We start from the raw sequence: 72089 nt of genomic DNA on the forward strand, positions 1-72089 counted from the left end.
TAACCCTACCCCTACACCTCAGCCTAACCCTCACCCTAACCCTTACACTAACCCTAATCCTCACCCTAACCGTCACCCTCACCCTAACTATAATGCTAACCCTAACCCTCAACCTCACCCTAAACCTCGCCCTAACACTTACCCTGACCATAACACTATCCCTCACCCTCACCCTAATCCTCACCCTAAAATATATGCTCACCCTAATCCTCAGCCTAACCCTAAACTTAACCCTAACCCTAAACCTCACCATTACCCCACCCTAACCTTCACCCTAACCCTCACGCTAACCCTAACCCTCACTCTAACCGTAACCCTCACCCTAACCCTTATCCTCACACTAACCCTAACCTTAACCCTAACCCTAACCCTCACACTAAGCCTAACATTCATCCTAAACCTAACCCTACCTCTCACCCTAACCCTAAACTTTAACCTAACGCTAACCCTCACCCTAACCCTAATGCTAACCCTAATCCTCTAACCATAACACTAACCATAACATTAACCCTATCCCCATCCTTCACCCTAACCCTCACCCTAATCCTAACTCTAACACTAACCCTCACGCTAATGTTACCCCTATCCCGATCCATCACACTTACCCTAACCCTCACAGACACCCTAACTCTCACCCTAACCATCACCCTCACAAGAACCCTCACCCTCAGACTAACCCTAACACTAAAAATAACCCTAACACTCACCCTCAACTTCACCCTTACCCTAACCCTAACCCGAACCCGAACCCTCACATTCATACTCACTCTAACCCAAACCCTAACTTTCACCCTCACCATAAACATCACCTTAACCGTAACCCGAACCCTAACCCTAACCATAACCCTCACCCTCACCCTAACCCTAACTATAACCCTAACCTTCACCCTAAACCTCATACTAACACTCACGCTAATCCTAACCCTCACTCTCACCCCAACCCTCACCCTAATACTTACCCTAACCTTAACCCTAACCCTAACCCTCACACTAAACCTAACCCTCACTCCAAATCTAAGCCTAAACCTAACCCTAATCCTAAACCAAAACCTCACACTCACCCTCAACCTAAGCTTAACCCGAACCCTCGCCCTCACCCTAAAACTAAACCTCAACCTAAACCTATCCCTAACCCTCACCTAACCCTGAACCTCATCCTAACCCTAACCCTAACCCTCACCTTCACCTTAGCCCTCATCGTAACCATAATCCTAACAATAACCCTAACCCTTACCCTAAATCTCACCCTAACCATAACCCTAACACTCACCCTCACCCTAACCCTAAACTTAAACCTAACCCTCAATCTCACCCTCACCCTAAGCCTAACGCTAAGCCTAACCCTCACCCTAACATTCACCCTAAACCTTTCCCTCATCCTAATCCTAACAATAACCCTGACCCTTACCCTAACCCTAAAAAGAACCCTAACCCTCACAGTAAACCTAACCCTCACGCTAATCCTAAACCTCACGCTCTCCCTAACCCTAACACTAACTATAACCCTCACCCTCACCCTCACCCTCAACCTAACCCTCACCCTCATCCTCACCCTAACCCTCACCCTCACCCTAAACATCACCCTAACCCTAAACCTCACCCTCACCCTAAACCTAACCCTAACCCTAACACTCACCCTAACCTCACCCTAACCCTAATGATAATCCTAATCCTCAACACTCCTCCTAAACCTCACGCTAACCCTTATCCTCACACTAACACTGACCCTAACCCTAACCCTCACACTAACTATAACCCTCACCTTAACCTTAACAATACCCCTCAACGTAACCCTCACACTAACCCTAAACATAACCCTAACCCTTTCCCTAACCCGAACCTTAACAGTAACCCTCACGCTCATACTAAATATCACCCTAACGCTAAGACTCACCCTAACCCTATCCCTGACCATAAACCTCACTCTACCCTAATCTTCACCCTAAACCTCACCCTAACCCTAACACTAACCGTACCCTCATCCTCACACTAAACCTCACCCTAACCCTTATTCTCACGATAACCCTAACCCTAATCCTAACCCTAATCCTTACCCTAAACCTAACCCTCTCCCACACCCTAACCCTCAACCTCACCCTCACCCTCACCCTCACCCTAACACTCTCCCTAAACCTAACCCTAATCCAAATCCTGAACCTAATCCTCACCCTGAAACTCACCCTAACCCTAAGCATAACAATAACCATAACACTAACCCTCACCCTCTCCATCACCCTAACCGTCACACTCAGGCTAAAACTCACCCTAACGCTAAACCTACCCCTCTCCCTAACCCTAACACACAACATAACCGTAACCCTACCCCTAACCCTCACCCTCACAAGAAACCTAAACCTAATGCTAACCCTCTCCCTAAACCTAATCCTCACCCATACGCTCACCCTCACCCACACCCGAACCAGCATCCTCTCCCTACCCCTCAACCTCACCTTAAACATCACCCAAACACTAACCCTCACACTAATCCTAACCCTATCCCTAACCCGCACCCTAACCCTCACCGTAACACTTACCCTCACCCTATCCCTAATCATAACCCTAACCACAACCCTCACACTAACCTTAACCCATACTCTAACCCTAATCCTAACCCTAACCCTAACCTTCAAACTCACCCTGACCCTCACCCTCATCCTAACCCTAACTCTAACACTATTCCTAATTCTAACTGTCAGCCTCACCCTCACCCTAAACATCACCCTAACCCTCACCCTCACCCTGACCCTCACCCTATCCCTCACCCTCACCCTCACATTAACAATCAACCTCACCCTAAACATCAGCCTAACCCTAAACCTCACCCTAACCCTCACCCTAAGCCTCACCCTAACGCTAAACCTCACCCTAACCCACTCTAACCCTAATGCTAACCCTAACCCTCACCCTCACCCTAAACCTCACCCTTAACCTTATCCTCACAATAAACCTAACCCTAAGCCTAACACTCACACTAACCATAACCCTCACCCTAAACCTATCCCGAAACCTCATCCTAACTCTCAAACTAACCATAACCCTAACCCTAAACCTCAACCTAACCCTAACTCTAGACTTAACCCTCACCCTCACCCTAAACCTCACTGTCACCCTAACCCTCACCCTAACACTAACTCTCAACCACACCCAAACCCTCACCCTCACCCTCACCCTAACACTCACACGAACACTCACCCTCACCCTAACCATCAACCTTATAATAAACATCACCCTAACCCTAACTCTCAGCCTAACCCTAACCCTAACCCTTACCTAACCCTAACCCTAAACCTAACCCTCACCCTAACACTAACCCTCACACTAACCCTAACCCTAACCCTCACCCTCAACCCTAAACCTAACATTCATCCTAAACCTATAGGTAAACCTAATGCTAAACCAAAACCTCATCCTCACCCTAACGCTCACCCTAACCCTAACCCTACCCCTCAGTCTAACCCTGACGCAAAACATAACCGTAACCCTAATCCTCACCCTAAACCTAACCTTTACAATAACCCTCACTCAACCCCTCACCCTAAACCTCATGCTAACCAGAACCCTCACCCTCACACTAACCCTCACCCTAACTCTTATGCTCACCCAAAACCTAAAACTCACCCTCATCCTAACCCTGACCCTAACTCTTAACTACACCCTAACCCTCACCCTAAGCCTAACCCTAAACCTAACCCTCACCCTCACCCTCACAGTAACCCTAAACATAACCCTAACCCTCACCCTAAACTTTACCCTCAACCTAACCCAAACCCTAAACCTAACACTCACACTAAACCTAACCCTAACCCTCAGCCTAACCCTTATCCTAACGGTAAAACTAAGCCTAACCCTCACACTAACCCTAACCCTAACCCTCAGCCTAACCCTCAACCTAACCCTAACCCTAATCCTAACCCTGACCCTCCCCCTCACCCTATCCCTAACCCTAAACCTAACCCTCACCCTAACCCTAACCCTCACCCTTACCATTACCCTAACCCTCAGCCTAACCGTAATCCTTAACCTAATCCTAACACTCACCCTCACCCTCACCCTAAACCTATCCCTAACCCTCACCATAACGCTAACCCTCACCCTATACCTCAACCTCAACCTAACCCTAAACCTAAACCTAACCCTTACCCTAACCCTAAAACTAACCCTAAACCTCATCCTCACACTATACCTCACCCTAACCCTTACCTTCACCATAACCCTAACCCTAAACCTACCCCTAATTCTAACTCTAACCCTAACACTCACCCACATCCTAACCCTCACTCTCACCCGAACCCTCACCCTCAACCTAACACTCAACCTAATCCTAATACTAACCCTAATACTAAACCTAACCATCACCCTCAAACTTACCCTAACCCTAACCCTAACCCTCACCCTCACCCTCACAATAACCCTCACCCTCACTCTAACCCTCACCCTAACCCTAACCCTAACCCTAACCCTAAACTTCACCCTCACCCTGACCCTTACCCTCAGCCTAACCCTAACCCTAACCCTATTACTAATCCTAACCCTCACACGCACCCTCACCCTAAACATCACCGTAAACCTAACCCTCAACCCAAGCCTAAGCCGAACCCTCCCCCTAAACCTAACCTCCTCTTAACCCTCACCCTCAACCTAATCTTTGCCCTAACCCTAACCCTAAGGTAAATGAAACCCTCAACCTCACCCTCACACTAACCCTCACCCTCACCCTAGCCCTCAACCTAAGCCTAACCCTAACACTTACCCTCAACGTCACACACCCAAACCCCCTCAGCTTAAACCTAACCCTTACCATAACCCTAACCCTAACCCTCACCATCACCCAAAATTTCACCCTAACCCTTACCCTCACTTTGACCCTAACCCTAACACTAAACCTCACCCTCACCCTCACCCTAATACTAACCCTAACACTATCCCTAACCCTCACCCTAATCCTAACCCTAACATTAACCCTAACCATCACCCTCACCCTAAACCTCACCTTAACACTTACCCTCACCCTCAACCTAAACCTAACCCTAACCCTAACCATAACCATAACCATAACCCTCACCCTAACCCTAACCCTCACCCTAAACCTAAACCTCTCCCTCACCCTAAACCTAATCCAAACCCTAACAATAACCCTCACCCTCACCCTCACCCTAACCATCACCCTAATTCTTACACTCACCTTCATCCTTACCGTAATCCTCACCCTCACGATCACCCTAACCCTAACCCTAACCCTAAACATAACACTCACAGTAAACCTAAGCTTCATCCACACCCTAAACGTCACTCTCAACTTCACCATCACCCTTACCCTTACCCTCACCCTAAACCTAACCCTAAGATTAACCCTCACCCTCATCCTAACCCTCACCCTCATCCTAAAAATCACCCTAAACCTAAACCTCACCCTCACAATAAGCATCACCCTAATCCTAACCCTCAACCTAACGCTAACCCTAACCGTCACCCAAACCCTAACACTTAACCTAACCCTAACTCTCAACTTGACCTTCACCCTAAACCTAACCCTAACCCTAACCATCACCCTAACACTTACCCTAAACCAAAGCCTCATCCTAAACCTAGACCTCACACTTACCCTAACCCTAACCATCACCCTCACCCTCAACCTCACCCTAAAACTTACCCTAACCCTAAATTTCAACCTTACCCTGACCCTTACCCTCAGGCTAACCCTAACCCTAACCCTATTCCTAATCCTAACCCTCACACGCAACTTCACCCTAAACCTAACCCTAACACTAACCCTCACCGTCACCCACACCCTCAACCTCACCCTCACTGAACGCTCACCCTCACCCTTACCCTCACCCTCAACCTAAACGTAAACCTAACCATAATCCTCAACCTAACCCTAACCCTCTCATTCTCCCTCACCGTAATCCAAACCCTAACAATAACCCTAAAATTTACCCTCACCCTAACTCTTATACTCACCCTCACCCTTATCATAACCCTCACCCTCACAATCACCCTAACCCTAACCCTTACCCTCACCCTAAACATAACCCTAACCCTAAACCTAACCCTCACACTAATCCTAAGCTTCACCCACACCCTAACCGTCACTCTCACCCTCACCCTCACCCTAAACCTTACTCTCACTCTAAACCTAACACTAACACTAACCATAATCCTAACCCTAACGCTCACCATACCACTCACACTAACCCTAACTCTAACCCTTAACCTCACACTCATCCTAACCCTCACCCTCACCCGAAAAATCACCCTAAACCTAAACCTCACCCTGACAATACACATCACCGTAACCCTAACCCTCAACCTAACGCTAACCATAAACCTCACACTAAACCTAACCCTCACCCAAAACCTAACACTCACCCTAACCCTAACTCTCACCTTGACCCTCACCCTAACCCTAACCCTCACCCTAACCCTTACCCTAACCCTAACCCTCACCCTAAACCTAGCCCTCACACTTACCCTAACCCTATCCCTCACCCTCACCCTCATCCTCACCCTAACCCTAAACCTAACCTTGATCCTATCACTAAACTTCACCCTCACCCTCACCCTAACCCTCACACTCACCCTAACCCTAAACCTAACGCTCATCCTAAACTTCACCCTAATCCTAACTATTACCCTAAGCCTAACCCTGACCCTAATCCTCACCATAACCCTAAACCTCACCCTCATCCTAACCCTCACCCTAAATTTACCCTCAACCTAATCCAAACCCTAACCCTAAACCTAACACTCACACTAACCCTAATCCTCATCCTCAGCCTAACCCTTATCCTAACCCTAAACCTAACCCTAATCCTAACCCTCACCATAACCCTAACACTAACCCTAACCCTACCCGTCACACTAACCATAATCATAACCCTCAGCCTATCGCTAATCCTAACCCTAATCCTAATCCTTACCCTCACCCTAACCCTAAACCTAACTCTCACCCGAACACTGAACCTCACCCTAACCCTCACCCTCACACCAAAAATCACCCAAACCCTAACCCTCACCCAAACCCTGACCCTCACACTAACCCTAACCCTAACCCTCACCCTCACCCTCACCCTAAACCTAAACCGAACACACATCCTCACCCTAATCCTCATCCTAACCCTAACCCTAACCCTTACATAACCGAAAACCTCACTCTCACCCTCACCCTCACCCTAAACCTCAACCTCACACTAGCCCTCACCCTAATTCTAACCCTCACCCCAGCCTTAACCCTAACCCTCCCCTTATCCCTCCCCCTAAAACTAATCCTAACCCTAACCCTCATCCTAACACTAACGCTAAACCTAATGCTAACCCTAAAACTCACACTCACCATAACCCTTACCCTAAATCTTACCGTCACCCTAACCCTAACCCTAACCCTCACACTAACCCTAACCCTCAGACTAACTCTAAACCTACCCCTCGACCTAACCCTCACCCTAAACCTAACCCTAACCCTAATCTTCAACCTATCCTTAACCATAACCAAAACCTTCACCCTAAACCTCACCCTCACCCTAACCCTAATGCTAAACCTAACCCGAAACCTCACACTAACCCTCACCCTAATCCTTACCCTCACCCTAACCCTAACCCTCACCCTCAACCTAAACCTCACCCTAACACATACCCAAACCCTAACTCTCACCCTGACTTTACCCTCACCCTCACCCTTAGCCTAAACCTAAAACTAACCCTCACACTAACCCTAAACCTAACCCTTAGCCTAAACCTTATGCTAACCCTAAACCTAACCCTAACTCTCACCCTAAACCTAACCCTAACCCTAACACTAACACTAACCCTTACACTAACCCTAACCCTAACCCTCAACCTAACCCTAATCCTAATCCTAACACTCACCCTCACCCTGCCCTAACCCTATCCCTCACCCTAACCCTAACTCACAGTCTAATCCTCCCCATCACGCTCAGCCTAACCCTAATCCTAACACTAATCCTAAACTTGATCCTCACCCTCACCTTAACTTTAACCCTATCCCTATTCCTCACCTTTACCCTAACTCTCACCCTATACCTCACCCTCACCTTAACCCTAAACCAAACCCTAAACCTCACCCTAACCTTCACCCTAACCCTAACACTAACCTTACCCTCATCCTCACATTAAACCTCACTCTAACCCTTACTCTCAACATAACCCTAACACTAATCCTTACCCTAAACCTAAACCTCTCCAACACCCTAACTCTCAACCTCCCCCTCCCCCTCACCCTCACCCTAACACTCTACCTAACCCTAACACTAACCCTAATCCTAAACCTAACCCTCACCCTCAAACTCACCCTAACCCTAACCCTAACCCTCACCCTCACACTCACCATCACCCTAACCATCACACTCACCCTAAAACTCACCCTAAACCTAACCCTACCACTCTCCCTAACCCTAAACCTCAACAAAACCCTAACCCTCCCCCTAACCCTCCCCCTCACAAGAAACCTAAATCTAAAACTAATCCTCACCCTAACCCTAATCCTCACCCACACCCTCACTCTCACCCTCACCCGAACCATCAGCCTCTCCCTACCACTCAACCTCACCCGAAACATCACCCAAGCCCTATCCCTCACCCTAATCCTAACCCTAAACCTAACTCTCACCCTAACCCTTACCCTCAACCTATCCCTAATCGTAACCCTAACCATAACCCTCACAAAAACCGTAATCCTCACTCTAACCCTAATTCTAACCTTAAACCTAAACTTCACCCTCACCCTGACCCTCACCCTCAGCCTAACCCTAACCCTAACACTATTCCTAATTCTAGCTCTCAGCCTCACCTTCAGCCTAATCCTAAACCTAACCGCACCCTCACCCTGACCCTCACGCCAACCCTCACCCTCACCCTCACATTAACCATCAACCTCACCCTAAACATCACCCTAACCCTAAACCTCACCCTAACCCTAACCCTAACCCTCGCCCTAACGGTAACCCTCAACCTAAACCTCACTCTAACCATAACGCTAACCCTAACCCTCAACCTCACACTAAACCTTATCCTCACACTAACCCTAACCCTATGCCTACCCCTAACACTAACCATAACCCTCACCCTAACCCTATGACTACACCTCACCCTAACTCTCACCCTAACCATAACCCTAAAGCTAAACCAAAACCTAACCCTAACTCTAGACTTAACAATGACCCTCACCCTAACCCTCACCGTCACCCTAACCCTCACCCTAACACTAACCCTCAACCACACCCAAACCCTCACCCTCACCCTCACCCTAACCCTCACACGAACACTCACCTTCACCCTAAACCTCAACTTTATAATAAACATCACCCTAACTCTAACTCTCACCCTAACCCTAACCCTAACCCTTACCCTAACCCTAACCCTCAACCTAGCACTAACCCTCACCCTGACCCTGACCCTAACCCTAACCCTAACCTCACCCTATCCCTTACCCTAACCCTAACCCTTACCCTAAATCTAACCCTCACCCTAACACTAAACCTCACACTAACCCTAACCCTAAACCTCACCCTCACCCTAAACCCAACCCTCACCCTAACGCTAAACCTAAGCCTAACCATAAACCTCATCCTCACCCTAACCATCACCGTCACCCTAACACTCAACCTAACCCTGACCCTCACCCACACCCTAACCCTCACCCTCACCTGAACTCTAACCCTCACCTTAACCCTAAACCTCACCCTAAACATCACCCTAAAAATAACCCTCACCCAAATCCTAACCCTAACCCTCACTCTAACACTAAAGATCACACTAAACCTCAATCTCAACATACTTCACACCTTAAAAATAACCCTAACCCTTACCTAACAGAAACCCTCATCCTCACCCTCACCCTCACCCTAACCCTCACCCTCACCCTAGACATCACCCTAACCTTAACCCTAACCCAATCCCTAACGCTAAACCTATCCCTTACCCTCATCCTACCCTCACCCACACCGTAAAACTAACCCTCACCCTAAAATTCACCCTATCCCTAACTCTAACACTAACCCTAACCCTCATCCTAACCCTCACCCTAACCCTATCCCTACACCTCACCCTAACTCTCACCCTAACCCTAACCTTAACCATCACCCTAACCCTAACCCTAAACCTAACCCTCACCCTCACCCTAACACTCACTGTCAGCCTAACCCTAACCCTCAAGCACACCCTAACCCTCATCCTCACCCAAACCTTCACCCTCACCCTAACACTCTCACTCACCCTAACCCTCACCCTCACAATAAACATCACCCTAACCCTACCCCTCAGCCTAACCCTAAACCTCTACCTAACTCTCACCATCACCCTGACTCTCACCCTATCCCTAACCCTAACCCTAACCTTCACACCAACCCTTAGCCTAACCCTAAGCCTCACCCTAAACCTAGCCCTCACCCTAACACTAACCCTCACAGTAAACCTAACCCTAACCCTCACCTTCACCCTCACCCACATCCTAACCCTAATCCTAATCCTAACACTAAAGAACACCCTCACCCTGACCCTGACTGTAACCCTAACCCTAACCTTAACGCTAACCCTCATCCTAACACTAACGCTAACCATAACCCCCACCTTAACCTAAACCTAACCCTAACCGTCACCCTCACCATAACCCTAACCCTAACCCTAACCCTAATCCTCACCCTAATCCTAACCCAAGCCCACATCCTAACCCTCACCATTACCCGAACGCTCATCCTCACCCTAACACTCACACTGACCCTAACCCTTACCCTAATCCTAAACCTAACCCTCAACCTCACCCTCACCCTAAGAATAAACCTAGCCCTAACCCAAAACCTAACACTCACCCTAACCCTAAACCTAAACTTCACCCTAACGCTCACCCTATCCCTAACGCTAACCCTACACCTCACACTCAGCTTAACCCTCACCCTAACACTTATCCTCTCACTAACCTTAATCCTAATTCTAATGCTAAACCTCACACTAACCCTAATCCTCACACTATCCCTCACTCTATCCCTAACTCTAACATTAACCCTAAACCTAACCCTCACCCTCACCCACACCCTAACACTCACCCTCACCATAAACATCACCCTAACCCTAATCCTCACCCTAAACCTAACCCTAACCCTCACCCTAAACATAACCCTCACCCTAACACTCACCCTAACCCTAACTCTAACCCTACACCTGACCCTCACCCTAACCCTCACGCTAACCCTTATCCTCACACTAACCAAAACACAAATCCTAACCCTAACCCTCACACTAAGAGTAATCTTCCCCCTATCCATAAACCTAACCCTAACCCTCACCCTCACCCAAAGTCTAATGCTAACCCTAACTCTCACCCTCACCCTAATCCTCACTTGAAACCTTACCAACATCCTAAACCTAACCCTCACCCTCACCCTAAATCTCATCCTAACCCGCAAACTAACCCTAACCCTAAACCTAACGCTCACCCTAACCCTAACCCTCATCATAACCCTAAGCCTCACACTCACCCTAACCCTTACTCTCACACTAAGCCTATTCCTGTCCCTAACCCTAACCCTAACTCTCACCATAACACTCACCCCACCATAACACTCACTCTCACTCTAAATATCACCCTAAACCTAACACTCACCCTAAGCCTAACCCTAAACCTCACCCTAACCCTAAACCTCACCGTAAACCTACCCCTCACCCTAACCCTAACCCTCACACTCACCCTCACCCACACCATTACCCTAACCCTAACCCTCATCCTAGCACTCATCCTCACCCCCACACTCACCCTCACCCTAACCCTAACCATAACCCACATTCTCACCTCAATTCTCACCCTAACCCTAACCCAAACCCTCACCCTAATTCTCATCCTAACACTAACGCTAACCCTAACCCTCACCTTCACCCAAACCTCACCCTAACCCTTACCCTCACCATAACCCTATCCCTAACCCTAACCCTAATCCTCACCCTAACCCTAACTTTCGCCCACATCCTAAACCTCACAATTACCCTAACTCTCATCCTCACCTTAACACTCACACTAACCCTAACCCTAACCCTAATCCTAAACCTAACCCTCAACCTCACCCTCACCCTAAGCCTAAAACTAGACCTAACCCTAAACCTAAACCTCACCCTCACCCTAAACCTGACCCTCACCCTAATGCTCACCCTATCCCTAACTCTAACCCTACACCTCCACTCAGCCTAACCCTCACCCTAACCCTTATCCTCACACTAACCCTAACCCCAATCCTAACGGTAAACCTCACACTAACCCTAATCCTCACCTTATCCCTCACTCTAACCCTAACACTAACATTAACCCTAAACCTAACTCTCACCCTCAACCTCACCCTAACACTCACCCTTACCATAAACATCACCCTAACCCTAATGCTCACCCTAAACCTAACCCTAACCCTCACCCTAAACTTAACCCTCACCCTAACACTCACCCTATCACTTACGCTCACCCTACAGCTCACCCTCACCCTAACCCTCACGGTAACCCTTATCCTCACACTCACCCAAACACTATACCTAACACTAACCCTCACACTAACACTAATCCTCACCCTATCCCCAACCCTAACCCGAACCCTCACCCTAACCCTCAACCTCACCCTAAGTCTAATGCTAACCCTCACTCTCAATCTCACCCTAACCCTCACCCTAAACCTTAGCCTCATCCTAACCCTAACCCTCAACCACACCCTAAAACTCACCCTAACCCTTACTCTCACCCTAACCCGCAAACTGACCCTAAACCTAACCCTAAACCTAACCCTAACCCTCACCCTAACCCTAACCCTCACCCTCATTCTAACCTTCACCCTAACCCTTACCCTCACACTAACCCTATGCCAATCCCTAACCCTAACCCTAACTCTCACCAGAACACTCACCCACACCCTAAACCTCACATTCACTCTAAACACCTTAAACCTAACCCTCACCCAAACCCATACCCTCACCCTAATTCTCACCCTGAACCTGACCCTAAACCTTACCTAACCAAAAACCTCACCCTCACCCTCACTGTCACCATAAAACTCAACCTCACCCTAGCACTCACCCTAACACTAACCCTCACCCTAACCCTAACCCAAAACCTCACCCTCACCGTAACCCTAACCCTAAACATAACAATAAGACTCATCCTAATCCTAAACCTAAATCTAATTATAAACCTCACACTCACACTAACCTCACCCTAACCCTTACCATCACCCTAATCCTAACCCTAACGCCCACACTAAACCTAACCCTAAGTCTAAACCTAACCCTACCCTTCAGCGTAACCCTCACCCCAAACTTAACCCTAACTTTAATTCTCACCCTATCCTTACCCAAACCCTCACACTAACCCTCCCCCTCACCCTAAACCTCACCCTAACACTTACCCTCACCCTAACCCTAACCCTCACCCTCACCCTAACACATATCCACAACTTAACCCTCACCCTAACCCTAAACCTAAACCTAACATTAATCCTCACACTCACCCTCACCCACACCCTCACCCTAATCCTAACCCTCATCCTAACACTCACCCTCACCCTCACCCACACCCTAACTCTAACCCTAACCCTAACCCACAACCTCAACCTAATTCTCACCCTGAACCTGACCCTAAAGCTTACCTAAACAAAAACCTCACCCTCACCCTCACCCTCAACCTAAACCTCATCCTCACCCTAGCCCTCAAACTAACCCTAACCCTCACCCTAACCCTAACACTAAACTTAACACTAAACCTCACCCTCACGCTCACCCTCACCCTAACCCTAAACCTAACCCTTACCCTCACCCGAACCCTCATCCTAACCCTCACCCTCACCCTAACTCTAATGCTAACCCTACCTCTCACCCTAACCCTAACCCTCACCGTAAACCTCACTCTAAACCTTACCCTCACCATAACCCTAAACCTAAATCTAACCCTAATCCTCACCCTAACCCTAACCCTCGCCCATACCCTAACCCTAACCATAAGCTGAATCCTCATCCTAACACTAACACTCACACTAACCCTAACCCAAACCCTAATCTGAAACCTAACCCTCTCCCTCAACCTGACACTCAACCTAACCCTAACCATAACCCTAACCCTAAACCTAACCCTCAACCTCAACCTGACCCTCACCCTAACACTCACCCTCACCATAAACATCACCCTAAACCTAACCCTCACCCTAACGCTCACCCTATCCCTAACGCTCACCCTATCTCTAACGCTAACCTTACACCTCACCCTCAACCTAACCCTAACTCTAACCCTTATCCTCACACTAACCCTCACCCTAACCCTAACCCTCACACTTAACCTAATCCTGACCCTATTCCTAACCCTCACCCTAACCCTCACCCTCACGCTAACACTCATGCTAACCCTGCCTCTCACCCTCCCCCTAACCCTCACCCTAAACCTCACCCTAAACCTTACCCTCACCCTAACCCTTAAAATAACCCTAGACATAACCCTAACGCTCACCCTTTCCCTCGCCCAAACCCTAACCCTAACCCTCACCCTCACCCTAAACCTCACCCTAACCCTATGCCTAACCCTAAACCTAACCCTAACTCTGACCTGAACACTCACGCTCACCCTAACCCTCACACTAAACATCACCCTATCCCTAACCCTCACCCTAATCCTTACCCTAATCCTAACCCTCATCCTAAACCTAATTCTCACCCTGAACCTGACCCTAAAGCTTATCTAACCAAAAACCTCATACTCACCCTCACCTGCAACCTCAACCTAAACCTCACCCTCGCCCTCACCCTAACCCTAACCCTCACCCTCACCCTAATGCTAAACCTACCCATCACTCTAACCCTCACCCTCACCCTAACCCTAAACCTTACTTAACCGAAAACCTCACCCTCACCCTCCACCTCAACCTAACCCTCACCCTCATCCTAGCCCTCACCCTAACACTAAAACTACCACTCATCCTACCCATCACCCTAACTCTAACACTCACACTAACCCTAACCCTTACCCTCACACTAACCCTAACGCTCATCCTAACCCTAACCCTACCCCTCACCCTAACTCTCACCCTAACTCTCACCCTAACCCTCACCCTCACCCTAAACCTAACCATAATCCTCACCCTCACCCTAAACATAACAGTCACCCTAACAGTCAATCTAACCCTAACCCTGACCCACAACTTAAACCTCACCCTCATCCGAAAGCTAACCCTCACCCTAACCCAAAACCTCACCCTAAACATCACACTAAACCTAACCCTCACCCAAATCCTAACTCTAACCCTCACACTCACCCAAACCCTAACCCTCACCCTATCCCTAACGCTAACCCTAACCCTCACCCTAAAACTAACCCTCAACCACACCCTAACCCTCACACTCACCCGGACCCTCACCCTCACCCTAACATTCACCCTCACCCTCACAATATACATCACCCTAACCCTAACCCTCAGCCTAACCCTAACCCTCACCCTAACCCTAACCCAAAACTTAACACTAAACCTCACCCTCACCCTCACCCTCACCCTAACCCTAAACCTAACCCTCACCCAAACCCTCATCCTAACCCTCATCCTCACCCTAACTCTAATGCTAACCCTACCTCTCACCCTCACCCTAACCCTCACCCTAAACCACACCCGAACCTTTACCCTCACCATAACCCTAACCCTAACTCTAACCCTAATCCTCACCTTAAACATAACCCTCACCCACACCCTAACCCTCACCATAAGCTGAACCCTACCCTCACTCTAACACTCACACTAACCCTAAACCTAACCCTAACCCTAAACCTAACCCTCAACCTAACGCTCACCCTATCCGTAACGCTAACCCTACACCTCACCCTCAACCTAACTCTCACTCTAACCCTTTTCCTCACACTAACCCTAACCCTAACCCTCACACTAAGCCTAATCCTCACCCTATTCCTAATCATCACCCTAACTCTCACCCTCACCCTACCAGTCATGCTAACCCTCACCCTCACCCTCAACCTAACCCTCACCCTAAACCTCACCCTAAACCTTACCCTCAGCCTAACCCTTAAAATAACCCTATACCTAACCCTAACGCTCACCCTATCCCGCACCCTAACCCTAAAACTCACCCTCACCCTCACCCTAACCCTATCCCTAATCGTAACTCTGACCTGAACACTCACGCTCACCCTAACCCTCACACTAAACATCATCCTATCACTAACCTTCACACTAAACCTTACCCTAATCCTAACCCCCACCCTAACCCTAAAAATCACCGTAACCCTAACCCTCACAATAACCCTAACCTTAACGATCACCCTCACCCTCACCCTCACCCTAACCCTCTTCCTAACACTAACCCTCACACTCACCATCACCCTCAAACGAACCCTAACACTAACCCTACCCTAACCCACACCCTTACACTAATATTCACCCTAAACCTAGCCCTAACCCTTACCTAACCAAAAACTTCACCCTCACCTTTACCCTCACGCTATCCCTCACCCTCACCGTAGCACTCACCCTAACAATAACCCTCACCCTAACCCTAACACTAACCCTCACCCTCACCCTAACCCTAACCATAAAACGAAACCTAACACTCATCCTAACCCTAACCCTAAACCCAATTCTAACCCTAAACCTCACACTCACTCTAACCCTCACCCTAAACCTAACCCTAACCCAAATCCTCACCCTATCCTTAACCTTAACCCAAAACCTCACCCTGTCCCTCACTCTCACCGTAACCCTCACCATTACCCTTACCCTCACCCGAACCCTAACACTCACCCTCACCCTAACCCTCACCCTAACACTTACCCACAACCTAACACTCACCATAAACCTAACTATAAACCTAACTTTCACCTTACCCTCAATCTAACCCTCAGCCTCACCCTCACCCTAACCCTCACCCAAATATTTACCCTCACCCTAACACTTACGCTAACCCTAACCCGAACCCTCACCCTAATCCTTACCCTAACCCTCACCCTCACCCTCTCCATCACCCTCAGCCTAACCATAATCCTAACCCCAATCCTAACCCTCACCCTCACCCTAACTCTAACCCTAAATCTAACCATAACAGTCACCCTCACTCTCACCCTAACCCTAAACGTATCCCTAACCCTGACACTAACTCGAAACCTCACCCTGTACCTCACCTTCACCCTAATCCTAACCCTAACACTCATCCTCACACTAAACCTCAAACTAACACTTACCCTCACCATAACCCTAACCCTAACCCTAACCCTAATCCTCACCCTAACCTTAATCCTCATCCACACCCTAACTTGAACCTGAACCCGAACCCGAACCCTTACACTGACACTCACCCTAACACTAACACTAATCCTAAACCCATCCCTAACCCTCAAACTACCCCTAAACCTAACCCTAAACCTAACCCTCCCCATCACCCTCACCCTCACCATCACACTCACCCTAAACCTCACACTAACCGTACCCGTACCCTTCTCCCTACCCGTCTCCCAAACCCCAACCCTAACCCTAACCCACAACTTAACCTTAACCCTACCTCTAACCCTCACCCTCACACTAACCCTAAATCTAAAGCTAACCCTCACCCTAACCCTAATCCTCACCCACATCCTAACCCTCACATTCACCCGAACCCGAACCCTCACCGGAAACCTCATCCTCTCACTGACCCTCACCCTCACCCTAAACATCACCCAAACTGTAACCATGAGCCTAATCCTAACCCTAACCATAACCCTAACCCTAACCTTAACACTAACCCAAACACTAAACATAACCATAACGCTCACACTAACCATAACCCTCACCATAACCCTAACCCTAACCATAGCCTAACCCTAACCTTCACCCTCACCCTCAGCCTAACCCTAACCCTAAAACTAATCCTAACCATGACCCTCACTCTCACCCTCACCCTCATTCTAACCCTCACTCTCATCCTGATCCTCAAAATCACACTTACCCTTACACTAACCCTAACCCTAACACTAAACCTCAACCTCATTTTCACCCTCAACTTCAGCCTAACCCTAACACGAATCCTAACCCTAAGCCTAACCCTCACCCTCACCCTCACAATCACACTATCCCTCAGCCTAAACCTAACTCTCACCCTCACCCTAACCCTAATGCTAACCATAACTATCACGCTCAACCTAACCTTCACCCTAAACCTCCCTCTAACCCTTACCCTATCACTAACCCTAACTCTAATACTAATCCTCACCATAAACTAACCTTAACACTAACCCTCACCCTCATCTGAACCCTCACCCTCACCTGAACCATCATCCTTACACTAAACCTCACCCTAAACATCACACAAACCCTAACACTCACCCTAACCCTTACATTAACCCTAAACCTCAACCTCACCCTAACCCTCACCCTAACACTTACCCTCACCCTAAACCTAACCCTAACCCTAACCCTCACACTCACCCTAAACCTCACCCTAACACTACCCTTATCCCTCTCCCTAACCCTCACCCTACCTACCCCTAAACCTAACCATAACCCTACCCGTAACCCTCACCCTCACAATAACCCTAAACCTAACGCTAACCCTCACCCTAAACATCACCCAAAACCTAATCCTCACCATAACCCTAACCCTATCTCTAACCCTCACCCTAACCCTCACCCTAAAACTTATCCTCACCCTAACCCTAACCATAACCTTCACCGTCACCCTGACCCTCACCCTCAGACTAAACCTAATCCTAACCCTATTCCTAACCCTAATCCTCACCCTCATCCTAATCCTAAGCCTAACCCTAACCCTTAACCTCACCTTCCCCCTCACCCTCACCCTAAACCATGCCCTCACCCTCACCCTGAAACTAACCCTCAACCTCACCCTAAACATCACCGTAAACCAAACCTTCACCATAAACCTAACGCTAACCCTAACCCTCACGCTCACCCTAACCTACACCCTAAACCTTATCCTCACACTTACCCTCACCCTAAACCAACCCTAACCCTCACACTAACCCTAAACCTCACCCTAACCCTATCCCGACACCTCACCCTAACTCTCACCCTAAACAATCCCTAACCCTAAACCTCACCCTAACCCTCAGCCTCACCCTAAACCTCAGCCTCACCCTAAACCTCAACGTCATGCTTACCCTCACCCTAACCCTAACCCTCAACCACACCCTAACCCTCACCCTCACCCAAACCCTCACCCTCATCTGAGGTCTCGCCCTCACCCTAACCCTCACACTCACAATAAACATCACCCTAACCCTAACTCTCACCGTAACACTATCCCTAACCCTCACCATAAAACTAAACCTCAACCTAACCGTAACCCTCACTCTGACCCTCACCCTAACCCAAGCCTAATCCTAACCCTCACTCTAACACTCACCCTAACCTTAACCCTAAACCTTATACTCACCCTAACCCTCACCATAACCCTTACCCTCATCCGTTCCCTAACCCTATCCCTCACCCTCACCCTAACCCTACCCCAAACACTAACCCTAACCTTCACCCTAACCCTAACCCTCACCCTCACCCAAACCCAAACCTTAACCGTAACCCTCACCCTCACCGTCACCCTCAACCTAACATCAACCTCACCCTCACCTAACCCTTACCCTCACCCTAAACATCAACCTAAACCTAACCCTCACATTAACCCAAATCCTAACCCTCACCCTAACCCTAACGATAAACCTAACCCTCACACTCAAACTAACCCTCACCCTAACATTTATCCTCACACTAACCCTAACTCTAACCCTAACCCTTACCCTCACACTAACCCTAACCCTCACCCTAACCCTAAACCTAACTCTAACCCTAGCCCTCACCCTAACCCTAACCCTAACCCTTTCCCTAACGCTAACCCTAACATTAACACTCACCCTCATACTAAACATCACTCTAACGGTAACCATCACCCTAACCCTAACCATAACCTTCACCCTAACCCTAGCCCACAACCTAACCCTCACCCTCACCTAATCCTCACCCAAACTCTAACCCTAACCCTTACCTAAATGAAACCCTCACCTTCACCCTCACCCGCAACTTAACCCTCACCATAAACCTTACCCTCACCCTAAACCTAACTCTAACCCTCAGCCTAAACCTAAACCTCACCCTAACTCTAAACCTAACCCTCACCCTAACCTTCATCCTAACCCTCACCCTAAACCTAACCCTAACCCTCAAACTCACCCTAACCCTCACTGTCACCCTAACACTTAACCCAACCGAAACTCTCACCCGAACCCTAAACCGTATGCTAACCCTAAACCTCACCCTAAACATCACCCTAACCGTAACCTTCAAACGAACCCTCACCCTCACAATAAATATCACACTAACCCTACCCCTCAGCCTAACCCTAACCCCCTACCTAACCCCAAACCTCACCCTGACACTCACTCTAACCCTAACCCTCAACCTAACCCTTACCCTAAAACTAACCCTCAACCTAAACCTCACCCTCACCCTCACAATAACCCTAACCCTAACCCTAATACTAACACTGAACCTCACCCTCATCCTCACCCTAACCCTAACCCTAAACCTAAACCTTACGCTCAGTCTCACCCTAACCCTCACTTCCACCACAAACCTCACCCTAAACCTACCCCTACCCTCTCCCTAAAAATCATCCTAACCCTAATCCTAACCCTTACCCAAACCCTAATCCTTACACACACCCTAACCCTCAAACTCACCTGAAGCCTCACCCTCACACGAACCCTCAGCCTCACCCTAAACCTCACCCAAAACTAGCCCTCACCCTAACCCTAATCCTAACACTCACCCTAAACCTCACCTTAACCCTTATGCTCACCCTAACCCTAACCCTAACACTAGCCATAACCCTCACACTAGCGGTAAACCTTACCCTAACCCTAACCCTAACCATAACCTTCACCCTCACCCTCACACTAAAACTAACCCTAACCCTCACCCTCACCCTCACCCTCGCCCTCACCCTCAACCTAACCTACACCGACACCCTTAATATCACCCTAACCCTAATTCTCACCACAACCCTATACCTCAACCTAACCCTAACCCTCCCCTAACCCTCACACTAACCCTAACCCTCACCCTAATCCTAACTCTCACCCTCACTTTCACCCTCACTCTAAGCCTAAACCTAACCCTAACCCTAATCCTAACCCTAACCCTAAACCTCACCCTAACCCTAAACCAAACCATCACCCTCAACCTCACCCTCACCTGCACTCTCAACCTAACACGCACCCTCACACTCACCTTTACCCTAAACCTCAACCTCACCTTAAACATCACACTAACCCTAACCTCACTCTAACCCAACCCTCACCCTCACCATAAACCTAACCCTAACCCTAAGGCTAAACCTAAACCTCACCCTCGCCCTAACCCTAACCCTAACCCTAACTCTAGCCCTAACCCTAACCCTCAACCTAACCCTAACCCTAAACCTAACGCTCACCCTCACCCTAACCCTCACGGTCACCCTAACACTCACCCTAACCCTAACCCTCAAATTAAACCTAACCCTGACCCTAACTCTAACCCTCACACTAACCCTAAACCTAATCCTCTACCTCACGCTCACCCTCAAAATAACCCTAACCCTAACCCTAATCCTAACACTGACCCTCACCCTCACCATCAACCTAACCCTAACCATAACCCTAACCCTTACCCTCACTCTCACCCTAACCCTCAAATTCAACCTAAATCTCACCCTACTCCTACCCCTACCCCTCTCCCTAACCCTCACCCTAACCATAAGCCTAACCCTACCCCCAAACCTAACCCTACCCCTAACCCTCACCCTCACACTAACCCTAAACCTAAAGTAAACCCTCACCCTAACCCTAATCCTCACCCACACCATAAGACTCAACCTCACCTGAAGCCTCACTTTCACACGAACCGTCATCCTCAAACTAAACTTCAACCTAAACATCATCCAAACCCTAACCGTCACCCTAACCTAACCCTAACCCTCACCCTCACCCTAACCCTCACCCTAACCCTTATCCTCACCCTAACACTAACTCTAACAATAACCATAACTCTCACACTAGCCATAAACGTTACCCTAACCATAACCCTAACCATAACCTTCACCCTCACCCTCACCCTAAAACCAACCCTAACCCTAAACCTCACCCTCACCCTCGCCCTCACCCTCACCCTAACCTTCAACCTCACCCTAAATATCACCCTAACCCTAACCCTCACCCTAATCCTACACCTCAACCTAACCCTCACCGTCCCCTAACCCACACACTAACCCTAACCCTCACCATAACCCTAACCCTCACCCTAATCCTAACCCTCACCCTCACTTACACCCTCACTCTAAGCCAAACACTAACCCTGACCCTAATCCTAACCCTAACCCTAAACCTCACACTAACGCTAACCCAAACCACCACCCTCAACCTCACCCTCAGCTGCACCCTCACACTCACACTCACCCTTACCCTAACTCGCAACCTCACTTTAAACATCAGCCTAACCCTAACCCTCGCCCTAACCCTAACCTTAACCCTCACCCTAACCCTAACCCTAACCCTAACGCTATACCTAAACCTCACCCTCACCCTAACCCTAACCCTAACCCTTATCCTCACACTAACACTAACCCTAACCATCTCCCTCACCCTAACCCTCAATCTAACCCTAATCCACCACCATAACCATAACCCTAACACTCATCCTCACCCTAACCCTAACTCTAACCCTAACCTTCACCCTAACCCTCACACTAACACTCACGCAAATCATAACCCTCTATCTAACCCTCACCTTCACCCTAATATTTACCCTCACCCAAACTTAACCCTAACCCCCACACGAAAACTAACCCTCACCCTAACTCTAACCGTAAACTTAACCCTAATCCTAAACCTCACCCTCACACTCACCCTCACCCTATGCCTAACCCTCACCCTCAACCTCACCCTAACACTTACCCTCAAACTTAACATCACGCTAACCCCAACCCTCATCCTAACACTAACCCTAACCGTAAATCTAACCCTAAACCTTACACTCACCCTAACCCTCACCCTAACCCTTACTGTCACCTTAACACTAACCCTAACCCTCTCACTAAACCTAACCCAAACACTAACTCTAACCTTACCCCTCAGCTTAACCCTCATGCTAAACCAAACCATAACACTAATCCTCACCCTGTCCTTAAACTTAACACAAACACTCACCCTAACCCTCACCCTCACCCTAAACCTAATGCTAAACCGAAACCTCACCCTCACCCTAATCCTCACCATAACCCTTACACTCACAACCTAACCCTAACCCTCACCCTCAACCAATCCCTCACCTAACACTTACCCACACCCTAACCCTGACACTTACTTTAACCCTAACCCAACATTCACCCTAATCCTCAGCCCAACCCTAACACTCACCCTCACCCTAACCCTCACCCTAACCTTAATCCTCACCCTACCCCATAACCTAACACTAAACCTAACCCTCACACTAATCCTAAACATAACCCTCAGCCTAACACTTATCCTAACCCTAAACCTGACCTTAACCCTGACCCTAACCCTAACTCTCACACTAATCCTAACCCTAACCGTCAGCCTAACCCTTATCCTAAGCATAACTCTAACACTAACCCTCACCCTAAACCTATACCTAACCCGTATTCTAACCCTAACCCTCACCCTCACCATCCCTATCACCCTCAGGCTAACCCTAACTCCAACACTAAACCTAACCATAACACTCACCCTCACCCTCACCCTCACCCTCACCCTAACCCAAACCCTAACCCTAACCCTAACCCTCACCCTAACCCTCACCATAATCCCAACAATAAACCTAACACTCACACTCAACCTAACCCTCACCCTAACACTTATCCTCACACTAACAATAACTCTAACCCTAACCCTTACCCTCACACTAACCCTAAACCTCACCCTTACCCTAAACCTACCGCGCACCCTAACCCTCAACCTAAACCTAACCCAAACCCTAACACTTTCCCTAATGCTAACTCTAATAGTAACCCTCACCCTCATACTAAACATCAAACTAACGCAAATCCTCACCCTAACCCTAACGCTAACCCTCACCATAACCCTACCCCTCAACCTAAACCTTACCCTCCCCTAATCCTCACCCTAACTATAACGCTAACCCTTATCTGAACGAAGACCTGACCCTCACCCTCACCCTCAATCTAACCCTTACCCTCACATTATCCCTCACCCTAAACCTAACCATAACCCTCACGCTCACCCCAAACCTCACCGTCACCCTAACACTCAACCTAACCCAAACCCTCACTCACACCCTAACCCTCACACTCACCCGAAGCCTAAAACTTACGCTAACCCTAAACCTCACCCTAAACATCACCCAAACCCTAACCCTCAACCGAACCCTCATCCTCACCCTAAGAGTCACCCTCACCCTAAACTTCACCCTCACAATAAACATCACCCTAACCCTACCCCTCAGCCTAACCCTAACCCACTACCTAAACCTAACCCTCACCCTGACCCTCACCCTCACCGTAACCCTAACCCTAACACTCACCCTAACCCTTACCCTAACCCTAACCCTCACACTAAACCTAACCTTAACCCTTACCCTTACCATAACCCTAAACCTAACCCTAACCCTAACCCTAACCCTCACCACCCTAATCCTCACACTGACCCTTAACCTCACCATAACCCTAACCGTAACCCAACCCTAATCTTCACCGTAAACCTAACCCTCGCCCACAACCTAACCATCACAATCACCTGAACCCTCATCCTTAACCTAACACTCACACTAACTCTAACCCTAACCTTTATCATAAACTTAACCCTCACCTTCACCCTCACCCTAAGCCTAATCCTAAACCTAACCCTTAACCTAACCCTCACCATCAAATTAACCTAACCCTCACCCTAATGCTCACCCTATCCCTAATGCTAAACCTACCCTTCAACCTCACCCTAACCCTCACCCGAACACTAACACTAACCCTCACATTAAAACTAATCCTAACCCTATACCTCACCCTAACCCTAACCCTAACCCAAAACCTAACCCTCACACTCACCGTAACCTTCATCCTAACACTTACCCTCAACCTAACACTATCCCTAACCCTCACCGTATCCTTAAACCTCAATCTAAACCTGACCCTCACCCTAACCCTACCCCTAAACCAAACCCTTACACTAAACCTAAACCTCACCCTAAACCTAACCCTCTGCATAACAGTAACCATCACACTAACCCTAACACTAAGCCTCACCCTCACCCTCACCCTCACCCTCACCCTCACACTAACCATAACCCTCACCCTAACCATAACAGTAAACCTAATGCTAACCCTAAAACTCACTCTCACCCTAACCCTCACCCTAACCCAATCCCGACACCTCAAGCTAACTCTCATACTAACCAAAAACCTAACCCTAACACTAACCCTAACCCTAAACCTAAAACTAAACCTCACCCACACCCTAAAACTCACCCTAAGCCTAACGCTCAACCACACCCTAACCTTCACCCGAACCCGAAACCTCACCCTAACACGAACTCTCACCCTCACCCTAACCCTCACCCTCACAATAAACATCCCACTAACCCTAACTCTCACCATAACACTATCCCTAACCCTCAACCTAACCCTAACCTTCATCCTAACCCTAACCCTCACCCTGACCCTCAACCAACCCCAACCCTAACTCTCACCCTAACCCTTACCATAACCCTAAACCTCACCCAAAGCCTAATCCTCACCCTAACACTAACCCTCACACTAAAACTAACCCTAACATTCACCCTGACCCTCAAACTCACCCTCACCCTAACTCTCACACTCACCCGAAGCCTAAACCTTAACCTAACCCTAAACCTCACCATAAATATCACCCTAACTCTAAACCTCACCCGAACCTGAACCCTCACCCTAACACTCACCCTCACACTAACCTTCACCCTCACAATAAACATCAACCTAACCCTACCGCTCAGCCTAAACCTATCCCTCTACCTAATCCTAACCCTCACCCTGACCCTCACCGTAACCCTAACCCTAACCATAACCCTCACCCGAAAACTTACCCTAACCCTATCCCTCACCCTAAAACTAACCCTCACCCTAAACCTAACCCTCACACTAACACTAACCCTAACCCTCACCCTCACAATACCCCTAAACCTAACCCTAATCCTAGCACTAATCCTCACCCTGATCTTCACCCTCACCCTAACCCTAACTCTCAATTTAACCCTCATCCTAACCCTAATGCTAACCCTAACCCTCACCTTCACCCTAAACCTCACCCTAAACCTTACCCGCACCATAAACCTAACCGTAACCCTAACCCTAATCCTCACCCTAACCCTGACCCTCGCCCACACCCTAACCTTCAACATCACCCGAACCCTCGTCCTCACCCTAACACTCACACTAACTCTAACGCTAACCCATATCCTAAACCTAACCCTCACCCTCACCCTCACCATAAGCCTAACCCTAACCCTAATCCTAAACCTAACCCTCATCCTTACCCTAAACCTAACCCTCAACCTAACGCTTTCCCTATCCCAAATGCTAACCCTACAGCTCACCCTCACCCTAATCCTCACCCTAAGCCTAAACCTAACCCTTACCTAAACACAAACCTCACCTTCACCCTAACCCTCATCCTCATCCTAGCCCTCACCCTAACATTAACCCTCATCTAATCCTAACTCTAACCCTCACCCTCACCCTAACCCTAACCCTACACCTAACCCAGCACTCATCCTAACCCTAAACCTAAACCTAATGCTAACCCTAAAACTCACACTCACCCTAAACCTCACGCTAAACCTTACTGTCACCATAACCCTAACACTCACACTAAACCTAACCCTCACCCTAACCCTAACCCTACCCCTCAGCCTAACCCTCACCCTTAACCTAAACCTAAGCCAAATCGTCCCCCTATCCTTAACCTTAACCCAAACCCTCACCCTATCCCTCAACCTCACACTAACCCTAAACCTAATCCTCACCCTATCCGTAACCCTAACCCTAAGACTCACACTCACCCTAACCCAAACCTTCACCAAACTCTAACCCTATTCCTCACCCTAAATCTCACCCTCAACTTATCCCTCACCATAACCCTTACTTAATCCTAACCCTAAGCCTAACCCTAAAACTCACACTACCCTAACCCTCACACTAACCCTAAACCTACTCCACAGCCTAACCCTCATCCTAACCCTAACCCTAACCCTAACCGTAACCCTCACCCTCACCCTCAACCTAACGCTAACCCTCACCCTCACCTTCACACTCACCCTTAGCCTAAACCTAAACCTAACCCTAATCCTAAAACTACCCCTCACCCACACCCTCACCCTAACCCTCACACGCCCCCTCAACCTCACCAAACCCTTACTCTCACCCTAACCCTCAGACTCACCCTATCCTTAACCCTAACCCTAACCCTCACCCTAACCCTAATCCTCACACTCACCCTCACCATCACACTCACCCTAACCTTCACCTTCACCCTCACCATCACCCTAACCCTAAACTAACCCTCACGCTAACCCTAACCCTAACCTTACCCCTCACTCGAACCTCCACCCTTACCCTAAACATCACCCTATCCCACTCACCTTAACCCTCACCCTCACCCTAAAACTCAACCTCACCCTAGACCTTACCCTAACCCTAACCCTAAACGTAACCCTCACCCTCACCCTCACCCTCACCTTAAGCCTAACCCTAACACCCACCCTAATCCTAACCCTCACCCTAACCCTAACCTTCACCCTCACCCTCACCCTAATACTAACCCTAACACCAACCCTAACCCTCACCCTCACCATAACCCTCACCCTAACGCTAACTCTAACACTAACCCTCACTCTAATCCTAACCCTCACCCTAAACCTAAACTTCACCCTCAACCTCACCCTAAACCTAACCCTAACACTAACATAAAACCTCACCCTTCCCCTCCCCCTTCCCCTACCCTTATCCTTACCTAACCCTAACCCTAACCCTAATCCTAACTCTCACACGAACCATAACTTTCACCCTAAACCTAACCCTAATCCAAACCCTCAGCCTAGCCTCAACCTAATCCTAACCCTTAGCCTCACCGTAACCCTAACCATAACCCTAACCCTCACACTAACAATAACCCTCACACAAACCCTAACCCACATCCTCACCTGAAGCTTCAACATCACCCTAACCCTCACCCTCACAATAACCCTCACCCTAACCCTAACCCTAACCGGAAACCTAAACTTCACATTAAACCTAATCCTCACCCTATCCCTAAACCTAACCCTAACCCTCAAACACACCCTTGCCCTCACACTCACCTCACCCTAACCCTAAAACTAACCCTTACCCTAACACTAACCCTAAACCTCACACGAACCCTAACCCTCAACCTAAACCTTACCCTCATCCTAACCCTAACCCTTACCCTAACACTAACCCTAAACTTCACACTAACCCTAACCCTCACCCTAAACCTGACCCTACCCCACAGCTTGAACCTCATCCTAAACCAAACCCTAAACATAACCCTCACCCTAACTCTAACCCTAACCTTAAACCTAAGCCTCACCCAACCCTAAACCTCAGTCTCACCTCACACTCAGACAAACCCTAACCCTAATCCTAAACCTAACCTTCACCCACACCCTCACCCTGACTATAACCCTAACCCTAACACTAATCCTCACCCGCACCCTCACCTGAACTATCACCCTCACCCTAAACCTCACCCTAATCCTCACACTCACCCTAACCATCACCCTGTTATCCTCACACTAAACCTAACTCTAATCCTAACCGTAACCCTCACACTAACCCTAACCCTCACCCTTAACCCTATCCCTCACCCTAAACCTAACGCTACCCCTCACCCTTACACTCACCCTTACCCTAATCCTAACCCTAAACCTCAACTTTGACCTAACCCTAAGCCTAACCCTCATCCTCACTCTAACCCTCACCGTCACCCTGACACTCACGCTAAACCTAACCTTCACACACACCCTCACCCTCACCCTCACCCTCACACTCACCCTAACCCTCACCCAAACCCTGACCCTCAGCCTAACACGAACCCAAACCCTAACACTCACACTAACCCTAATTCTCACCCTAAGCCCATCCCTAACCCTAACCCTAACACTCAACATCACCCTAACCCTAACCTTAAACCTAACACTCACCTCACCCTAAACCTCTCACTAACCCTAATCCTAAACCAAACCCTCACCCTAACACTCACCCTCACCCTCACCCTCAACCTCATCATAACCCTCACCCTAACCCTAACCCTAACCCTAACTCTCACGCTAACACTAACCCTAAAACTCCCCCTCACTCGAACATTCACACAAACCTTAAACATCACCCTAACCCAAACCCTCACCTTAATCCTCACCCTCAAACTAATCCTCACCCTAACCTAACCCAAAACCTTACCTAAACTAAACACACACCCTCACCCTCAACCTAACCCTCACACTAACCCTAACCCGAACCCTAATCCTCACACTAACCCTAACCCGAACCCTAACCCTAATACTAAACCTCAGCCTAACACTGATCCTAACCCTAACCCTAACCCAACCCCGAACCCTCAACCTAAACCTAACCCTAACCCGAACCCGAACCTGAAGCCTCACCCTAAGCCTAACACAAACCCTAACCCTAATCCTAAACCTAACACTCACCCACACCCTCAGCCAAACTCTCACCCTAACCCTAACCCTAATCCTCACACTCCCACTCACACTCACCTAAACACTCACACTTACCCTAACGCTCACCCTGACTCTAACCCTAACCCTAGCACTAACCCTCACCCTCACCCTAACCCTCACCCTAATCCTCACACTCACCCTCACCCTAACTCTAACCCTCAAACTAAATCTCACCCTCGCCCTAATCCTCAACATAACCCTATCCCTTACCTAAAAGAAAACCTCACCCTAATCCTCACACAAACCCTCACGCTCACCCTAGCCCTCACTCTAATCCTAACCCTAACCCTAACCCTCACCCTCACCCTAACCCTCACCCTAACCCTCAACCTCAAACTAATCCTAAACTTAACATTAACCATAACCTACACAGTAATCGTAACCCTCACCCTAAGCCTAACACTATCACTAAGCCTCACCCTCACCCTCAGGCTAACCCTAACCCTATTCCTAATCCTTACCATCACCCACACGCTCACATTAACCCTCACCCTCACCTCAGCCCTCACTCTCACCCTAACACTATCCCTATCCCTAACCCTAACCCTAACCTTCACCCCATACCTCACCTTCACCCTAACCCTAACACCAACACTAAACCTCACCCTAACTCTCACCCTAACCCTCACCCTAACCCTAACCATCATCGTCACATTAACCTCACCATAACCCTTCACCTCAACTTAACCCTTACAGTAAACCTAACCCTAATCCTCACCGAAACCCTAACCCTCATCCAAACCCTAAGCCTCACCCTCACCGAACCCTCACCCTCACCCTAACACTCACCCTAACCCTAACTGTAACCCCAATCCTAACCGTAAGCCTCATCCTCAAACTCACCTAACCCTAACCCTAACCCTAACCCTAACCCTAACCCTCACCCTCACCCTCACATTAACCCTCACCTTCAGCCTAACCGTAACCCTAAACCTCACCATAACCCTCAAACTAACGCTAACCCTAATCCTAACCCTCAGCCTAACGGTAACACTACCCCTGACGCTCACCCTCATACTCACCCTAAACCTAACGCTAGCACTCAACCTAAACCTAATCCTCAAACACACCCTAACTCCCACCTTTACTCGAACCCTGATCCTCACCCTCACTCTCATCCTCACCCTAACCCTAACCCTAACCCTCACCTAACCCTAACCCTCAACCTAAACCTCACCCTCGCCCTAATGCTCACCATAACCCTATCCCTTACCTAAAAGAAACCCTCACCCTAACCCTCACACTAACCCTTACCCTGATCCAAACCCTCACCCCAACCCTAACCCTACCCCTAACCATCACACTCACACTCACCATAAACCTAATTGTAACCCTCAAACTAAGCCAAATCCTCACCCACACCCTAACACTCACCCTCACTCGAACCTTCACCCTCACCTGAACCCTAATCCTCACCCTATCCCTAACCCTTACGTAAAAAATAATCCTCACCCTCAACCTCACACTAACAGTAACCCTACCCCTAGCCCTCACCCTAAACTTCAACCTCACCCTCAACCTCACTCTCTGCCTAACCCTAACTCTAACCCTAACCCTCAAAATTACCCTCACCATAACCCTAACCCTAAACCTAATCTTCAACCTAAACCTAACCCTGACCCTAACCCTAACCCTCAACCTCCTCCTCACACTCACTCTAACCTTCCTCACCCTAACCCTAACCCTCACCCTCACCCTAACGCTAACCATAACACTCAGCCTAACCCTCACCCTTAATGCTCACTCTCACCCTAAACATCACCCTAAACCGAACCCTCAGCCTACTCCTAACCCTAACCCTCACTCTAACCCTAAACCTCACCCTTATCCTCACCCTAAACCTAACCCTATCCCTTACCTAAAATAAACCCTCACCCTCACCCTCACCCTCACCCTAACCCTCACCCTAAAACTAATCCTCACCCTATCCCTAACCGAAACACAAATCCTCACCCTAACCCTCACCCTCACCCTAACCATAATGCTAACCCTAACCCTCAACCTCACCCTAACCTTCACTCAGCCTTTACTTTCAACATAATTGTATCCCTCACCTTAAAACTAAATCTCACCCTAACTCTCACGCTCACCCTAATAGTAACCCTAACTCTAACCCTCACCCTAACCCTAAACCTCACCTTAACACTAACCCTCACCCTCACCCTAATCCTAACCCTAAAACTCACCCTAATGCTAACCCTCACCATAACACTCAACGTAACCCTAACCCTCACCCTAATCCTAACCCTCAACCACACCATAATCTTAAACCTCATGCTAACCCTCACCTTAATGCTAACCCTCACCCTCAAACTAATCATCACCGTAACCCTAACAATCACCCTAACCCTAACCATAACCCTCAGGGTAACCCTCACCCTCACCCTCACCCTAAGACTAACCCTAACCCTAACCCGAACCCTAATCCTAAACTTAACCTTTACCCTCAGCCTCACCATAACCCTAAACCTAACCCGAAAACTCAACCTCACCCTCACTCTAACCCTAACCCTAACCATAACCCTCATCCTAATCCTAATCCTTACCCTATCCCTAACCCTAACCCTCACCCTAATTCTAACCCTAACCCTAACCCTCACCCTAACCCTCACACTCACCCGAACCCTCACCCTAACACTTATCCTAACCCTAACCCTAATCTTAACCCTAACCCTCACACAAACCCTAACCGTCACACTAACCTTAACATTAACACTCACACTACCCCTCACCCTAATCCTAACCCTAACCCTAACCCTCACCCTCACCCTAACCCTTATCCTCACACTAACATTAACTCTATACATAACCCTAACTTTCACACTAATGCTAACCCTCACCCTAAGCCTAACACTACCCCTCACCCTAACCATAATATTAACCCTAACCCTCATCCTCACCCGAATACTCACCGTCACCCTAAAACTCACCCGAACACTAACCCTCACTCACACCTTAACCCTCATCCTCAGCGAACCTGAACCGGAACACGAACCCTCAGCTTCACCCTAACCCTCACCCTCAACCTAAACATCACCCGGACCCTAACCCTAACCCTAACCCTAACCCTCAACCTAAACCTCAACCTCACCCTACCCCTCACCCTAACCCTAACCCTCAACCACACCCTCACCTCACCCTAAGCCTAACCCTAACACTAACCCTAATCCTAACCCAAAACCTCACCCTCACCCTAACCCTAAACCTAACCCTCACCCGCACCCTCAATTTAACCTTCACCATAACTCTAAACCTTACCCCAACCCTCACCCTACCCCTAAAACTAACACTCACCCTAAACCTCACCATAACCCTCACACTAATCCTAACCCTCACCATAACCCTAACCCTCACTCTCAACTTCACCCTCACTTTCACCTTCATCCTAACCCTACCCCTAACTCTAATCCTAACCCTAACCCTCACCCTAACCATAACCCTCACCCTAACACTCACCCCTAACCCTAACCCTCACCCTAACCCTAACCCTCACATTTACCCTAACCCTAACACCCACCTGAAACCTCACGCTCACCTGAACCCTCACACTCACCCGAAACCTCACCCTCACCCTAACACTCAGCATCAACCTAAACATCACCCTAACCCTAACTCTCACTCTAACCCTAAACCTGAACCTAAACCTAAACCTAACCCTCACCCTCACCAATCCTCACAATAACCCTAACCCACACCATAACCCTAAACCTTACCCTGACCCTAATCCTAACTCTAACCTTCACCCTAACCCTAACCCTCACCTTAACCCTCGCCTTAACCCTAAAGCTAACCGTAACACTCAATTCATCCCAACCCTAACCCTAACACTAACACTAACCCTCACCTAAACTCTAATCATTCCCCTAAACGTAACCCTAACACTAACCCTCACCCTAACCCTAAACCTAACCCTAACTCTCAACCTAACCGTCACCCTATCCCTCACACTAACCCTAACGCTCACTTCACTCTAAACCTAATCCTAACCCTAACCCTCACCCTAACCATAAACTTTACCCTAAACCTAACCCTAAGCCTCACCCTCACCCTAACCATCATCCTAACACTTATCCTTACACTAAAACTAACCATGACCCTAACCCTAACCCTCAAATGAACTCTAACTCTCACCCTAACCCTAAACCTCCTCCTCACCCTAAACCTCACCCTCACCCTAACCCTAACCCTCACCGAAACCTAACCCTAACCCTCACACTGACCCTAACGCTCACTGTCACCGTAAACCTCACCCTAAACCTAACCCTCACCCACACCCTAACCCTCACTCTCAACCGAACCCTAACCCTCACCCTAACTCTTACCCTCACCCTAAACATTACCTTTTCCCTACCCCTCACCCTAACTCTAACCCTAACCCTCACCCTAACCCTAACCCAAATAATAGCACTCACCCTCAACTTAAACCTCACCCTAACAATAAACCTAACCCTTACCTAACCGAAACCCTCACCCTCACCCTCACTCTCACCCTAACCCTCACCCTCAAACTAGCCCTCACCCTAAACCTAACCCTTACCTAACCAAAACCCTCAACCTCTCCCTCACCCTCACCCTAACAATCACCCTCACCAATGCCTCAACCTAAACTTAACCCTCACCATAAACCTAACCTTCACCCTAAACCTCACCCTAAACCTAACGCTAACCCTAACCCTCACCCTACCTTAAACCTTACCCTAAACCTTACCTGCACCATAACCCTAACCCTAACCCTAATCCTCACACTAACCCTAACCGTAATCCTCAACCTAAAGCTCACCGTAAACCTAACCCTCACCGTCACCTTAAGCTCACCCTAACCCTAACCGTCACCCACACCCTAAAACTCACACTCACCCAAACCCTCACCCTCGCGCTAACCCTACCCTAAAACTCACCCTAACCCTAACCGTCACTCTATACCTAACTCTAACCCTCACCCTTATCTAACTGTCCACCTAACCCTCACCCTCAACCTAATACTCTCCCGAACCCTAACCCTATCCCTTACATAACAGAAATCCTCACCATCACTCTCACCCTAACCCTGACCCTAACCCTGACCCTCACCGTCATCCTAACACTAACCCTAAACCTAACCCTCAAACTAACCCTCACTCTAACCCTAATCCTAAACCTAAGCCTCACCCTAACCCTCACCCTAACCCTAACGCTAACCCTAACGCTTACCCTAACCCTAACACTCACTCTAAACCTTACCCTCAAACTAACCCTATCCCTAACTGTAATCCAAAACCTAACCCTCACACTAACCCTAACACTCACCCTAAACCTAACCCTAAATCTACCCCTTACCCTAACCATCACCCTAACCCTAACCCTAACCCTAAACCTCAACCTAAACCTATCCCTAACCCTCACATTCATCCTAACCCTCACCGTCACCCTAAACCTCAAACTCACCCACACCCTAACGATAAACCTCACCGTAACCCTAACCATCACCCAAAATCTCACCCTCACCCTGAACCTCACACTAATCCTTACCTTCACGAAAACCCATACCCTAACACTCACTCAACCCTATCTCTCACACTGACCCTCACCCTCAATCTAATCCTCACCCAAACAATAACGCTAACCCTTACCTAACAGAAACACTCACCCTCACCCTCATCCTCACCCTAACTTTCACCCTCACCCTAGCCTTCATCCTAACCCTAACCCCAAACCTCACCCTCATCCTCATCTCTCCCTCAGGATATCCCAAACTCTAACCCTAATCCTAAACCTACCCCTCAACCCCACCCTCACCCTAACCCTAACCCTAACCCAAACACTAACACTCACCCTAACCCTAAACCTCACCCTAATCCTAACACTAAACCTCACACTCACCCTAACCCTAAACATAACCATAAAACTCAGCCTAACAAAAATCCTAACCCTATTCTTCACCCTAACTCTAAACCTCACCCTAACCCTATCCTAACACTCACCCTAACCCTAAAACTCACTCTAACCCTCACCCTAACTCTAACGCTAACCCTAACCCTCACCCTCAAACTAACCCTCAACCTAACCCTTATCCTCACACTAACCATAACCCTAAACCTAACCCTAACCCTCACTCTAACCCTAACCCGAAACCTAACCTGAACCCTACCCCTCACACTAACCTTCACACTAACTTTAACCCTTTTCTAAACATTCACCCTAACCCTAACCCTAACCCTCACACTCACCCAAGCCCTCACCCTCATCCTAACCTTCCCCCTCACCCTAAACATCACCCTAACCCTAACCCTCACCCTAAACTTAACCCTAACAGTCACCCTAATCCTCACCATAACCCTAACTCTAACCCTAACCCTCAACCTAAGCGTCACCCTATCCCTAACTCTAACCCTAACACTCACCCTCACCCTATCCCTCATCCTAACACTTATCCTCACACTAAACCTAACAATAACCATAACCATAACCCTCATATTAACCCTAACCCTCACACTAACCCTAAACCTACCACTCACCCTAAACCTCAACTTCACCTTAACCCTAACCTTAACCCTCACCCCAAACCTAACCCTAACCCTCACACTCACCCTAACACTCACCGTCACCCTAAACCTCACCCTAATGCTAACCCTCACTCACACCCTAACCCTCACTCTCAACCGAACTCTAACTCTCACCCTTACCCTTACTCTCAACCTAAACATCACCCTAATCCTAACCCTCACCCTAACTCTAACCCTAACCTTAACCCTCAACCTGACCCTAACCCTCACACTAACCCTCACCCTCAACTTAAACCTCACCCTAACAATAACCCTAACCCTTACCTAACCAAAACCCTCACCCTCACCCTCAATATCACCCTAACCCTCACCCTCAACGTAGCCCTCACCCTAACCCTAACCCTAAACCTAACACTTACCCTCAACCTCACCCTCGCCCTCAGCCTAACCCTAACCCTAACCCTAACCCTATCACTCACCCTCACCCTCACGCTCACCCAACCCCAAACCCTAACCCTAACCCTAACCCTCACCCTCAGCCTAACCCTCACCCTAGCCTTTAACCTCACGCTAACCCTAACTTTAACCCTAACCCTAACCCTCACAGTAAACCTAACCCTCAACCTAACCCTAACCCTACCCTTCACCCTAACCCTCACCCTCACCCTAACACTAAACCTAACCCTAACCCTTACCCTAACCCTAACCCTCACACTAACCCTCACATTCATCCTAATCCTCACCCTAAAAATAACCCTAACTCTTACCTAACTGAAACCCTCAACTTCACCCTTATTCTCACACTAACCCTCACCCTCACCCTAGCCTTCACCTTAACCCAAACCCTAACCCTAACCTTAACCTTCACCCTCATCCTCCCTGTCACCCTCAGCCTAACCCTAACCCTTACCCTAATCCTAACCCTTATCCTCAACCTAACCCTAACCCTTACCCTAACCTTCACCCTCACCCTCACCGGCACCCTCAGCATTACCATAACTCTAACGGAAATCGTAACCCTTACCCTCACCCTCACCCTCACACTCAGCCTAAACCTCACCCTCACCATAGCCCTCACCCTAAACCTAAACCTCACCCTAACACTAACTCTAAACCTCACTTTTACCCTAACCCTAACCATAACCCTAACCCTCACCCTAACCCTCACCCTAACCCTAACCCTACCCCTCACCCTAACCCTACCCCTCACCCTAACCCTCATCCTAACCCTAACCCTCACCCTCAGCCTAACACAAACCCTAACCCTAATGTTAAAGTAACCCTCACCCCCTCCCTCACCCTAATCCTAACCATAACTCTAATGCTAACTCTCACACCCACACTCAAATTAACCCTAACCCTAACCCTAACAAGAACTGTAAATCTAATCCTAAACCTAACCCTCACCTTCAGCCTCACCAAAACTCTAACCCTAACGCTAATCCTAAACCTAACCCTCACCCTCACCCTATCCCCAATCCTAACCCTTGCCTTAATCCTCACCCTTACCCTATTGCTTCAACCTTCAACCTCACCCTCACCCTAAACCTCACTCTAACTCTAAAGCTCACTATAACCCTAACCCTAAGCCTAATCCTAATCCTCATACTAACCCTAATCCTAACCCTAAGCTGTGGAGAGCTGCGGAAGCCGTGACCAAAGATGGCATGCCCGTAAGGCGCGGCCACAAAAGCAACATTGTAGCTCCTTGGTAAGATGGCGCTGGCTTCGCCTTCCGTCTTCCCGGTGATGAGTGCTCTCTGTAAAACTATGACTTTGCTCCTGGTTTGCTTCCGTGTTTGTGAACCTATTGGTATATGCCACGTGGCGCTTCGGGATTGGCCATCCAGGAGGCTTATAACCGGAGCGCGGGGGGGGGGGGGGGTGGGGGGGGAGCGGAGAGAAGTGGGAAGAAGCGGGCAGGAGAGAAGCAGGAGAAAAGCTTGTAACAAGGTCCTGAATAAACTGCATTAGGAAGAATCCCGGGTCGAGTCTTCCTTGCTGGTCGAGGTGGTCGCTACAGCTGGCGGCCCATACGGGGAATTCAGAACTCTCTGCGGTCAGGGTGGTGCACCGGTAAATTCCCAGGAAAAGGGAGAATCTGCAACAAGAGGGGGGGTAAGTTCCCAGGTGAAGTGTGAATCCGCGATTAAACCGGGCATAATACGGGGCTCTTCTCTGTAGATAAAAGAGAGAGCAGAAACCCGGGAAGAAATAAAATACAGGCCTAAAGTGAAAGTAACAAAAAATAAAATTTTTAATACCTATGATGGGCACCGCGATGTCACATCCAATTTTTCTGGCCCTGGAAGAGCTACTACGCTCCAAAGGACTGAAGTTAAAGAAGGGTACTTTACAGAGGTTCCTTGAAGAATGCAACATTGTAGCTCCTTGGTTCATAGTGTCCGGGAGCCTTACAATAGCCTCATGGGAAAAATTAGGCAGAGATTTGGACTTTGCCTATGAACAGGGCACATTAAAGCAGGAGTCCGCCCCATTTGGAGATTGATTAGTGGCTGCCTGGAGGATCAGAGCTGCTGTGAGATTATAGAAAATGGACAGTCAGCACAGGAGCAGTTACAGGAGGAGAGGTCAGAGAAGGCGATCAGTGAAAAGGGACACAGTGAACAGGGCAAAAGGGTGCGACTATACCCAGATCTGTCTGAGCTAAAATTGGAAAGAGGGAGTTCCAGCGAGTTAGAGGAGGAAGAAATGAGAGCACTTATTCAACAGATGAAAAGGAGCCGTATAAAACAAGGGGAACTTAAGCTAAGCCAACCTGCACTTAATGAGGACATAGAAAGAACTTCCGGTCAGACCCCTTTAGCTCCTCCTCCATATCAACATGGAGCCAATGGGCACACATTTTGCCCGGACACTTGGCGAACTGCTCGAGCAGAAGTCGCCGTCCCAGTTTTTCAAGACAATAATCAACAGAGATTCCATGAGCCTCTAGAATTTAAAGTAATTAAGTCCCTGGCTGAATCTGTTCGGACGGATGGGCTTACAGCCTCTTTTACTGTAGCTCAAGTGGAAGCTATAAACAGATATTGCATGACCCCCTCTGATTGGGCAAGCCTAGCACGGGCATGTTTGAGTCCAGGCCAATACTTGGATTGGAGGGCATTTTTACTGGAATTTTGTAATAAACAGGCAGCCATCAATCAAGCGAACGGACGTCAGGCTTGGGACAGAGACATGCTCCTAGGATAAGGTCGCTTTGCTAATGCTCAGATAGGATATCCCCCTGAAGTGTATCAACAGATAAATGATATTTGCATTAAGGCATGGAAATCACTACCAAATAAGGGGGAAGTTAGCGGCAATCTCACCAAGATCCTGCAGGGGGCTACCGAGCCTTTTTCAGATTTTGTGGCCAGAATGGTGGAAACAGCAGGCAGAATTTTTGGGAATCCTGACATGGCTATGCCTCTTATAAAACAATTAGTCTATGAGCAAAGCACCAAAGAATGCAAAGCCACCATTACCCCGTATAAAAATAGAGGGTTGGAGGCATGGATGAAAGTGTGCAGGGAGCTGGGAGGACCTCTAACTAATGCAGGCCTTGCTGCCGCAGTACTCCAGTATTCAAATAGGCGGTGGGGGGGGGGCTCTGGAGTGACATCTGGAGTATGTTTTAAGTGTGGTAAGGCTGGTCATTTTAAGAGAGATTGCCCAGAGAGAAAAGGAACCGGAAGGGCTGGAGGAGTTACAACGGGTAAGCAGCCAGGGCTGTGCCCCAGATGTAATAAAGGAAAGCAATGGGCCAATGAATGTAGATCGCTCAAAGATGTTAACGGCCAGGCCTTGGGACACATCATGCAGCCAAAAAACGGGCACAGGGGCCCCTGTCCCCAGGGCCCGCAAATTTATGGGGCAATGGACAGCCCAAACGAGGAAATTTCCCAAGAAGGATGGCCTACCCTGAGGCATCCCAAGAACTGCGGAGAGCCACTACAGGCTCGGCGGGACTGGACCTCTGCACCAGCACCAGACTCGTACTAACCCCGCAAACGGGCGTTCAGTTAATAGAGTCAGATTTTCAAGGTCCTCTAGAACGGGGCACAGTGCGGTTACTACTTGGCCGGTCTTCCATTACTCTTAGAGGGCTTAAAATTCACCCAGCAGTTATTGACCCAGATTATACAGGTATAGTTAAAATCATGGTAGAAGCTCCAAAAGATATTGTAGCAATTTCCCCTGGAGACAGAATTGCCCAATTGTTACTCCTGCCTAGCCTACATGAAAAATTCCCTGCCATACAGTCTGAGAGAGGTAAAAAGGGTTTTGGCTCCTCTGGAATTGAGTCAGTGTACCTAGCCCTGGATTTAGACCAGAGACCCACGCTTAAGCTGGAGATTGAAGGAAAAAGGATTATAGGACTGTTAGACACAGGGGCCGATCATAGCATTATTGCCAAAAAGGATTGGCCGAGAGGGTGGCCTCAGAACATTACAGGCCTCAGAACAAACCCTGAGAGGGTTGGGCTATGCCAAAGCCCCTGACATAAGTGCAAGACACCTCAACTGGAAGGATGGAGAGGGACACTCTGGAAACATCCAGCCTTATGTTTTAGAATTGCCTGTCTCCCTGTGGGGTCGAGATTTACTCAAAGAGATGGGGTTTTGCCTTAGTAATGAATATTTTCCTACCTCAAAGGAAATGATGTTACAAATGGGCTACTGCCCAGGGCATGGACTGGGAAAAAACTTGCAAGGCTGTAAAGAGCCTATTGATGTCCACCAAAAACTTGATAGACATGGGCTGGGTTTTTCATAGGGGCCGCTGAGAATCAAGTTCCCATTACCTGGAAGACGGAGGAACCGGTATGGGTAGCTCAGTGGCCTCTATCCTCCAAAAAGCTTTTAGCCGCTCATAAACTGGTAGAAGAACAAGTAGCCCTGGGCCATGTGAGACCCTCAGTTTCACCATGGAATACTCCAATATTTGTGATAAAAAAGAAGTCGGGTAAATGGCTATTACTTCATGATTTGCGTGCCATAAACGCACAAGTGCAAATTATGGGCCCTGTACAAGGAGGGTTACCTTTGCTTTCCGCTCTCCCTGCCCATTGGCCTATTATGGTAATAGATATAAAAGATTGTTTCTTTTCTATCCCCTTGCATTCTGCGGATTGTGAGCGTTTTGCCTTTACTGTGCCCTCCTGTAACCATGAAGAACCTGACCAAAGATATGAGTGGGTCGTGCTGCCTCAGGGTATGGCCAACAGCCCCACTATGTGTCAGCTGTTTGTCGGCAGGGCTATAGCTCCTGTTAAAGAACGGCATCCTAAACTCAGGGTGGTCCATTATATGGATGACATTTTGATAGCTCATAAGGAAGAAGCTGGGTTACAAAAGGCCTATGCAGAATTGGTTTTTGCCTTAAGGGAACAGGGTCTTTATCCAGCACCAGAAAAAATACAAACAGGCAGTGTGGTGGAGTACCTGGGAGCTAAGATACATCCCAGGTCGATCATGCCCCAAAAATTGACCCTGAGAAAAGATAACTTAAAGACTTTAAATGATTTTCAAAAATTGTTGGGGGATATTAATTGGATAAGGGGGTATTTGAAATTGCCAAATTATGAATTAAAACCCTTTTTGATATGTTAAAAGGAGATATAGATTTAAACGCCCCACGAGACCTGACTGAGAGCGCCCGATTTGCTCTCAAAAGGGTGGAGGAGGCTTTAAGTGCCGCCTGTTTAAACAGGCTACAAGATGGCCAACTCTTTGATTTATGCATTCTTCCCACTGAGATCCAACCAACTGGGGTACTTTGGCAAGAGGGGCCGTTGATGTGGTTACACTCTCATGTTTCCCCCAAAAGGTGCTGGAGTATTACCCTGAGGCAGTGGCGGGCTTAGCTCTGCAAGGAGTTCAACAGAGTTTACAATTTTTTGGAATTTATCCGCACTCCATCATTGTTCCCTACAATGCCTACCAAGTTCAGACTTTATGTGCCACTATTGACAATTGGTCCATTTTGAGATGCATGTTTCTAGGAGATATTGATAATCATTTGCCCAAAGACCCCCTACTGAGATTTGTAAAGGAACATCTAGTGATTTTTCCAAAGGTAACTGCCCAAAAGCCTATTGGAGGGGCTATAAATATTTTTACGGATGGTTCCAAAACGGGATGCGGGGTATATGTCCCAGGTAACCAAGACCCCGTGCAGCATCAATTTGTCCCTGGTAATCCACAGATTGTTGAGTTGATGATTGTAATTGAAGTATTTAAAGCTTTCCCCTGTGCCTTTAATTTAATATCAGATTCAGCCTATGTAATAAATGCTTTAAAGATATTGGAAGCGGTTGGTACAATAAAGGCTACCAGTTCTGTTCTAGCTCCTTTTATCTTGCTACAGTCCCTTATATGGCAACCCAAGGAACCGTTTTTTCCAATGCATATTCGAGCACATACGGGCCTCCCAGGACCACTGACAAAGGGTAATGCCCTGGCTGATGCACACACTCGTGCTGAGTGGGCGCTCCATGCTTCTTCTGTTGACTTAGCAAAAGATTTTCATGCCAAATTTCATGTAAACGCCAGGACTTTACAAAGCCGCTTTTCCCTTTCTAGAGCGGATGCACGTCAAGTGGTAAAGGAGTGTCCCCGATGTATTATTTACCATAAGCCCCCTACGTTTGGAGTTAATCCACGTGGTTTAAGACCCTTACAAGTATGGCAAATGGATGTAACTCATGTACCAGAATTTGGCCGCTTAAAATATCTACATGTTTCTGTTGACACCTTTTCGGGTGTTATACTTGCCACCCCCCTGTCAGGGGAAAAGGCTACTGATGTAATATCTCACTGCCTGGAAGCGTGGGCGGCCTGGGGAATGCCAAAACAGCTAAAAACTGATAATGGTCTGGCCTATACTGGGCAGTGCTTTGTTTCCTTTTGCACTCAAATGGGTGTTACTCTGGTGCATGGACTGCCCTATAACCCTCAAGGACAAGGAATTGTGGAAAGAACTCATCGTATTATCAAGAAAATGTTAATAAAACAAAAAGGGGGAGCTGGACCCCTGATGGCTACAGCAAGACAAAGAATAGCCATGACACTTTTCACCCTAAATTTTTTGAATTTGGATAACGCTCAGCGGCGGATAGGCATAACTGTTCCACTCCTTCGGCCTTAGGATCGGCTTTGTGGAAGGATGTGCTCACGGGCCTCTGGAACGGGCCTAACCCCGTGCTGGTATGGGCATGAGGATCTGTTTGTGTTTTTTCCTCAGAATCGTTCGGATCCAGTGTGGGTGCCCGAACGACTTGTGTGGCGAGTCCAAGATGAATGGAACACGGAAGAAACAAAAGATTGCGTTGCTGATCATACAGCTCCTGATGATCCAACAGGGCTAGACGGTAGCGAGATGGGGGATACTGTCTGCATTCCCGAGGCCCATGCCCGTGAGACATGACGCCTCTCTTTTCCCTAGATTTTTCACTACAAATAAGACTCTTAACCTTCCCTTTTCCCCAGAGGATAAACAAATAGCAGGGATAGATGAAGCTAGAAATATTAGCTTGATGGGCACGCTATGCTTTTGCTTAAGTGATGTGACCCTTAATGGTAGTTGCATGGCCTTGACTCTTTCCCCCGCCGCTTATTTTAGATATTGGTATGGGAATCCGGGATCAAATGAGGTTTGGGCAAATGCTACTGGATTTGTTAGTACTGTCTTAGGCAGATATTATGAAAGCTTAAAGTTAAGTACTGACCTGTGGATTGTAAAGCAACCTAAATGGGCCCCTTTTTGCTAGCCTGACCGTATGGGGGAGGCTTGGCCTTGGACAGGTTGCCAATCACAACGCGCTGTTTGGGCTGATGAGTCTGAGCGTTTTTCATTCTCCCCTAGTGTTTTGTCCAATGCTAGTGTACAATTCTGGGCTGGAATTAATCCCTTTAATAATTGGCTGTTCTGTGGTCTTAATGGAAGTTGCTTGCAGGCCGAACCTATAGTTATGCTGCAAGGAGGTCACTTTTTTATAGCAAACATGACTTGCAATTTGACTAGTACTGCCCGTACTGTGGGTGCCAATTGTCATTTTAGTAAGAATTATACGGTATTTAGCTATCAGCCTATACCCGTGTGTGTGGTTTCCCCTTTTGTTGTTTTTGGTAATTAACAACACCTCTGTATGCTCAGATGATGTATGTTCTTGCACTAATGAAACCTGCTATTATGCTACCTGCTGGAGTTCTCAGTATCCGTTAGCTATAGTTGCACGGATCCCATGTTGGGTGCCTGTGCCAGTAGATGCTTCTCAAGCTGTAACCTTGTTTAGGCATAAGAGAGATTTTGGCATCACTGCGGCCATTGTAACTGCTATAGCTGTGGCTGCTGCGGGTGCGACGGCTGCCGCTGTTGCCATGTCACATACTGTGCAGACGGCTCAGACTTTAAATAACTTGTCGGCTACTACAGCTAGAGCTATGGATTTACAACAAGCGGGCAATGCACAATTAAAAGGAGGACTGATGCTGTTATATCAAAGGGTTGACATTGTGCAGGAGCAGGTTGATATCCTGTGGCAGTTGGCTCAGCTGGGATGTGTTCAAAAATATGAAGGGCTTTGTATTACTGCTATTCAGTATTATAACTCTACCCAAGCAGCAAATTTGTCTAAACAACTGTCAAGTTATCTTTTAGGCAACTGGACGGGGGAATTCGAACAATTGATGTTGCAGCTACGATCGGCCATTGTCGTGATAAACTGTACCCGGATGGATGATGCCCTGTTACAAGATGTTGCCTCCTCGATTTTGACAGCTGTGGATCATTTGAAGGAGTGGGCGGGAATGGGCTCCCTTATTGGTATCCTGGCATTGGTGATCTTGCTGTGCCTGTGGTGCATATGCCGGATTAGGAGCTTGCAGGGCAGGAGTATGGCTGCGGTGGTCCAGGCCTTCACTGCCATTGAGGCCGGACAGTCCCCCTACGCGTGGCTTGCCACGTTAAAGGAATAGCACAGGGTGCAAGGCAAACGCACTGCACTTGGGAATCACTCCCTGGTGTGAGCCCAAGAAGAGCATGTTGGGTTGCAACTGGGTTGATGCCCTAGATCCCACCTCTGCAAAAAGGCATCGGACGGGCCTGGTCATCACTGGGGAAGGCGCCCCTCAGGCGAAGACCAGTGCAAGGTCCTCTCATTAATGTTTTAGACAGAGGCCCAACCTCTACTCTTACCTTTGCTTAATAAAACAAAAAAAGGGGAGCTGTGGAGAGCTGCGGGAGCCGCGACCAAAGACAGCGTGGCCGTAAGGAGCGGCCGCAACAGCAACATTGTAACTCCTTGGTAAGATGGCGCTGGCTTCCACTTTCCATCTTCCCGGTGACGAGTGCTCTCTGTAAAAACAACTCCTTATATGGCTATGACTTGGCTCCTAGTTTGCTTCCGTGTTTGCGACCCTATCGGTATATGCCACGTGGCGCTTAGGGATTGGCCATCCAGGAGGCTTATAGCCGGAGCGCGGGTGCAGGGGGCGGAGAGAAGCGGGAAGAAGCAGGCAGGAGAGAAGCAGGAGAGAAGCATGTAACAAGGTCCTGAATAAACCGCATTAATAAAAATCCCAGGTCGTGTCTTCCTTGCTGGTCGATGTGGTCGCGACATTAACCCTACACCTAACCCTCACCTTTACTCTCACCCTCACCCTAACTCTAACCCTATCCCTAACCCTAACACTCACCCTAACCCTAAAACTCCCCCTAATGCTCACCCTAACACTAACGCTAACCCTAACCCTCAGCCTCAACCTAACCCTCACCCTAACCCTTATCCTCACACTAACCATAAACCTAACCCTAATCCTCACACTAACACTAACCCTCACGCTAACCCGAACCCTACCCCTCACACTAAACCTCACCCTAACCCTAACCCTAATCATAACCTTCACCTTAATCCTAACCCTAACCCTCACCCTCACCCAAACCCGCACCCTCACTCTAATGCTCCCTCTCCCCCTAAACATCACCCTAACCATAACCATCACCCTAAACCTAACCCTAAAACTCACCCTAATCCTAAACCTTAAACTAACCCTCACCCTCACCCTTATCCTCAGAATAACCCTAACCCTAACCCTAACCTAAACAAAACCCTCACCCTCACCCTCACCCTCATGCTCACCTTCACCCTCTCCCTACCCTCACACTAACCTTAACCCTCCCCGTAACCCTACCACTCACCCTAACCCTCAGCCTAAACCTAACACTAACCCTAACCCTCAACCTAACCTAAACCTCACCCCAACCCTTACCCTCAACATAACCCTAAACCTAACACTAATCCTCACACTAACCCTAACCCTAACCCTCACCCTACCGCTCTCCCTAAAACTGATTCTAACCCTCACCCTCATACTAACCCTAACCCTCACCTTATCCCTCACCCTAAACCTCACCCTAACCCTAAAATTCACCCTAAAAATAATCCTAACCCTAACAATCACCATCACCCTCAACCGCACCCTAAACCTCACCCTCACCCTAACCCTCAGCCTAAACCTAACCCTAACCCCAATCCTAAACCTAACCCTCATCCTCACCCTAAACCTAACCCTAAACCTAACCCTCACCGTCACCCTCAACCTCACCGTCACCTTAAAACTCACGCTTAACCTCACCCTCACCCTGACCCTCACCTTCACCCTAAGAAGTACTCTCACCCTAACCCTCACCTTAACCCTAAATATAACCCTCATCATAACCCTAACCCTCACCCTAACCCTCACCCTAACGCTAACCCAAACCTTTACCCTAACCCTCACCCTAACCCTCTCGCTAATCCTAACACTAACCCTCACCATAAACCTCACCCTAACCCATAAACTCACTAAAACCCTGACCCTAAACCTAACCCTAATATGCACTCTAACGCTAACCCTCACCCAAACCCTAACACTCAAGGTAACCCGAAACATCAACCGAAATCTTACAATCACCTTAACCCTAACCCTAACCCTAATCCTATACCTATCCCTCACCCTAACCTTAACCCTAACCCTAACAGTAACCATCACCCTCACCCTAATATTCACCCTCACCCTAAATAACACCCTAAACCTAACCCTCACCCTAACCCTGAACCTAACACTCACCCTAAACCTAACACTCACCGTAAACATCACCCTTACCCTAACACTAAACCTAACACTCACCCTCACCCTCAACCTAACCCTCACCCTCAACCTTATCCTAAAACTAACCCTAACCATAACTCTAACCCTACCCCTCACACTAACCCTAAACCTGACCCTAACTGTAATCCTAACCCTCACCCTAAGCCACACCCTAACACTAATCCTAACAGTAAATCTCACCCTAACACTAACCATAAACCTAACGCTCACCCTCACCCTAACCCTCATCATCACCATAACACTCAGCCGAAAACTAACCCTCACCCACAACCTAACCCTCACCCTCACCCTCAGCCTAAACCTAACCCTAACCCTAACAATAACCCTAAATCTAACCCAAACCCTAACCCTCAATTTTACCCTCACCCTAAACCTAATGCTAACCCTAAACCTTACCCTCACCCTAACTCTCACCCTAACCCTTACCCTCACCCTATCCCTCACGCTGGCCCTTACACTCAACCTAACCCTAACCCTAACCCTCAAACTAATCCTAACCCTCACCCTAACCCTAACCCTAACCTCACCCTAAACCTCACCCTAACCTTAACCCTAAACCTAATTCTCACCCTAAATCTAACCCTCACCCTCATAGTTAACCTAATCCTCACCGACACCCTAAACCTCTCCCTAAACCTAACCCTCACCCACACCCTAATGCTCAACCTCACCCGAACACTAACGCTCACCCTAACACTCACTCTCATCCTAAACCTCACCCTAACCCTAACCCTCACCAAAACGGTAACCCTAACACTCACCCCAAACCTAACCCTCACCCTCAACCTAATCCTCACCCTGACAAAAACCATAAACCTTACCTAACAGAAACCCTCACCCACAACCTCACCCTAGCCCTCAGCCTAACCCAAACCTAATCCTAAACCTACCCCTCACCCCCAGCATCACACTAACCAAAACGCTAACCCTCCCCTCCCCTCACCCTAACCCTAACCCTAAACCATACAATAACCCTAACCCTAACCCTAAAACTCAAACTAAACCTCACCTTCACACTAAACAACACTCTAACCCCAAAACTCACCATAAAACTTACCCTAACCCTCAACCTCAACCTAACTCTCAACCTAAACCTCACCCTCACCCTAATCTTCATCATAACCCTAACCCTAAACCTTACCTAACCGAAACACTCACCCTCACACTCACCCTCACCCTAACCAACACCCTCACCCTAGCCTTCATCCTAACCTTAACCCTCACCCTAACCCTAATACTAACCCTCACCCTCACCCTAATCCTAAACCTAACCCTAACCCTCACCCTAACCCTCATGCTAACCCTAACCCTTACCTTAACCCTAACCCTAACCCACACAATAACCCTAAACCTCAAACTCTCCCTAACCCTCACCCTAACCCTTATACTCACAGTAATCCTAACCCTAACCCTAACACTTACCCGTATCCTCACCCTAACCCTATCCCAAACCCTAATCCTAACACTGAACCCTCACTCTCACCCTAACTCTAATCTTAACCCTCACCCTCACCCTAATTCTATCCCTAACCCTAATCCAAATTCTCACCCTCAGTCTGACCCACACCCTAACTCTAACCCTAACCCTAACCCTAACCCTCACCCTCACTCTCACCCAAACCCTAAACCTCACCTTAACCCGCACCTAACCCTAACCCTCACCCCAACCCTAATGCTAACCCTCACCCTCACCCTAAACCTCACCCTATCAGTTAAACTCACCCTAACCCTAACCCTAAACCTAACCCTAATCCTCTCCCTAACCCTAACTCTCACCCAAAACCCAAAACTAAACCTCACCCGAAACCTAACCCTCACCCTTACACTCACCCTAACCCTTATCCTAACCCTAATACTAAACCTAACCCTCACCCTAACCCTAACCCTAACCATCACCCTCACACTAACCCTCACCATCACCCTAAATATCACCCTAATCCTAAACCTCACCCTAACCCTAACCCTAACACTAACACTAACACTAACACTAACCTCACCCTAACACTAACCCTCAGCGTAACTCTCTCCCTAACCGTAACGCTAAATCTAAACCTAATCCTCACCATCAACCTAACACTCAGCCGAAACCTAACCCTCACCCACACTCTAACCCTCACCCTCACCCGAACACTCACACTCACCCGAACCCTCAACCTCACCCTAACCCTAAACATAACACTCACCCTAAACCTAACCCTAACCATAAACCTAACCCTCACACTCACCCTAAACCTAAGCCTAACCCTAATCCTAACACTGAACCTCACCCTCACTCTCACCCTAACTCTAATCCTAACCCTAAACCTCACCCTCACCCTAACTCTATCCATATCCCTAATCCAAATTCTAACCCTACACTCACCCTCACCCTAACTCTAACCCTAACCCTAACCCTAACTTTCACCCTCATCCTCACCGTAACCCTAACTGTCACCCTAAACCTAACCCTAACCCTAAGCCTCACCCTCACCCTAAAACTAACCATAACCCTCAAACTCACAGTAAATCTCACCCTATCCCTTAAACTCACCATAAACCTAACCCTAACCCTAATCCTCACCCTAACCCTAACTCTCACCGGAAACCTAAAACTCAACCTCAACTGAAACATCACCCTAACCCTAACACTCACCCTAACCCTAACCCTCAACGTAACCCTCACCCTAAACCTAACGCTAACCTAAACCCTAACCCTCACCAACCCCTTAACACTCAGCCGAAACCTAACCCTCACCCAGACTCTAACCCTCATCCTCACCTGAACACTCACACTCACCTGAAACATCAACCTCACCCTAATCCTAACCCTAACACTGACCCTAACCCTAAACCTAACCCTAACACTCACCCTAATCCTAACCCTCACCCTCACCCTAACACTCTCTGTCACCCTAACACTGCTCTGTAACCTAATCCTCACCCACAACTTAACCTTCACCATCTCCAGAACACTCACACTCACCCGAACCCTCACCTTCACCCTAACCCTAATCCTCACCCTAAACATAACCCTAACCCTCACCCTCAACCTCGCCCTCACCCTCACCCTAACCCTAACCCTCAACCTAATCCTAACCCTCAACCTAAACCTCACCCTCACCTTAATCCTCAACCTAACACTAACCCTAACACTTACCTTATCAAAACACTCACACTCACCATCACTTTAGCCCTGAACCTAACCCTAACCTTAACCCTCATCCTCACCTTCAACCTAACCCTAACCCTAACCCTCAGCCTTACCTTCAACCTAACCCTAACCCTAATCCCCAAACCTCACCCTAACCCTAACAATAACCCTATCCCTAATCGGAAACCTAACCATCACCCTCACCCTAACTCTAAACGTAAACCTAACCCTCACGCTAACCCTAACCCTAACCCTAACGTTATGCCTAACCCTCACCCTCCCTTTCCCCCTCCCCCTAACCCTCATCCTCAACCTAACCGTAACACTACCCCTCACACTAACCCTCATCCTAACCCTCACCCTCACCCTAGACCTCACCCTAACCTTAACCCCCACCCTTACCCTAACACTAACCCTCACCCTCACCCTAAACCTAACCCTAACCCTTACCCTCACCCTAACCCTCAACATAACCCTAACCCTCACCCTAACCCTCACTCTAACCCTCACCCTATCCCTAATCCTCAACCTAACCCTCACCCTCACCCTAATACTCACCATAACCTTAAATCTAACCCTTACCTAAACGAAACCCTCACACTCACCCTCACCCTAACCCTCATCCTCACCTTAGCCCTCACCCTAACCTTAATCTTCAAACTAACATTAACCCTCACCCGAAACCAATCACTAACCCTCACCATCTCCCTAACCATAAACCTAACCATCACCCTAACACTAACACTAACCCTCACCCTAATGCAAACCCTCACCCTAAACCTCACCCTAACACTTATCCTTACAGTTAACCTAAACTTAACCCTCACACTAACCCTAATCCTCTACTTATCCCTAACTCTAACCCTAACCCTCACCCTCACTCTCACCCTAACCCTAATGCTAACACTAACACTCAACTTCACCCTAACCCTTACTCTCACCTTCAACCTAACCCTAACCCTAACCATAAACGTCACCCTAACCCTAACCCTAACCCTATCCCTAAACTGAACCCTAACCCTCACTCTCACTCTAACTCAAAACCTAAAACTAACCCTCGCGCTAACCCTCACCCAAACCCTAAAGTTATCTCTAACCCTCACCCTCACACTCACCCTCACCCTCTCCCTAACACACTCAACCTAGCCTAACCATAACCCTAACCCAAAACCTCCCCGTCCTCCTGCCCCTCACCCTCAGCCTAACCCTAACCCTAATCCCAAACCTACACCTAACCCCCACCATCACCCTATCCCTAACCCTCACCCGAACCTTCACCCTAAACCTAATCCTCAACCTAACCAGCAACCTCACCATAATCCAGACCATAACCTTAACCCTAACCCTTACGTAATTGAAACCCTCACACTCACCCTCACCCTAACCCTCCCCCTAACACTGATCCTCACACTAAACCTAACCCTAACCCTCACACTAACCTTAATCTTCACCCTATCAAACACTAACCCTAACCCTCACCCTAACCCTCACACTCACCCTAACACTAATGCTAACCCTAACACTCAAACTCACCCTAACCCTCACCCTAACCCTTACCATCACCCTAACCCTAAATCTAACCCTCCACCTAACCCTAACTCTAAACCTCACCATCACGCAAAACCTAAACCTAACCCTAACCCTCACCCTAACACAAACGCTAACCCAAAACCTCAACCTCACCCTAAACCACACCCTAATACTCACCCTCACCATAAGCCTAACCCTAACACTAATCCTCACCCTAAAACTAACCCTCAATCACACCCTAAAATTCACCCTCACCCGAATACTTACCCTCACTCTAACACTCACCTAACTATATACAAAATCCTAAACCTAACACTCAACATTACCCTCACCCGCACCCTAACACTAAACATAACCCTAACCCTCACCCTCATCCTCACCCTAACCCTCACCTCACCCTAAACATCACCCTAACCCTAACCCTCACCCTAACCATCACCCTAACCCTAATGATAAACCTAACCCTCAGCCTCACCCTAAACCTCACCCTAAACTTTAATCTCACAATAACCCTAACTCTAACCCAAACCCTCACACTAACTCTAACCCTCCCCCTAACCCTAATTCTAAACCTAACCCTAACCCTAGGCCTCACCCTAACTCTCAACCTCACCCTAGCCCTCAACATAATCCTAACCCTCAACCAAACCCTAACCATAACCCTCACCCTCAACTTCAACCTAACCCTAACCCTAACCCTAAAACTCACCCTAACCCTCACCCAAAACCTAACCCTAAGCCACACCCTAAACCTCACCCTCACCCTCACACTCACCCTCACCTGAACCCTCACCCGAACCCTAACCCTCAGCCTCACCCTAAACATCAACCTAACAATAACCCTCACTCTAACTCTAACACTAACCCTCACCCTAACCCTAGCCCTCAACCTAACCCTTACCCACACGCTAGCCCTCACCGTAAATCTAAACCTAACCCTAACCCTAAACCTAACCCTCAACCTCTGCCTCCCCCTCAGCCTAACCATTACCCTAATCCTAAATCTACCCCTCACCCCAACCATCACCCTAAACCTAACCCTAACCCTAATGCCCACCCTCACTCTCACCCTCACCCTAACCCTAATCCTAACAATAACCATAACCCTAAATCTAACCTTAATCCTAACCCTAACCCTTACCTTAACCATAACCCTAACCCTATAACTCACCGTAACTCTAATCCTAACCCTAACCCTCACACTAACATTAACCCTCACTCTAACCCTCACCCTAACCCTCAACCTACACCTAACCCTAAACCTAACCATCAACCTAAACCTAACCATAACGCTCACCCTCAAGTTAAACTTCACCCTAACCCTAACACTCACCCTAACCCTCACCCTAACCCTAACGCTCACCCCAAACATAACGCTAACCCTAAACTTCACCCTCAACGTAACCCTCACCGTAACTCTTATCCTCACAATAACCCTAATCCTAAATCTAACCCTTATTCTCACACTAAGGCTAATCCTAAACTTATCCCTAACCCTCACACTATCCCTAAGCCTCACCTAAACCTAAACCTACCACTCTCACTAACCCTAACCCTAACCCTAAAATTAATCCTAACCCTCAACCTAACACTAACCCTCACCCTAATCCTCACCATTACCCAAACCCTAAACCTTACCTAACGGAAACACTCACCCTTAGCCTCCCTCTAATCCTCACACTCACCCTAGTCCTCACCTTAACTTTAAACCTCACCCTAACCCTAACACTATCCCTCACCTCATCCCTAAACCTAACCCTGACCCTAACCCTCACCCAAACCCTAACCCTAACCCTAACCCTGAACCTAAACCTAACCCTAACCCTCACCCTCCACCTAACCCTGATCCTAACCCTAACCCTCACCATAACCCTAATGCTAACCGTAAACCTAACGCTAACCCTAACCATCACCCTCAAACTAACCCTCACCCTAACCCTTACCTCACCCTAACCGTAAACCTAACCCTAACCCTAACCCTCACAATAACCCTAAACCTCACCCTAACCCTAACCCTACCTCTCACACTAACCCTCACCCTAACCCTCACCCTAACTCTAACCCTCAGGCTAAGCCTCACTGTCACCATAATCCTCACTATAACCCTAACCCTAATCCTTACCTAATGGAAACGCTCACCCTCACCCTAACCCTCACACTCAACCTTACCCTCACCCGAAAACTAACCCTCACCCTCATCCTCACTATCTCCCTAACTCTAACCCTAAATCTAACCCACAACCTCACCCTCACCCTAACACTCATCCTCACCATAAATACACCCTAACCCTAATCCTCAACCTAACCTGAACCCTCACCCAAACCTAACACTCAACCTCACCCTAAACATCACCCTAATCCTAACCCTCTCCCTAACCCTTACCCTAACCCTCACCCTTACACTAACCCTCAACCTAACCCTCACCCTCATCCTAATCCTGACCATAACCCTAACCCTAAAACTTACCTAACCGAAACCCTCACCCTCACCCTCACCATAACCCTCACCATCACCCTAGGCCACACCCTAAACTTAACCCTCACCCTAACCCTAACACTAACCCTCATCCTCACACTAAACCTAACCCTAACCCTGAAACTCACACTAACCCTCACCCTAACCCTAAGCATAACCCTAACCCTAACCCTCTAACCCTCACCATAACCCTCACCATAACCCTAACCTCACCATAAAACTCACCATTATGCTAATCCTCACCATAACCTTAACCTTAACCCTTACCTAACCAAAACCCTCACACTCACCCTCACCCGAACCCTCACCCTCCCCTGAGCCCTCAAACTAACCTTAACCTTCACCCTAAACTTAACCCTCACCATAACCCTAACAGTAATGCACACCCTCACCCGCATCCGAACCCTAACCCTCTCCCTCACCCTCACTCTCACCTTAACCCTAAACCTAAACCTAAATCTAAACCTAACCCTCAACCTCACCCTCTGCCTAACACTCACCCTCACAATAAACACACCCTAACCCTCACCTCACCCTAACCCTAATGATAACCCTAACCCTCAACCTCACCCTAACCCTCACCCTAATTCTTACACTCACCCTAACCCTAACCTTAACCCTCACCCTAACCCTAACTCTAACCCTCACACCAACACTCACCTTTACCATAACGCTAACCCTAAACCTCAGCCTCACCCTAAACCTCACCCTAAGACTTACTCTCACCATAACCCTAACCCTAACCCTAATCCTCACCCTAACACTAACCCTAACCCTTACCCTCACCCTCACTCTCACCCTAAACCTAAACCTAACCCTAACCCTAACCCTCATCCTGACCTTCACACTAACACTCACCCTCACCATAAACATCACAAGAAACCTAATACTCAACCTAAATATAACCCTAAACCTCACCCTAACCCTAACCCTCACCCTAACGCTCACCATAACACTAAGGCTAACCCTAACCCCCACACTCACCATAACCCTCACGCTAACCCTTATCCTCACAGTAACCCTCACCCTAACCCTCACACTAACCCTAAACCTCACCCTATCCATAATCCTAACACTAACGCTAACCCTAACCCTCACCCTCACCCTAATCCTCAACCTAACCCTCATCCTCACACTAACCCTAACCCTAACCCTAACCCTCACACCAACACTAATCCTCACCCTATCCCTAATTCTAACCCTGATCCTTTCCCTCACCTTAACCCTCACCCTCACCCTAAACATCACGCTAAACCTAACCCTCACCTTATGCCTAACCCTAACCCTCACCCTAACCCTAACGCTCAATTTAACCCTCACACTCAACCTAATCCGCACCCTAACCTAAACATAACCCTTACATAACCGAAACCTTCACCTCACCCTCACCCTTACCCTAACCCAATCCCTAACCCAAACCCTCAAACTAACAGTAACCCTAATCCTCACCCTCACCCTAACCCTAACCCTAATCCTAACACTCACCCTAACACTAACCCTAATGCTAAACCTAAGCCCCACCCTCACCCTAACTCACAGACTAATCCTTACCCTAATCCTAACTCTAAACCTAACCCTAATCCTCACACTAAACCTAACCCTCACCCTAACCCTTACCCTACCCCTCAGCCTAACCCTCACCCTAACTCTAACCCTAACCCTAATCCTAAACCTATCCCTAAACCTCACCCTAACCCTCACCCTGACCCTAACCCTAATGCTAACCCTAACCCTCACCAGCACCCTAACCCTCACCCTAACCCTTACCCTCACCCTCACCCTAACCCTAACCCTCACAGTCACCCTAACCCTCACTCTAACCCTAACTCACACACTAACCGTCAACCTCACCCTAATCCTCACCCTAACCGTAACACTTACCTACACGAAACCCTCACCCTCACCCATACACTAGCACTCACCCTATCCCAAACCCTAAACGTAAACCTCACCCTCAGCCTCACCCTCACCCTCTCCCTCAGCCTAACCCTAAACCTAAACCTAATCCTAACCCTAACCCTCAACCTCACCCTCACACTAACCATTGAAAGACCCCAGACTCCTGGGATACTTTCGTCAACGGGAGGGCGCCCCAGAAACTCAGACTCCAGGCCGGGAGATGCAATAAGCAAGAGGAGTTTATTTGACGTTTGCGCAAATGGACTCTCTGTCCCGAGCAGACAGGGAGCCCCGAGCAGCGGTTACAAGCCTTCTTTTAAAGGCAAAAACCACAAGATTAATGCATAACACAAAGCATCCCATGATTGGTCCATATACTCCAACAATCACTTTGCCACGCGGGAAATTTTTTAACACTCTTTGTAAAATGACTGGCCCATGGTTGGTTTAAGGGGGGTTTACTTGGTTACAGGCCTTTGATTGGTTGACATTTGGCTAAGCTTGTGGTCTTGCCAGGTGGTCGTTATCTCAACGTCCTGTCTGGGGAATTTCTAAATCGGAACTGAGGAACACATACTGTCTGTTCTTTATCTACGACCACTGACCTTGTCCTGGGGCTGACACCTGGGCTCTGAGACTTTACCCAATTCCTTGTTTCCGGGGGGGCGGGGGGGTTGGTGTTAGCTCAAGCAAGCAAGTTTAAAGAAGCAGAGTCAGCAGTTCGTAAATTGTAAAATGGACGCAGCCCTAATTTTTCATTCCCCACTTCTTCTCAGGAGTAATTTTAACCTTAAAATTTAGGGTGTGTCTACATTATTTTGTGGGGTGTCAGTTGTTCTCAGTGCTTGGTATTGAGACCTCAGAACTAATAGATGGACTGCGCTGATTTTTTTCTTTTAGAAAAGACATCAGTCTGTTGAGTATACAAGGTCCGATTGTAACAAAAGTAACAGTACCAGAGCCCCTTACATTTTTTTTTACCAGTCCTCCCTCCGTGTATCACAGTTCACTTAATTTTATACCAGTTGTACTTGTAAGCTCCAATTTTAAGACATACTCATACCATTTGCGACATACTCATACCATTTGCGACATACTCATACCATTTGCTACATACTTAAACTTTCTGAGGTTTGTCTTCTTTCCCTTTTCCAAACAATTAAAGACAATCCTTACTTTTTAAATCCTTTCTTATCTAAAGGGGATACCAATTTTTCCCCAATTCCCTTCCCAAGGCTTTCTTTACTACCCCCCTCTCCTTTATAATTCCTTTTCCAAGGCTTTCTTTACTACCCCCCTCTCCTTTACAATTTTCATTGATAACACACTCAGGTTATTACCATACCAGAGCCAAACTAGGCTGTGACCATAGAGTGCATTTTCAGTCACTATGCACTGAAGTGACTAAGACAAGCAAGCCAGTGATATCCTTGTCCTCAATATCCACTGTGGGAAGAGAGGGTTTCTGGATATCACCCAAAAGAATGTCCCACAAGATCTTAGATTTAGCAGCAGTCAACCAGGAAGCAGACTCAGGTGATGGAATCAGGCAGGAGTTTCTCCAGGTGGCTGTCAGGCCGTCTTTGAACTTTACCCATTAAGGTATGCAGCAGCAGCAGCAGCATCAGCAGCATCAGCAGCAGCAGCAGCAGCAGCAGCAGCAGCAGCAGGATCTCTCAGTGCCTCCAAGGGACTGTCACACCTCATGCTCGGCTGTAAATTCCTACACAGACTGGTTAAAAATACATTGCATAGGCTTGGCAGGCTTTGATCCTGCTGATTTTTAAGATCTTTAAACAATAGTCCAGGAGAATTTACGAAAATCACAACTTTTTTACTAACCAGATATTTTTGTAAATAGACACAGAAGGCTCAGAAGGCTTAGTCTTGTAGCCATCTCTGACAGATGCAGTCTTTACACCTTGTACACTGACAACTGTTAACACTATTTTTTATGCCTTTTTTAAAAATTATTTTATCTATTTTGCCTCATTTCTCCAAAACTGACTCTGGACCCTTGATCTTAAAATGGGGGTAGAAGGGCGAAGGTCCATCTTCTGTAACTTGTTGATCTTACCTACAGGAACCTATAACCTTAGCCTATTTTACAAAGAGGCCATCAGGGTTAGATGTCATTTAGAACAATATTTAACTTTTGACAACTGCCCAGACCTTTTTTTTCCGGCTACAGCAGTGTAGCTTGTTTAGCACTCTGGTTTGCAAAAGCATCTTTCTAGATGGCTTAGGAATGTGATCTCTAATGATCCCAAACAATGCCTAAGTTACCTTTGCAGGCCTTTAGACAGATATCAAATAGAAACACACTCTCAGGTTTACAAACTTTTTCCTGAGCAGATGAACTTCATGTAACTAGTGTCAGCTCAATTAGAGCTTTTGGCACATAAAGGGGTTGAGATTTAAACTATCCCCCACATTTTATAACATTGGCTTTTACTATCACAGAGGACTGGCAAGTTCCTGTCCCTTACAAGGTAGATAGTCATGGACATTTGGCATGCTTATAAACTCTTTTTATGACCTCCTGGCTCTGACCAGTTTTGAAGGGCCACGCACAAGTGACTCTAGGATCTGACATTTCTGCCATCCAAGCAGTGGCTTACTGCCTCTGGATGCTCCTCCATTGCTTTTGTCCCAGGAGTCTCTTCTTCACATTGGGAAAAATGCCTCATTGGCATTTCCCTTTAGCTGGTCGCTGGACTTGAACTCGGGGCCTGAGCACTGTCCCTCAGCTCTACAGCTCAAGGCTAGCACTCTGCCACTTTGAGTCCCAGACTCAGGGCTTGAATGCTGTCCCCTAACTCTTCAGTCCAGGGCTAGTACTCTGCCACTGTGAGCCTCGAGCTTGGGGCTTGAGTACTGTCCCCTGACTCTTCAGTCCAGGGCTAGTACTCTGCTGGCTGAATAGAGGTGACAGTCTCACAGGAACCTTTTTGTGCCCGGGCTGGCTTTGAACCAGTTTGCAGATCAGTGAGTCTTATAAAAGGCCATTTTACTCCAATTAAAAGCAACAAGGTGGTCAACATAGAAGTAGCTTTTAAGCATGCTCTTACCTGAAACTTATTAAGAGTCAAAGTTACATCTGACAAACTAGTAAGAATCCTCTGTGCTTTGCTCTGGGCTTGCTGGAAACTTAAAAAAAAAAAATCCTGCCGGGCGCTGGTGGCTCACGCCTGTAATCCTAGCTACTCAGGAGGCTGAGATCTGAGGATCGCGGTTCAAAGCCAGCCCGGACAGGAGAGACCTTGAGACTCCTATCTCCAATAAACCACCAGAAAACCGGAACTGGGGCTGTAGCTCAAGTGGTAGAGCACTCGCCTTGAGCTGAAGAGCTGAGGGACAGCGCCCAGGCCCAGAGTTCAAGCCCCAAGGCCGACCAAAAAAAAAAAAAAAAACACCCTATAAGAGCAAACTGGAATTGCAATTATTTTGGTAATCCTAATTTTTTCCTTTGTGTACATTGAGGCCAATGTTAAGAACAATTTTACATTTAAACTTTATATCCAAACATCCATTCCTAATTTTTTTTTAAAGCCTATTATTTGCATTTTGAAAAGATCCCTTGAAATCTTGAGGCCAAGTGTAACTCATTGCCTCTTAGTTGCTTGTTTTAAAACAGACACACAATAAGATTTTTAAACTCAAATGACAATTTTTCCTTAATGCGAAAATAACAATCATCATTACTGAACCAAAAAGCTAGACTTCGTGTCTTTATGGCTTTTAAAAACATCCTAATTGTAAAACATTAAAAGCAAGTCACATTATATAAATAACTTTTTAACCCTTTTTTAAAAGGCCTTTCTAATTTTAATGTTAACACATCCAAGGGGAAGTTTTAGCAATACTAATCAGATCATCACATCACTCATTTTAACCATCAGGTTTTTAGTGTCTATCTGCAGGGAAAAGAAAGAACAAAGATGGGCCACTCAGCCCCTTCTATGGAATGGGTACGCACCCAATCTGACTCTTTAGGGTTAGATGAACTGCGTTTGTGCCAGCTTGCCCTCTTTCACCATGCATGGACTCTTCCCAGGACCTGTCCCACCATGCATGACTAGCTGAACTGCACTTCTGCTTGTTCACCCCTTATCCCTAAAGATAGGTCTTCTGTTGGCTTCTAAGTTTTTCCCCGTCTCTTTTCTTGGTTCTTGAATGAAATACACAGTTTTTAGACAGACAGAACAGGTAACATCTTTGACAGTGTTAAACTAACCTTTACATTTAAATTTTTAATATTTATCCCAAATTTTAGCCAAGGGAACCAGATCCCAAACAGCCAATGCATTTTGTTAAGCCAGATAACTTGATTACAGTATAAACAGTCTTATGCATTTAAAATATTAGTTTTTTAAAATACCAGATTTTCTAATTTGCAAGTTAAAAAAAAAACTTTAAAAAGCCATTTAAAACAATGTGAAGATTTTTTTAGAATTTTTGGTAATGTCCAAACCTCATAACCTTTTGAATTTTAAATTTAAACTCACCCAATTGTTACAGCATGCTGACAATTCTTATCTTTGAACACGTTCACAGACACACACAAAACACTCACACAGATAAACAAGAGCACTTTACAAATTGTTACATTGTCAGGACTAGCTGAAAAAGTCCAAACTAGACAGAAAGCCTTCTACACCCTCCCTGCTGGCAGCCTCCACGAGGAGTAAATGCAGCCTGAGGCTTGAAGGGAACCAAACTAGCCCAGTAACCTTCCATGCCTCGGGGGGGGGGGGGCATAGCAGGTCTGTGACCAAGCCCAGCTGGAACATTTATTTCCCCAGAGATGTTCAAATAAATAACAAAAACACAGATAAACACAAAAACCAAGGATCCACATTTAAAATTGGTACCAATTCTAAAACAGAACTAGACAAGAACTGAAGGCTGAGTTGGGGACTAATGGGCTCCAGTTTATCCCTACCGGAACTCTGTGCTGTTCTCATTCAGCAAGCTGAATCCAGAGTCTGCTGGGTGAGCCTGCCACACTCACCCAGAACTTCCCTACACCAGAAATCATAAAACAAACACACACACTAAAGTAAACAAGACAAATAAGTGGCCACAAAGACAAAATCAGGTCTCAGTGAATGGGGCGAAATCTCACCACCATTCACTTACCAGGGGACTCAACACCCCTACTCACCTCCGGAGGATTTTTCTCTTAGATTCCTGCAGACGTTGACCCAGGGGCCTTCCAAGGCAGAGGAGAATTGCCAGTCATCTTGGGGCAAGGGAAAGAAGTCCCTAGCGGCCATCCCCTCAGACTGACAGGTTCTCCCCCACGTTTAGACCCCCCCGAGCCAAGGCCCAAGGCTGAGATCTAACTGAGGCCACCCGCAGGTGGTCAGTGGCAGATTCATAATTGACAAACAAGCAAGTTACAAAAGCAGAACCAGCGGTTTTTGTTTTTAAACGATCTAGGACAAGGTCTCAGGTGTCCTAGGAGTGGACTCGCTTGTTGACACATTTCCTTGAAAGTCACAAAACAAACACCAAAGAAAATTAACGTCAGACAGACACAGACAAGACTAGACAAACGCCGCGCGGTCCCCAAGTGAGCACAAATCAGGAGAGAAACTTCAGAAGGGAGAGGCCGGCCGTGCCTTAACTCCCCCGAACACAGAGACACTCGGATCTCGTCCCCCTCCACGCGAACCTGGAGTAGGACTCCAGGGCAGGACTAGGGTAGTGGGCACGTCTGCTTTTCCCTCCAGTCCACCACAAATTCACGCACCCTGGGGTAGAAGCCCAGGGCGGGACCAGGGTAGTGGGCACGTCTGCTTTTTCCTCTGGTCCAACACACATGTCCTGTACAGGCACTTTTCGATCCCCAAAACATGAAATGAACACGACAAACACGAAAGACAAGAGCTCTATCTTACCTCCTGCCGGTCCTGGAATCTGGGGTTTGGGGGAGCCTGGTTCCCGGCCAATGCACCAAATGAAAGACCCCAGACTCCTGGGATACTTTCGTCAACGGGAGTGCGCCCCAGAAACTCAGACTCCAGGCCGGGAGATGCAATAAGCAAGAGGAGTTTATTTGACGTTTGCGCAAATGGACTCTCTGTCCCGAGCAGACAGGGAGCCCCGAGCAGCGGTTACAAGCCTTCTTTTAAAGGCAAAAACCACAAGATTAATGCATAACACAAAGCATCCCATGATTGGTCCATTTAAAGGTCATCATATACGCCAACAATCACTTTGCCACGCGGGAAATTTTGTAACACTCTTTGTAAAATGAATGGCCCATGGTTGGTTTAAGGGGGGGTTACATGGTTACAGGCCTATGATTGGTTGACATTTGGCTTAGCTTGTAGTCTTGCCAGGTGGTTGTTATCTCAAGGTCCTGTCTGGGGAATTTCTAAATGGGAACTGAGGAACACGTACTGTCTGTTCTTTATCTACGACCACTGACCTTGTCCTGGGGCCGACACCTGGGCTCTGAGACTGTACCCAATTCCTTATTTCCAGGGGGGTGGGGGTTGGTGTTAGCTCAAGCAAGCAAGTTTAAAGAAGCAGAGTCAGAAGTTAGTAAATTGTAAAATGGACGCAGACTTTTTTTTTCTAATTCTTCACCATAACCTTAACCCTAAGCCTAACCCTCATCCTTACCCACATCCTCACCCTAACCCTAACACTAACCCTCACCCTAACCCTCACCCACACCCTAAACCTAAAATTAACCCTCACCCTCGCCCTTAACCTCACCCTCACCCTAAACCTAACCATAACTCTAAACCTCACCCTAACCCTAAACCTTAACCTAACCCTAAACCTAACCCTAACACTCACCCTAAACCAAACCCTAACCCTCACCTTAACCCTAACCCTTACGCTAACCCTCACCCTAACCCTAACCATCACCCTAACCCTAACCCTAACCCTCATCCTCACACTCACCCTATCCCTAAACCTTATCATAACCCTCACCCTAACCCTAATCCTTAACTTAACACTAACCATAAACCTTAACCTCACCCTAACACTAACACTAACCCTAACCCTAACACTCACCCTAACCCTCACCCTAAACCTAACGCTTAACCTAACCCTCACCCTAACCATTATCCTCACAAAAACCCTAACCCTAACCCCATCCCTAACCCTCACACTAACTCTAACCCTCACCATAACAGTGACTCTAACCCTCACCCTAAGCCTCACCCTCAGTCTAACCCTAACCCTATCCCTCACCTGAAACCTAAACCTAACCCTCACCCTAACAGTAACCCTCATTCTAACCCTAACCCAAATTTCACCCTCACCCTAAACCTAACCCTAACCCTAATCCTAACCCTCACCCTAAACCTAACCCTCACCCTCAACCTCACCCTCACCCTAACCCTCACCCTCAACCTAGCGCTCAATGTAACCCTAAATCTAACCCTAACCCAAAACCTCACCATAACCCAAAACCTCCCCCTCACCCTCACCCTAAACCTAACCCTAAGACCAACCATCACCCTCACTCTCACCCAAACCCTAAACCTATACCTAAAAATAACCCTAACCATAACCCAAACTCTAATCCTAAACCTAACCCTCACACTAACCCAAACCCTAGCTCTAACCCTCACCTTCAACCTAAACCTCACCCTAACCCTTATACTCACACTAAACCTAAACCTAATCCTAACCCTAACGCTAAACTTAACCCTAACCCTCACACTAACCCTAACCCTCACCCTAATCCTAACGCTACCCCTCACACTAACCCTCAACCTAACCCTCACCCTCACCCTAGACCTCACCCTAACCTTAACCCCCATCCTACCCCTAACACTAACCCTCACCCTCATCTTAAACCTAACCTTAACCCTAACCCACACCTTAACCCTAACCCTAACCTCACCCTAAACATAACCCTAACTTTAAACTTCACCCTAACCCTCACCCTCACGCTAAAGAGTACCCTAAACCTAACTCTCACCGTAACCCTAAACCTAACCCTCACCCTTACCCTCACCCTAAACCTAACTCTAACCCAAACCCTCACACTAACCCTACCCCTCACCTTAACCTTAACTCTACCATTCACACTAGCCCTCAACCTAACCGTAACCCTCAACCTAACCCTAACCATAACCCGCACCCTCAACTTCAAACTCACCCTAACCCTAACCCTAAACCTCACCATAACCCTCACCCTAAACCGAAATCTAAGCCACACCCTAAACCTCACATTCACCCTCACACTCACCCTCACCCTCACCCGAACCCGAACCCTAACACTCAGCCTCACCCTAAACATCCACCTAACCCTAAATCGCACTCTAACCCTTACCCTAACCCTCACCCTAACCCTAACCCTCAACCTAACCCTCACCCTAGCCCTCACCGTCACTCTAAACCTAACCCTAACCGTAAATCTCACCCTCACCCTCTGCCTTCCCCTCAGCCTAACCTTAACCCTAATCCTAAACCTAACCTTCAACCCCACCATCACCCTAAACCTAACCCTAACGCCAACCCTCACCCTCACCCTCACCCTAACCCTAAACCTAACAATAACAATAACCCTAAACCTAAATCTAAACTTAATCCTAACCCTAATCCTTACGCTAACCATAACCCTAACACTAAAACTCACTGTAACACTAATCCTAACCTTATCCCTCACCCTAACACTAACCCTCACTCTAACCTTCACCTTAACCCTCACCCTAAACCTAACCCTAACCCTAACCATCAACCTAAACCTAACCCTAAGGCTCACCCTCAAGCTAAACCTCACCCGAACCCTAACACTCACCCTAACCCTCACCATAACACTAACGCTAACCCGAAACCTAACGCTAACCCTAAACTTCAACCTCAACCTAACCCTCACCCTAACCCTTATCCTCACATTAACCCTAATCCTAAACTTAACCGGAACCCTCATACTAACCCTAACCCTAATACTAACCCTAAACCTCACCCTAACCCTAACCCTACCCCTCACACTAACCCTAACCCTAACTCTTAACCTCACCCTAGACCTCAACCTAAATTTAACCCCCACCCTAACCCTAACAATAACCCTCACCCTAACCCTTACTCATACCCTCACACCTACCCTCACCCTTACCCTAACACTAACCCTAAACCTCAACCTCACCCTAAGACTTACCCTCACCATAACCCTAACCCTAACCCTAATCCTCACCCTAACACTAACCCTAACCCTCACCCTAAACCTCACTCTCACCCTAAACCTAACCCTAACCCTAACCCTAACCATCATCCTCACGCTCACACTAACACTCACCCTCACCATAAACATCACACTAAACCTAATCCTCAAACTAAGCATAATCCTAACCCTCAACCTAAACCTAAAACTCACCCTAACGCTTACCGTGACCCTAAGGCTAACCCTAACCCTCACCCTCAACATAAACCTCACCCTAACCCTTATCCTCACAGTAACCCTAAACCTAACCCTAACCCTAACCCTCACACTAACCCTAATCCTCACCCTATCGCTAACACTAACCCTAACACTAACCCTAAACCTCACCCTCAACCTAATCCTCAACCTAACCCTCATCCTCACACTAATCCTAACCCTAACCCTAACCCTCACACTAACACGAATCCTCACTCTATCCCTAATTCTAATCCTACTACTTTCCCTCACCTTAACCTTCACCCTCACCCTAAACATCACGCTAAACCTAACCCACACCCTAACCCTAACCCTCAATCTAACACTCACCCTCAACCTAATCCTCACCCTAACTTAAACATAACCCTTACCTACCCGAAATCTTCACCTCACCTTCACCCTAACCTAAACCCTAAACCTAACCCTCAACCTAACAGTAACCCTAATCCTCACCCTCACCCTCACCCTAACCCTAACCGTAATCCTAACCTTCACCCTAACCCTAACCCTAATGCTAAACCTAACCCTCACCCTCACCCTAACACACACACTAATCATTACCCTGACACTAACCCTAAGCCTAACCCTAATCCTCACACTAAACCTAACCCTCACCCTAACCCTTATCCTACCCCTCAGCCTAGCCTTCACCCTAACTCTAACCCTAACCCTAATACTAACCCTATACCTAACCCTAAACCTCACCCTAAACCTCAACCTCACCCTAACCCTAATGCTAAACCTAACCCTCACCAGCACCCTAACCCTCACCCTAATCCTTATACTCACCCTAACCCTAAACCTAACCCTAACCCAGTCACCCTAACCCTTACCCTAACCTTAACTCTCACACTAAACGTCACCCTCACCCTAATCCTCACCCTAACCCTAACACTTACCTAACCGAAACCCTCACTCTCACCCATACACTAGCGCTCACCCTAACCCAAACCCTAAACGTAAACCTCACCCTCAGCCTCAGCCTCACCCTCTCACTCAGCCTAATACTAAACCTAAACCTAATCCTAACCCTAACCCTCAACTTCACCCTCACACTAACTATAAACCTAACCCTAAACCTAACCCTCATCCTTACCTCGACCCTCACCCTAATGCTAACACTAAGCCTCACCCTAACCCTCACCCACACCCTAAGCCTAAAATTAACCCTCACCCTCACCCTTACCCTCACCCGCACCCTAACCCTAACCCTAATCCTAAACCTAACACTAACACTCACCCTAAACCAAACCCTAATTCTCAGCCTAACCCTAACCCTTACCATAACCTTCACGCTAACCCTAACCATCAACCTAATCCTAACTCTTACCCTCACCCTCACACTCACCCTATCCCTAACCCTTACGCTAACCCTCACCCTTACCCTAAAACTTACCCTAACACTAACCCTAAACCTTACACTCACCCTAACACTAACCCTAACCCTAACACTCACCCTAACCCTCACCCTAACCCTAACACTTAACCTAACCCTCACCCTAACTATTATCCTCACACTAAGCCTAACCCTAACCCCATCCCTAACCCTCACACTAACTCTAACCCTCACACTAACACTAATGCTACCCCTCACCCTAAGCCTCAACCTCATTCTAACCCCAACCCTAACCCTCACCCGAAACCTAAACCTAACACTAACACTCACCCTAACCCTCACCGTCACCCTAACCCTCACTCTAACCTAAACCTCACACTAACCCTAACCCAACGCTCACCCTCATCCTAACCCTAACTCTAACCCTAATCCAAATCCTCACACTAAACCTAACCCTCTCCTTCACACTCACCCTCACCCTCACCCTCATCCTAGCCCTCAACATAACCCTAACCCAAACCGTAACCCAAAACCTCACCCTCATACTCACCCTCCCCCTCAGCCTAAACCTAACCCTAATCCTAAACCTAACCCTCACAACCACCCTCAACCTAACCCTAAAACTAACCCTAACGCCAACCCTCACACTCACCCTCACCCAAACCGTAACCCTAACCCTAACTATAACCCTAACCATAACCCTAAACCTAATACTAAACCTAACCCTCACACTAAACCTAACCCTAACCCTAAACCTCACACTCAACCTTACCCTCACCCTAACACTTATCCTCACACTAAATCTAACCCTAACCCTCACACTAACCCTAACCCTCACCCTAATCCTCACGCTACCCCTCACACTAACCCTCACCCTAACACTCATCCTCACCCTAGACCCCACCCTAACCTTAACCCCCACCCTAACCCTAACACTCCCCCTCCCCCTCACCCTAAACCTAAACCTAACCCTAACCCACACCTTAACCGTAACCCTCACCTCACCCTAAACATCACCCTAACCCTAACCCTCACCCTCACGTTAAACAGTACCCTAACCCTAACTCTCACCCTAACCCTAAACCTAACCCTCACCCTAAAGCTAAACCTCACCCTAACCCTCAACCTAACCCTCACCCTAACCCTAACCAAAACCCTAACCCTCACCCTCACCCTTACCCTCACCCTAAACTTTAACCTCACATTAAACCTAACTCTAACCCAAAACCTCACACTAACCCTTACCCTCACCCAAACCCTAATTCTACCCCTCACCCTAGCCCTAAACCTAAACCTAACCCTGAACCTAACCCTTAGCTCACCTTCAACCAACCCTAACCATAACCTTAACCCTCAACGTAAACCTCACCCTAACCTGAAACCTAATCCACACCCTAAACATCACCCTCACCCTCACACTCACCCACACGCGATCCCTCACCCGAACCCTAACACTCAGCCTCACCCTAAACATCAACCTAACCTTAACCTCACTCTAAACCTAACCCTAACCCTAAACCTCACCCTCTCCCTCTGCCTCCCCCTCAGCCAAACCATAACCCTAATCCTAAAACTAACACTCACCGCCACCATCATCCTAAACCTAACCCTAACCCTAATGCCAAACCTCACCCACACCCTCACCCTAACCCAATCCCTAACCATAACAATAACTCTAACCCTAAATCTAACCTTAATTCTAACCCTAACCCTTACCCTAAACCTGACCCTAACCCTAAAACTCACAGTAACCCTAATCCTAACCCTAACCCTCACCCTAACACTAACCCACACTCTAACCCTCAACCTAACCCTCACCCTATACCTAACCCTAACCCTAACAATCAACCTATTACTCAGTCTAACCTAACCATAACACTTACCTAACCAAAACCCTTACCTAACCCTCACCCTCACCCTAACCCAAACCCTAACTCTAACCCTCATCCTAAACCTAACCCTAATCCTCACCCTCACCCTAAACCTAATCCTAATCCTAAACCTCACTCTAACCCCAACCCTAATGCTAAACCTAACCCTCACTTTCACCCTAAACCACACCCTAAGCCTTACCCTCAAACTAACCCTAAGCCTAAACCTAACCCTCACATTAAACCTAAACCTCAGCCTCAACCTCACCCTCTCCCTCAGCTTAACCTTAAAACTAAACGTAATCCAAACCCTAGCCCTCAACCTCACCCTCAAACTAACCGTAACAATAACCCTAACCCTAACCTTCATCGTTACCCACACCCTCACCCTAACCCTAACCCTAACACTCACCCTAAACCAAACCCTAACCCTCACACTAACCCTAATCTTTACCCTAACACTAACCCTAACCCTAACCCTAATCCTCACCCTAAGCCTACCCCTAACCCTCACCCTCATACTCACCCTATCCCTAACCTTTACCCTAACCCTCACCCTAACCTTAAACCTTACCCTAACACTAACGCTAACACTTACCCTCACCCTAAAACTACTCCTAACAATAACATTCACACTAACGCTAACCCTAACCCTAACGCTTAACCTAACCCTCACCCTTAACCCTCACCTTAACCCTTATCCTCACACTAACCCTAACACTAACTCCAACCCTAACCCCCACACTAAACTTAACCCTCACCCTAAGCCTAACCCTCACTCTAACCCTAAACCAAACCCTCACCTGAAACTTAACCCTAAACCTCACACTCACCCTAACCTTCACACACACACTAACCCTCACCCTCATCCGAACCCTAACACTCACCCTAACCCTAACCCTCAAATTAACCCTCACCCTCAACTTAATCCTCAATAACCATAACCTTTACCTAACCGAAACCCTCAGCATCACCCTCACGCTCACACTAACACTCAACCTCACCCTAGACCTCACCCTAACCTTAACCCTAACCCTAACCCTCACCCTCACCCTAAACTTTAACCTCACATTAACCCTAACCCTAACTCTCACACTAAACATAACCTTCAACCTAAACCTAACCCTACCCCTCAACCTAACCCTCACCCTAACCCTAACTCTAACCCTAAGCCTCACCCTAAACGTAACCCTAACACAAACCCTAAACCTCACACTCACCCGAAACCTCAAACTTCACCCTAACCTTCATCCTCCCCCTAAACCTCACCCTAACCCTAAACCTCACCCTAAACCTAACCCTCAACCTAACGCTCACACTCACCCTAATCCTCACCCTAACCCTAAGCCTAACCGTTACTGAAACGAAACCCTCAACCTCACCCTCACTCTTACCCTTACCCTCACCATAGCCCTAAACCTAACTCTCACCCTAACACTATCTCTAACCCTAACTCAAACCCACAAGCTAACACTCATCCTAACCCTAATGCTAACCCTAAACCTTACCCTCCCCCTAACACTCACCCTAACCCTTACCCTCAAAGTAACCCTAACCCTATACTTAACCCTAACACTCATACTAACCCCAACACTCACCCTAACCCTAACCCTACCCCTCAGCCTAACCCTCACCCTAACCCTAACCCTCACCCTAAAACTTACCCTCACCCACACCCTAACGCTCAAACTCACCCTCACACTAACCCTCACCCTAAGCCTCTCCCTCACCCTAAACCTCACGTTAACACCAACCGTCACGAAAAACCCTAACCCGAACCCTCACCCAAACTCTAACCCTCACACTAAGCCTCACACTCAACCTAATCCTCACCATAACAATAACCCTACCCCTTAACTAACTGAAAGCCTCACCCTCACCCTAACACTCACCCTACCACTCACCCTCAACCTAGCCCACACCATAACCCTAACCCGAACCCTAAACCTAAACCTCACCATCACCCTAACCTCCCCCTCAGCCTAACCCTAACCCTAATCCTAAACCTACCCTTCACCCCCACCATTACCCTAACCCTAACCCTAACCCTAATCCTAAACCTAACCTTCACCCCCACCTTCACCCTAAACCTAACCCTAAACCGAACGCTACCCTCACCCTCACCCTCACCCAAACCCTAACCATAACCATAATCCTAAACCTGACCTTAACCCTAACACTAACCCTAACCCTAAAACTCACCATAATAGTAATCCTAACCCTATCCCTCACCCTAAACCTAACCCTCACCCTCACCCTAACCCGCACCCCAACACTACCCCTAACCCTAACTCTCAACCTAAATCTAACCCAAAACCTCACCATCAAACTTACCCTCACCCTAAACCTAAACCTCACCCTAAACCTCACACTAACCCTAACGTTAACCCTAACCCTCAGCCTCAACCTAACCCTCACCCTAACCCTCATCCTCACTCTATCCCTAACCCTAAGCCTAATCCTAACTCTCACACTAACCTTAATTCTCACCCTAACCCTAACCCTACACCTAATCCTGACTCTCACTCTAACCCTAACCCTCACCCTCACCCTCACCCTCACCCTCACCTTCACCCTAACCCTCACCCTCAAGCTAGCCCTCACCCTAACCCTAACATTCACCCTAACTCTAACTCTAACCCTCACGCTCATCCTAACCCTAACCCTCACCATAAATCTAACACTTATCCTAACCATAACCCTCATCCTAATCCTCACCATAAACCTAAACCTAACCCTTACGTAACAGAAACCCTCATGGTCACCCTCAACCTCACCCTAACACGCACCCTCACCCTAACCCTCACCCTCACCCTCACCCTCACCCTCAGCCTAAATCTAACCCTAAGCCTAATCCAAATCCTAACCCTCTCCCTCAACCTCAACCTAACTCTAAACCTAACATTAAACAAAACCCTCACCCTAACACTAAGCCTATCCCTAACCCTCACCCTCACCCTAACCCTAACCCAAAAACTGAGCCTAACCTTCATCCTAACCCTAACCCTAACCCTAACACTCACCCTAACCTTAACCCTCACCCTAACCCCAACCCTCATCCA

Source organism: Dipodomys merriami, unplaced genomic scaffold (genome assembly GCF_024711535.1).
Source record: "Dipodomys merriami isolate MVZ:Mamm:240054 unplaced genomic scaffold, mDipMer1.0.p SCAF_47, whole genome shotgun sequence".
In the NCBI taxonomy this organism is placed as follows: Eukaryota; Metazoa; Chordata; class Mammalia; order Rodentia; family Heteromyidae; genus Dipodomys; species Dipodomys merriami.